The following is a 65,736-nucleotide window of genomic DNA, read 5'->3' on the forward strand; positions in this document are numbered from 1 at the left end:
ACATCCCCGCCCTCCCTCCCTCCCTAGTTCCTCCTGCCTGTGACATCCCCTCCCTCCCTCCCTAGTTCCTCCTGCCTGTGACATCCCCGCCCTCCCTAGTTCCTCCTGCCTGTGACATCCCCGCCCTCCCTAGTTCCTCCTGCCTGTGACATCCCCGCCCTCCCTCCCTCCCTCCCTAGTTCCTCCTGCCTGTGACATCCCCTCCCACCCTCCCTAGTTCCTCCTGCCTGTGACATCCCCGCCCTCCCTAGTTCCTCCTGCCTGTGACATCCCCGCCCTCCCTAGTTCCTCCTGCCTGTGACATCCCCGCCCTCCCTAGTTCCTCCTGCCTGTGACATGCCCGCCCTCCCTAGTTCCTCCTGCCTGTGACATCCCCGCCCTCCCTCCCTCCCTCCCTAGTTCCTCCTGCCTGTGACATCCCCTCCCACCCTCCCTAGTTCCTCCTGCCTGTGACATCCCCACCCTCCCTAGTTCCTCCTGCCTGTGACATCCCCGCCCTCCCTAGTTCCTCCTGCCTGTGACATCCCCGCCCTCCCTAGTTCCTCCTGCCTGTGACATGCCCGCCCTCCCTAGTTCCTCCTGCCTGTGACATGCCCGCCCTCCCTAGTTCCTCCTGCCTGTGACATCCCCGCCCTCCCTCCCTCCCTAGTTCCTCCTGCCTGTGACATCCCCTCCCTCCCTCCCTAGTTCCTCCTGCCTGTGACATCCCCGCCCTCCCTCCCTCCCTAGTTCCTCCTGCCTGTGACATCCCCTCCCTCCCTCCCTAGTTCCTCCTGCCTGTGACATCCCCGCCCTCCCTAGTTCCTCCTGCCTGTGACATCCCCGCCCTCCCTAGTTCCTCCTGCCTGTGACATCCCCGCCCTCCCTCCCTCCCTCCCTAGTTCCTCCTGCCTGTGACATCCCCTCCCACCCTCCCTAGTTCCTCCTGCCTGTGACATCCCCACCCTCCCTAGTTCCTCCTGCCTGTGACATCCCCGCCCTCCCTAGTTCCTCCTGCCTGTGACATCCCCGCCCTCCCTAGTTCCTCCTGCCTGTGACATGCCCGCCCTCCCTAGTTCCTCCTGCCTGTGACATGCCCGCCCTCCCTAGTTCCTCCTGCCTGTGACATCCCCGCCCTCCCTCCCTCCCTCCCTAGTTCCTCCTGCCTGTGACATCCCCTCCCTCCCTCCCTAGTTCCTCCTGCCTGTGACATCCCCGCCCTCCCTCCCTCCCTAGTTCCTCCTGCCTGTGACATCCCCTCCCTCCCTCCCTAGTTCCTCCTGCCTGTGACATCCCCGCCCTCCCTAGTTCCTCCTGCCTGTGACATCCCCGCCCTCCCTAGTTCCTCCTGCCTGTGACATCCCCGCCCTCCCTCCCTCCCTCCCTAGTTCCTCCTGCCTGTGACATCCCCTCCCACCCTCCCTAGTTCCTCCTGCCTGTGACATCCCCACCCTCCCTAGTTCCTCCTGCCTGTGACATCCCCGCCCTCCCTAGTTCCTCCTGCCTGTGACATCCCCGCCCTCCCTAGTTCCTCCTGCCTGTGACATGCCCGCCCTCCCTAGTTCCTCCTGCCTGTGACATGCCCGCCCTCCCTAGTTCCTCCTGCCTGTGACATCCCCGCCCTCCCTCCCTCCCTCCCTAGTTCCTCCTGCCTGTGACATCCCCTCCCTCCCTCCCTAGTTCCTCCTGCCTGTGACATCCCCGCCCTCCCTCCCTCCCTCCCTAGTTCCTCCTGCCTGTGACATCCCCGCCCTCCCTAGTTCCTCCTGCCTGTGACATCCCCTCCCACCCTCCCTAGTTCCTCCTGCCTGTGACATCCCCACCCTCCCTAGTTCCTCCTGCCTGTGACATCCCCGCCCTCCCTAGTTCCTCCTGCCTGTGACATCCCCGCCCTCCCTAGTTCCTCCTGCCTGTGACATGCCCGCCCTCCCTAGTTCCTCCTGCCTGTGACATGCCCGCCCTCCCTAGTTCCTCCTGCCTGTGACATCCCCGCCCTCCCTCCCTCCCTCCCTAGTTCCTCCTGCCTGTGACATCCCCTCCCTCCCTCCCTAGTTCCTCCTGCCTGTGACATCCCCGCCCTCCCTCCCTCCCTCCCTAGTTCCTCCTGCCTGTGACATCCCCTCCCTCCCTCCCTAGTTCCTCCTGCCTGTGACATCCCCGCCCTCCCTCCCTCCCTCCCTAGTTCCTCCTGCCTGTGACATCCCCTCCCTCCCTCCCTAGTTCCTCCTGCCTGTGACATCCCCGCCCTCCCTAGTTCCTCCTGCCTGTGACATCCCCGCCCTCCCTAGTTCCTCCTGCCTGTGACATCCCCGCCCTCCCTCCCTCCCTCCCTAGTTCCTCCTGCCTGTGACATCCCCGCCCTCCCTAGTTCCTCCTGCCTGTGACATCCCCGCCCTCCCTAGTTCCTCCTGCCTGTGACATCCCCGCCCTCCCTCCCTCCCTCCCTAGTTCCTCCTGCCTGTGACATCCCCTCCCTCCCTCCCTAGTTCTTGCTGCCTTTTAAAAAAATGTTTTAGTGGGTTTGAAAAACGGTTGCAGGGACTGTGTAGCTTGAGGTGCGCCCCTCGCCAATACACATGTTAGGCTGATTCTACCCTATTGGGATCAACTGCACCATCGGTCTAGGTGGGTCATAAGGATTTGCATCCCTGGGAGGGGATCTGGATACCTTGAGTGGTATATGGTGGGACAGTAGAAGCCCCCCCCCCCCCCCCCACCCCCATCTATGCCGTGTGGTTGAGGTTATACTGTTGGTAAGGCCATTCTGTTCCCCATCACCATAAGTAACAGTTTTTAAATAATTTAAAATTCAATTAAAGCCGACCCTTTTTCCCTGCCAATATTTGCCTCGAGTCTTCATTTTACATAAGTCTATGTTGTTGTCACCCGTCTGGGGAGTGTGGGTTGACATCAGCAGATATGTACGAATAATTAAATCTGAGCGTAATTTAGTTTTTGTACACAGTTACCAAAAAAAATAAAGAATCCAGATCGATGCGTATTTAAACTTCAGACATCCAAAAGTCTGCTGAGGTTTAAGGATTTTATATTTCTGGAAACACCAATGTGTAAATCTGTGCATAGATTTTGTTACCAAGAGGACCGCAAGCCTGTCATGCAAATTCAGACTGTTCACTGCTGACAAGAAATGCACTTAAGCAGATTAGAAAATTGGCAACTAAAAAAAAATAAATTTTGGTACATTATCTCACTAATTTACAGTCTTATGCTGGGCATACACGGCCAGATAAAATGCCTGTCAGACATTTTATCTGGCAGCCTGCCAGCCGCAGATGTCACCGGCATACACTGTGAGAGAAATCTCAGTGTATCAGCCCGACATCCGCTCTCCGTCCCCGGGGGAGGAGACATTTCCCTGGTCCTTCCCCCGACATCTGCGGTCCGCCCCGGGGAGGAGACATTTCCCTGTTCCTTCCGTAGGAAGGACCACAGGAAACGTCCGTCTGTCGGACGCGGCTGGGCATACACTGCCCGATGCGGCCGACAGATCACCGGTAAATATCGCATCGGACAGGCATGCTGGACAATCCAGCATGCCCGACCGAGCAATATTTAACCCTCGGTCGCCCCCCCCACACGCTACAATTATCGGGGCGATTAGCGGATATCGGGCGGATAGCCCCAATAATTGTAGCGTGTATGGCCAGCATTAGTAAGTTTACATTGTGTTAATAATTTCCCCAATTCCAACAACCTGCAAAGATTTCAAACGCACTATTCGGCAAGGAGCCGCTGCCAAATACTAAGAATGTGAGGGAGACTTCTTCTATTGCTTCAAAGAAAGCACCACACTGTGAGAAAACAAATCCAGTTTATTTGTATTAGTAGCCAAACAAAGTCTAAAGAAAACAGTTTACAAAATAAAATGTGGGTGAGAAGGTCAGAGGCGCAAAAACAAGTGGTTACAGCAAAAAATTAAAACAAAAGTCCTTTTGGGAGAGACGCAGGCGTTCAGCAGTGACTGGCGCTCCCTGTAACAGAGATCAAAGCGATAAGACGTAATAAGCACAAAAGATATCAAAGCGTCAACACCATTTATTACAGTGAAAAACTGTGCTCGGAAACAAGAACTCGCTATTCCAGTTCATTAATTCAGGAATGTCGCTGAAGAAGGTTTGTGTGTGAGTACAGCTGTTGGGGGGAGATGTATGGAATCTTCTAAAGAGTGAGGAAGTAGGCAAATGGAGAAGTTGCCTATAGCAACCAATCAGCTCCTGCCTATTAGTATATACTCTTTTGAAAGTTTGATACATCTTCCCCTTGTGTGAGTTAGAAAGGTTAAAAATGGTATTGACTGATACAATAAAGGTTAGGCTTTCAAAGGCTTCTTGCAATAATCACAAACCTAAAAGGCGCACATCCACTACCCGAGTAAACAGAGCGACAGTTATCGTTCATTAAATCGGGCATGCAATGTCGGAAACGATCAGCGATGTGCGCTCCCGGTGACAGTTTCCAACATCCATCAACGCCCGACCATGCCGGTCAATCTGCCAATAACGACAGATTGGCCATGTTCGGGGATGGAGGCTGCCTACACTGAACGATATAACGTTCAGCGTAGGCACTGCACAGTACAATAAACGACTGAACGATATCGTTATCGTTAAAGTCTTTTCATTGAAGCCTAGTGGATGTGCCCCTTTAGGCTGGGTACAGACTGGCATTTAAACATCACATACCTCCCCAGCTGTCATAACTCATGGGCATCAAAAGCAGTCTTCCACGTCGCGGTGGGTGTATCTAGGCCACTCCCAACTACCTCTGCTGTGTGCGGCATCCGTTTGGCACATTGCGCAGGGACGTAGTGAGCTGTGCCGAGCTCCCCCCCTCCCCCCACACCTCACAATTTCAATATAAAATCGGGACAGAAATTATACTGTGGGACAACCTCACGAAATCAGGGCGGTCGGGAGCAGTGGCGGCTCCAGAGGTGGGGTTACAGCGCAGTCTAAAAATCAATTAGGGGAACCACACCAACGGCCCTTCCCAACATCGCCATCCGGGACTCACTGGCAGTTCGTGTGGCTCCCAAACTCTGGAGCCACCACTTGTTGGGAGGTAGTTTGCTGTGTTCACTGATTGTGACTGGCAGCGCAGATTGTAATGTGCGCGCGGTATCCATTAGACAGGAAGGAGGGGGTCAGATGCTCAGCAAAGCCTTCATTACTACAAACAAGGACCCAGGATTAGCCCCAGCAGCCCAGAACTGAGGTCTTACCTGGAGAAATAAGGTGCTGCTCCTGTGCTCGGTGTCTTTGCCTGCAGACAAAATATAATGAAATATTAATCTAATCCCAGACACAAAAGCCAAAATACAGGCGGCAAAGTCAGACCGTATATTAGGCACTTGCTAATCCTTCTGAAGAACAAAGTACAAGTGATGGCTGAGAGGTTACATGAGATTTAAGAACCCTTCCATCACCATTATTTTCAGAAGGATTATTAAATGCATATCCCCCCTTTACAGCACTAGGGAAGACTATTAGAAGAATCTTGGTCATTACCATTTTCCTTCGTTTGTTTCTTTAGGCTGCTATTTAGATTACAAATTCTTCAGTCATGTGACTATCATGCCAACCACAGCCACATTACACATGATGTTGTGAGCAGAGGTGCTTTGGAATGGCCATAAGAGCTCGGTTTACTGTAAAATCCTACCCCTCCTTCTCCCCCCCCCCCCCACCATATCACATGACATGCTGAGAGCTGTTAGCATGCGTTTGGGTTGACTGACTAGGTCTTACAGCCATATTTGACAGCCCTTCAGAGAGATTATGAAAATATGAATTGCAGAAGAATAAGAAAAAGGACTGTTGGGCTTAATGTGCCATACAACATTAAAGAGAAAACACACACACACACACGCACACATACACACAAAACAAAGAAGTGAAGTAAAGGACACTCGGCACTTACTCAGTCCTCTGGTTGAATTTACATCGGCATTTTCCACCTGAAGGGGAAATAGAAAAAAAAAAAAAAACAATGAGGGTAAGAGTTTAGGAGTGTCCGTCTGTACATAAGGATTTAGATTATGTATAAGAATTTGAATTTGCAGTATCACCCTCCAAACAAGCAGAAATGGACATGCAACAGATGAGGATCAGGGGGAAAGGTATCACCACATCGAATCAAGTTCTGGAGTGAAGAGGAAAAGCTATTCCTATGTCACACAAGCTCCGAAACGCGTCAGTGCAGCACTGACCCCCTGACGTCAAGCTTCACTCTGAGATCGCAGTGTATGACTCTACGGTTCCTTGTATTATAGCCCTGGGACACCATTACTTCTACGCTTAACTTTCTAGCACACAGCAGCATTATAGGGACTACCTGTGCCAGAATACCAGGGACCCAACAAAGATCTGGTGCATATTGTTAACTTGGGACACTATGGGGCATACAGTGGACTAGGGCACTACTATGGGGCATACAATGGACTAGGGCACTGCTATGGGGCATACAATGGACAACTGCTGTAGAGAGTTGTCTCTCTTAAAGGGGCCCCTTCAAAAATATTGCAATGGAGCCCACAAAGTTGTGGCTACACCCGTGTCCTCATACACCGTGGCTTCAGTCACATCAAACAGCCCCTCGGCGCGGAAGTTCCCAGGCAAATCGGCTGCTCCAAGCACCTTAATCACTCCAAATGTGCGTCTTATTCGCATCAAACAAAACAACTGGAAGCGCCAAAACTACATTGTAAGATTGCACTGATCAGTGTGATGTGCGACATTTGTACAATCTGTGTGCAACGGAGTCTGAATCTGTATAGGAAAGGACGGCTCTTATCGGGAGAGCGGTCCTTTGCGATATTCTAAGTACATACCATTGTACAAAATCATTCAGCTCCCTAAGCACTCACCACTGGGATGACCTAATTGCAGGCTAGTGAATGAATGCAGAGCTGCAAGACCGTTCCAATCACTGGCAGTAACGGTGTTTATTATGCAAAATGCCCACATCCAACAAGTTGTGGGGACAGGGGTGTGCCGTAACCTTCCACTGTGATTGGCAGGAGGGCAAAGCCTGGTGAGCATTCTATAGATGCAAACCAAGCCCCCTTGGTCACGCATGGTCCTGCTCTATCAGGTAACTGACCCCCTGAGTAACAATGTATAACTTCAGTGCACAGTCTGGAACCTGATCTCCATACCCTACATATTTTAAATCCCCCCCCCCCCCCCCATCTCCTCTCTGTGAGAAGAGATACAACTACTTTGCGGGACGAGGCTGGGCCCTCATTGGTGGATCTGTATGGAGGGGGCAGGTCTAAAACAATCGCTCTTCCAGGATTGTGGGGGACTGGATGGAGAATAACAAAAAAATTTCGGGAACCTCCTACACCTTTCGGATGAGAAGGCAAGTATGGGGTGGGCCCTCATGCCTTGAGCCCACTGGGGATTCCTCCTGTACTCCTGTGGGCCAGTCCGACCCTCCCAGCAGATCATTGCTGGACAATTACAGATAATATAAGAGAAACAGACTAAGCAAAGGAGATAAATAATTAAATCTTTACTGTTTAAATGGCCTCACCCCCAATCCAAACAGAATTATCAGTTCTGCGTGGGGTCATAGTTTAAGGTTTCATCAGCGGTAATTGAATTGTGAATACAGGACATGTACAAAAAGGTTCAGGGCTACTCACTCAGTAAGATGATGATTCCCATGGCACACAGGACACCAGCAACAACAAGCCCGGCTACCTTAAGAGATTCATAATCTAAAAACAGAAAATAAGACAAATGACAGAGTTCCGTTATGTGATGCAGCTAGTCACACAGAGGGGGCGCCACCTTCAGCCAGCTGTATCTTCCAGGCAAATGTGTTTCATTTCACAGCCCAGGCAACACACAGTCTGGGAATTTGGATTGCAAATATATTATCTACACACAGACCGAAATCTGCCCAACACAAAACAAAGACTACTGGCCGAGTCCCACTGTCACACACATACACTAGAGATACCTATATACCCCAACAGAACAGGATTTATTTTTTTTCTATTGCATCCTAGACATCCTGGCCAAGAAACACACAGTATACTTATCCGCATGATACAATAATGGTGACACACATTACATATTGTGTGACGAATTATACATATTGCTGAATAGCAGAGCCACAGCAGTGATATGCTCTTTGTGAGGCCAACACCCCATTTACACTACATGACGTTATAGGTCACCTACATACAGACTTTGCAGGCAGATATTAAGCATGTAAAGATTTGATACATACCATAGACAAATGGATTGTGCTCTAAAAAAAAAAAAAATATTGAAGAGGTTATTAAATAGATAACAATACAGATCTTCTATAAAGAATGGCTTTACTCCAGGAGTTACATATAAAATCTGACCATACATCGGCTGATCTAGCAGCTTGATCCAACCACTGGCCAGGCAGACCTGTAATGTTTGTATGGATGCGTTTGGGTTTAATGGAAGAACTACGGCCAATTGGTAGGCTAGCCAAAGGGGCAGATCCAACAGTGCACCAGTGGGTGCGATATCCCTGTACTGAGATGGATCATTTATTAGGCAATCCAAAAAGCGGTCGAGACAGCACTGTCTAGTCCCAATAAAAAATCATTTGCACATAATAAAAACACAAAAATGTAAATAAAAAATGCATACATATAACAAATACAATATTGCTAAGTGACCTTAAAAATTAATGGAGTGGTGTCAGAAAACTCGGGTTTATTCACAATACTTTGATAGACATTTAAAAATATATTATTTTATATATATTTTAGGTAATCTAAAGCAGCATATTGGGAACTCACTAGAGTTTTACTGGTAATCAATACAACAGCAGCCTAAAAATGGCATGTAGTTATGAGACCGGCGGCCATAACGAAAAGGTAAGCCGGGGTGCTTTATGTGTTAGCCACGCGCAGGGGGGGGGGGGGGGGGGGGTGTTTAGGTAGGATAACAGGGTTAGCGTTTTTTTTGCTTTTTTTTGGGGGGGGGGGGTTTAAGCACTAAAGGGGAGGGTAAGTATACTTAACCAACCCCTGTCGGGATACCAACCGTCGGGATGCTGCGGTCGGTATTGTGACAGGAGGCATCTCGACAGCCGGCATTACATACCTATTCCTCTAAAAATAGCAGTAATATAGGATTGAAGTATGACGCGCTGTCTCACCATGAAATCTGTAGGAGCTACTGCTGGGTATGGGAGAGCGCACTTCATGGAATTGTCATCGGCACTGAGGGCGGAGCTTGATGCGTTTCTCAGTCGGTTTGTGGGGCTGTTTCATCAGAAGTACCACCCATTGGCATCCTGCATCCATTTATTCTCCAGACGTCCAATCAGATTTCAAGTTTAGTAAATTATATGCTCATTTCACGTTTTAACCATTTAAATGATAAACATTTAGATGTCCTATTATTAGACCTATTTGGAGGGAACGATCTTAATGTAGATACCACGATGTTCATATTCATATGTGAATTTATACAATACTATTCTCAGATAAACTAATCTCAGAGATCTACATATAAAAAAAAACTCAAAAATATAGATATAAATAACATAGGTGCATTCACCATATAGGGTATTAAAATGTGCAATCTTCAATAAAAGACACATATAACAATATGGATATAATTATAATGGGTGCATTCACCAGGTCAGGTATTGAGATGAGCAATCTTATATTGTGCATATATACGATGAGACATAAGCGACAAACCTTTAAAAAAATTAGAGTACTGGGGAGGGACCAGGAGTTACAATGAACCTCTAGGCAGTGCCAGATTAATGTCCACATGGGCCTGGAGCTGAAATTTATGAAGGGCCTATTGTATGCCGCTGAAGGGGGTGGGACAAGTGCCGTAGCAGTGTGACTGGTAATGTGGGGCCATGACCAATGCGGTGTGGTTGTGGTTTACATAGGGGTGTGGCCAGTGCAGCATTCTCCCAGGACGCTCCGGGCAGTGCTGCATTTTCAGGTGCCGGTGGCCTCAGTACCTCTACGCAACGGCATGACGTTACGCACTTAAGAGGCACGGGGCTGGCACAAGGTGCTCCGGAGTTAGCCCTGCTATGCCGCTGACTGTGCATGTGTAGGCCAGCACTCCTGTGCAAAGTATAGTGCTATAGCGTCTGGTGCCCTCCTAATTACCTCTGGCTGTGAAGGGCGGGAACCATGTAGCAGTCGAATGGGCGGCACTCTGGATGACTTGTATAAAACACATTAAAATCCATTTAAGTTAACAACATTTCAGAACTTGTATTCATCCTTTCAGTAATCCTGACGAAAGAATACATACAAGTTCTGAAGCGTTGATAAATTAAACTGAGTTTTAGTGTGTTTTATAAAAGCCGTCCAGAGTGCCGCCCATTTGACTGCTATATATATATATATAGGTGTGTATGTGGGTGTGTATGTGGGTGTGTATGTGGGTGTGTATGTGGGTGTGTATGTGGGTGTGTATGTGGGTGTGTATGTGGGTGTGTACATACACACCCACATACACGTAAATTGTGTAGGTACAGGGGCTTGAGGCACACTTAAGGGGACTGAAGCAGGTGTGGTGTAGTATGTTGACAGTCATGAAAATGTCGACATTAGGGTTAGGCTACATGGGGGGGTTAGGCACTAGGGGAAGGTTAGAGTTAGGCTACGGGGGGAGGAGGATAGGGTTAGGCACTAGGGGGAGGTTACAGTTAGACTGCGGGGGGAGGAGGTTAGGGAAAGGCATTAGGGTTAGTGAGGTCATGACCCAATCCAGAAGCCGTGCTGGAGTCACTGCAGCCATTAGGAGCAGGTCAGTGAGCGCTGGGCCAACAGGGATGATATGTCAACATTCCATCACTATCTACATGAATGTTCGACACGGACAACTTCAACATTATGACCATCTTGACATTCTCCTATTAACATGATGAATGTTTACATATCATTCCACATCCGCTTCAGTCCCCTTAAATGTGTCTGAAGCTCCTGTACCATCCCTATTTACCACCATGTGTGTGTATGTATATATACGCACACACGTACGTGCATATATATATATATACACGTGTGTGTATATATATACACACACATACATATATTCACACAAGTACGTACATATATGTATGTATATATATATATATATATATATATATATATATATATATATATATATATATATATATATATATATATATATATATATATATATATATATATATATATATATATATATATATATATATATTAGGGGTGTGCACCGGACACTTTTCGTGTTTTGTGTTTTGGTTTTGGATCTGGATCTTTCTTCGTGTTTTGGATCTGGATTGGTTTTGCCAAAACCACCCTTCCGTGTTTTGGGTTCTGGGTTTTGTGTTTTGGATCTGGATTTTTTCTTAAAAAATAAAAAAAAAACGCTAAAATCACATAAATGGGCCTTTTTTTGTTCCTACGCTATTAATAACCCCAATAACATTAATTTCCACTCATTTCCACTCTATTCTGAACACCTCACAATATTGTTTTTAGGCCAAAAGGTTGTACCGAGGAAGCTGGATGACTATGCTAAGCGACACAAGGGGGCGGCACAAACACGTGGCCCATCTAGGAGTGGCACTGCAGTGGCAGACAGGAAGCCAATCAGCGTTATGGTGCCCATTTGCATGTAGCACGAACCCGGGAGATCCGTGCTACATGCATCTGTGTGATTGGCACAGAGCAATGACAGGTCCGTGAGACCCGTCTGTGCTGCTGTGGTAAAAAAAAAAAAAAAAAACCTGTGTAAAAAAAGAAAAAAATGGCGTGCACCCCCCCAAAAAAGAGCAACCAGCCCCGGGCATTAGTAACCCAGTGCTGGGTGTGCTTAAATACAGGGGACAAACGACGTAGGGGTCCCCTGTACTTAAGCACAACCAGCACCGGGCTAGTCAGAACCAGCGCTGGTTGCCAAAATACGGGGGACAAACGACGTAGGGGTCCCCTGTATTCTGCGCAACCAGCTCTGGGCTCTGATCCGGTCCTGGTTCTGGAAATATAGGGGACAAAAAATGAGTAGGGTTCCCCTGTATGTTCCAGAACCAGCACTGGACTTTTTCTAGCGGGGGGCTGATGCCACAGCCAGGGGAGCCCTTTCACCGGGCCCCCCAGCCGCAGCATCAACCCTGACCGCTAGTCAGCCCAGGCCGGGGATCCCTGGAGAGCTGGGGACCCCCCCAATAAAGGGGTCACCCTCTCCAGGGCACCCCAGGCCCAGGCTGATAGCCCGGGGCTATCCCCGCCACCCCTGGTGGCGGTGGGTGGCGGGTTGATTGTGTGGTGTGGTGTAAATAAAGAATATCAAACATTGTCTTTACAAGTAGAACTGCAAGTCCCAGCTAGCCTGCCCCGCATGCTGGTACTTGGAGAACCACAAGTACCAGCATGCAGGGCATTAAGGGCCCACTAGTACCTGTAGTTCACCTGTAAAAAAAATGTTTAAAAAAACACAGGACACACACACCGTGACAGTATAAGTTTATTAAACATACATACACACACACACATGTACACATACTCACCTATGTAACCTGTAGCATCGGTCCACTTGTCCGGTAAAGTATCCATAGGGGACCTGTGAAAAAAAACATACTCACCATCTCCTATGTGAGGTTCTGTCCTCTTCGTTCCAAAGTAGGCATCCCCGGACTTGGCAAAAAAAAAAAACGAAAACGCGATCCACGAACTTAGTACCGTTCTATAGAACGGTACTTCCCGAATGAGAGCTTAGCGGCGGGGTATCACCATGGAAACCCCGCTGCTAAGCGTTCATTGGCTGAGAGAGGTCATCTCCCGTCTCTCAGCCAATGAACGGCTCCCTCCATTGTAGTCAATGGTGGGAACCGCAGGGTAAACTTTAATAACCTTGCGGCTCCCAGCATTGACTACAATGGAGGGAGCCGTTCATTGGCTGAGAGAGATGGGAGATGGCCTCTCTCAGCCAATGAACGCTTAGCAGCGGGGTTTCCATGGTGATACCCCGCCGCTAAGCTCTCATTCGGGAAGTACCGTTCTATAGAACGGTACTAAGTTCGTGGATCGCGTTTTCGTTTTTTTTTTTTGCCAAGTCCGGGGATGCCTACTTTGGAACGAAGAGGACAGAACCTCGCATAGGAGATGGTGAGTATGTTTTTTTTCACAGGTCCCCTATGGATACTTTACCGGACAAGTGGACCGATGCTACAGGGTTACATAGGTGAGTATGTGTACATGTGTGTGTGTGTATGTATGTTTAATAAACTTATACTGTCACGGTGTGTGTGTCCTGTGTTTTTTTTAAACATTTTTTTACAGGTGAACTACAGGTACTAGTGGGCCCTTAATGCCCTGCATGCTGGTACTTGTGGTTCTCCAAGTACCAGCATGCGGGGCAGGCTTGCTGGGACTTGCAGTTCTACTTGTAAAGACAATGTTTGATATTCTTTATTTACACCACACCATCAACCCGCCACCCACCGCCACCAGGGGTGGCGGGGATAGCCCCGGGCTATCAGCCTGGGCCTGGGGTGCCCTGGAGAGGGTGACCCCTTTATTGGGGGGGTCCCCAGCTCTCCAGGGATCCCCGGCCTGGGCTGACTAGCGGTCAGGGCTGATGCTGCGGCTGGGGGGCCCGGTGAAAGGGCTCCCCTGGTTGTGGCATCAGCCCCCCGCTAGAAAAAGTCCAGTGCTGGTTCTGGAACATACAGGGGAACCCTACTCATTTTTTTCCCCTGTATTTCCAGAACCAGGACCGGATCAGAGCCCAGAGCTGGTTGCGCAGAATACGGGGGACCCCTACGTCGTTTGTCCCCCGTATTTTGGCAACCAGCTCTGGTTCTGACTAGCCCGGTGCTGGTTGTGTTTAAGTACAGGGGACCCCTATGTCGTTTGTCCCCTGTATTTAAGCACACCCAGCACTGGGTCACTAATGCCCGGGGCTGGTTGCTCTTTTTTTGGGGGGGGGGGCACGCCATTTTTTTCTCTTTTTACACAGGTTTTTTTTTTTTTATTTACCACAGCAGCACAGACGGGTCTCACGGACCCGTTAGTGCTCTGTGTCAATGACACAGATGCAAGTAGCACGGATCTCCTGGTCCGTGCGTGCATCTGTGTCATTGAAATACACAGCAGCACAGACGGGTCTCACTGACCCATCTGTGCTCTGTGTCACTGTCAATCACACAGATGCATGTAGCACGGATCTCACGAGTCCGTGCTACATGCAAATGAGCACCATAATGCTGATTGGCTGAGAGCCGTGACAGACGGCTCTGTCAGCCAATCAGCACTTTGCCCATTAAAGGCAAAGGCATTTTTTTTTAAATGGCCGCTCGAGGCAAAACCTCGAGATCCGACAGCAGATCTCGAGGTTTTGCCTCGGGAGAGGGATCCGGGGCAGACAGGGAGATCCGAGCTTGGGCTCGGATCGCCCCGGATCCCCGAAGTTCGGGTGGGTTCGGTTCTCAGGGAACCGAACCCGCTCATCCCTAATATATATATATACACATACATATACATATACACTAGGGGTGAGCGGGTTCGGATTTCTGAAATCCGAACCCCCCCGAGCCCCCCCGATCCGAGTCCGATCCGAGTCAGGCTCGACTTTTCCCGCCTGACTCGGATCTGAAATCGAGGCAAAACGTCATCTTCCCGCCTTCCGAGTCTCGCGGGTTTTGGATCCTATATAAGGTACACACGTCGGCGCCATTTTCTCACTCGGCTGTGGACAGTGAAGAGGGAGGGTGGGAGTTAGGGCTGTGTAGTGTAGTGTAGTGCTGCTGTTGTCCACTACTTCAAAGTCCATAGGGGCTGGCTGTGTTGTGCTGTGCTGCTGTTGTTAATAGGGGCTGTGTCCACTACTTCAAAGTCCATAGGGGCTGGCTGGACTGTGTTGTGCAGTCAGTTCTCCATAGGGGCTGTGTCCACTCCAAAGTCCTGTGCAGTGTCCCAGTCCTAAAGGAGTGCTGTAGTGTTGTCCAGGGGGTGCTCTGTCCATCAGGGGTGCTCCCCCCAAGTGCTAAAAAAATAATATATTTTCTGTGTTTGTGAATTGTGTGCGCAGTAGCCGCACGTGCATCAACAAAGTAGTGCCAAGCGTGCGCCTGTGTCATAAGTAAAGGGCCGGCTGGCTTGACCGTTAAGGGTGCTGTAACCCCCGAAAGTACACTCCAGTCCAAACCAAAAAAAAAATTATTTTCTGTGTTTGTGAATTGTGTGCGCAGTAGCCGCACGTGCATCAACAAAGTAGTGCCAAGCGTGCGCCTGTGTCATAAGTAAAGGGCCGGCTGGCTTGACCGTTAAGGGTGCTGTAACCCCCGAAAGTACACTCCAGTCCAAACCAAAAAAAAAATTATTTTCTGTGTTTGTGAATTGTGTGCGCAGTAGCCGCACGTGCATCAACAAAGTAGTGCCAAGCGTGCGCCTGTGTCATAAGTAAAGGGCCGGCTGGCTTGACCGTTAAGGGTGCTGTAACCCCCGAAAGTACACTCCAGTCCAAACCAAAAAAAATATTATTTTCTGTGTTTGTGAATTGTGTGCGCAGTAGTCGCACGTGCATCAACAAAGTAGTGCCAAGCGTGCGCCTGTGTCATAAGTAAAGGGCCGGCTGGCTTGACCGTTAAGGGTGCTGTAACCCCCGAAAGTACACTCCAGTCCAAACCAAAAAAAAAATTATTTTCTGTGTTTGTGAATTGTGTGCGCAGTAGCCGCACGTGCATCAACAAAGTAGTGCCAAACGTGCGCCTGTGTCATAAGTAAAGGGCCGGCTGGCTTGACCGTTAAGGGTGCTGTAACCCCCGAAAGTACACTCCAGTCCAAACCCAAAAAAAAATTATTTTCTGTGTTTGTGAATTGTGTGCGCAGTAGCCGCACGTGCATCAACAAAGTAGTGCCAAGCGTGCGCCTGTGTCATAAGTAAAGGGCCGGCTGGCTTGACCGTTAAGGGTGCTGTAACCCCCGAAAGTACACTCCAGTCCAAACCAAAAAAAAAATTATTTTCTGTGTTTGTGAATTGTGTGCGCAGTAGCCGCACGTGCATCAACAAAGTAGTGCCAAGCGTGCGCCTGTGTCATAAGTAAAGGGCCGGCTGGCTTGACCGTTAAAGGGTGCTGTAACCCCCAAAGTACACTCCAGTCCAAACCAAAAAAAAATTATTTTCTGTGTTTGTGAATTGTGTGCGCAGTAGCCGCACGTGCATCAACAAAGTAGTGCCAAGAGTGCGCCTGTGTCATAAGTAAAGGGCCGGCTGGCTTGACCGTTAAAGGGTGCTGTAACCCACAAAGTACACTCCAGTCCAAACCAAAAAAAAAATTATTTTCTGTGTTTAGCCGCACGTATATATCAAATCGATATAACATAAATGGAGGACCAAACTTTCTCCGATAAAAATAAAATAGAGAAAGATCAAGAACCACTTCCTCCTAGTGCTGAAGCTGCTGCCACTAGTCATGACATAGACGATAACATGCCATCAACGTCGTCTGCCAAGGCCGATGCCCAATGTCATAGTAGAGGGCACATACAATCCCAAATGGCAAAGTTCAGGAAAATGACCTTGAAAAAGACATTTAAATCAGCTGAAGAGAAACGTAAACTTGCCAATATGCCATTTACGACACGGAGTGGCAAGGAACGGCTAAGGTCGATCCCTAGTATGTTCATGACTAGTGGTTCAGCTTCACATGACGATGGAAGCACTCCTCCCACTAAAAAAATCAAAAGAGTTAAGCTGGCAAAAGCACAGCGAAGAACTGTGCTTTCTAAGAAGATATCACAAATCCCCAAGGAGAGTCCAAGTGTGGTGGTGGTTGCGATGCCTGACCTTCCCAGCACTGGACGGGAAGAGGTGGCTCTTTCCACCATTTGCACGCCCCCTGCAAGTGCTGAAAGGAGCACCCACAGTCCACTTGCTGATATGCAAATTGAAGATGTCACTGTTGAAGTACAACAGGATGAGGATACTGGTGTAGCTGGCGCTGAGGAGGAAGTTGGCGAGGAGGATTCTGATGGTGATGTGGTTTGTTTAAATCAGGCTCCGGGGGAGACAGTTGTTGTCCGTGGGATGAAAAAGCCCATCACGGTCATGCCTGGGCAGAAGACCAAACATTCCACCTCTTTGGTCTGGCAATATTTCTATCCAAATCCGGACAACAACTGTCTTGCCATATGTACCATATGTAAAGGTGAAATAAGTAGGGGTAGGGACGTCAACCACCTAGGAACATCCTCCCTTATACGGCACCTGCAGCGCGTTCATAAAAAGTTACTGTCAAGTTCAGAAACTTTGGCTCAGACCGTAAGCAGTCCAGGGACACCTAAATCCCGTTGTCCTGTTGTATCCAAGCGCCTGCAAACCACACCGTCAACTCCCTCCTCGTCAATTTCCTCCTTAGTCAGGATCGGAAGTAGTCCTGCAGGCCATATCACTGGCATGACTGACTCTCCTATCCGGGATTCCTCCGGAGGATCCTGCATTGCTACGCCTACTGCTGCCGCTGCTGCTGTTGCTGCTGCTGCTGGGAGTCGTTCATCATCCCAGAGAGGAAGTAGGAACACCACTACTTTTACTAAACAATTGACCCTCCAACAGTCCTTAGCGAGGAGGATGAAGTACGACAGCAGTCATCCTGAAGCAAAACGTATAACTGAGGCCTTGACTGCTATGTTGGTGTTAGACGTGCGTCCGGTATCCGCCATTAGTGCAGTGGGATTTAGACAATTGATGGAGGTAGTGTGTCCCCGGTTCCAAATCCCGTCTAGATTCCACTTCACTAGGCAGGCGATACCGAGACTGTACAGAAACGTCAGAAAAAGTGTCCTCAGTGTCCTGAAAAATGCCGTTGTACACAATGTCCACTTAACCACGGACATGTGGACAAGTGGAACAGGGCAGACTAAGGACTATATGACTGTGACAGCCCACTGGGTAGATGTATCACCTTACGCAGCAACAGCAGCAGCGTCACCAGTAGCAGCATCTCAGAAACGCCAGCTCGTTACAAGGCAGGCTACGCTGTGTATCACCGGTTTCAGTAAGAGGCACACCGCCGACAACCTCTTAGAGAAACTGAGGGAAATCATCGCCCAGTGGCTTACCCCACTTAGACTCTCCTGGGGATTTGTGATATCTGACAACGCCACCAATATTGTGCGGGCATTACATCTGGGCAAATTCCAGCACGTCCCATGTTTTGCTCACACAATAAACTTGGTGGTGCAGAATTTTCTGAAAAGCGACAGGGGCGTGCAGGAGACGCTTTGGGTGGCCCGAAAAATTTCTGGCCACTTTCGCCATTCAGCGACTGCGTGCCGAAGACTGGAGCGCCAGCAAACACTCTTGAACCTGCCCCGCCATCACCTGAAGCAAGAGGTTGTGACGCGGTGGAACTCAACCCTCTATATGCTTCAGAGGATGGAGGAGCAGCAAAAGGCCATACAAGCCTATACATCCACCTATGACATAGGCAAAGGAGGGGGTATGCACCTGACTCAAGCGCAGTGGAGAATGATTTCCGTGTTGTGCAAGGTTCTTCAGCCCTTCGAACTTGCCACACGTGAAGTCAGTTCAGACACTGCCAGCTTGAGTCAGGTCATTCCCCTCATCAGGCTTTTGCAGAAGCAGCTGGAGAAAGTGAAGGAGGAGCTAAGACGGAGCGATTCCGCTCGGCATGTGGGACTTGTGGATGAAGCCCTTCATTCGCTTTGCCAGGATTCCAGGGTGGTCAATCTGTTGAAATCAGACCACTACATTTTGGCCACCGTGCTCGATCCTAGGTTTAAAGCCTATGTGGTGTCTCTCTTTCCGGCCGACACAAGCCTGCAGAGGTGCAAAGACCTGCTGGTGAACACACTGTCAGCTGAAGCGGAACGTGACACGTCAACGGCTCCTTCTTCATTTTCTCCCGCAACTGGGGCTGCCAGGAAAAAACTTAGGTATCCTAAGCAACCCGCTGGCGGTGATGCAGGGCAGGCAGGACCAAGTTTGGACATCTGGTCCGGACTGAAGGACCTGGCAACAATTTCTGACATGTCTACTGTCACTGCATATGATACTGTCACCATTGACAGAATGGTGGAGGATTACATCGGTGACAGCATCCAAGTAGGCATGTCAGACAGTCCATACCTGTACTGGCAGGAAAAAGAGGCAATTTGGAGGCCCCTGTACAAACTGGCTCTATTTTACCTGAGTTGCCCCCCCTCCAGTGTGTACTCCGAAAGAGTGTTTAGTGCAGCCGGGAACCTTGTCAGCGAAAGGCGTAGGAGGTTGCTTCCACAGAATGTGGAGAAGATGATGTTCATCAAAATGAATTATCAGCTCTTCCAGGGAGACCAGCCTCCAGAACGTACAGAGGGACCTGTGGTGGTGGATTCAAGTGGGGACGAGTTAATACTTTGTGAGGATGAGGATGTACACACTGAAGAGGGTGAGGAATCGGTGGATGAGGAGGATGAGGATGACATCTTGCCTCCGTAGAGCCAGTTTGTGCAGGGACACATTAATTGCCAGCTTGTTTTGTGGGGGCCCAAACGAACCAATCATTTCAGCCACAGTTGTGTGGCAGACCCTGGCGCTGAAATGATTGATTTGTTAAAGTGTGCATGTCCTGTTTATACAACATAAGGGTGGGTGGGAGGGCCCAAGGACAATTCCATCTTGCACCTCTTTTTTTCTTTGCATTATGTACAGTTTGGGGCCTAGTTTTTCTAACTGCCATCCTGTCTGCCACTGCAGTGTCACTCCTAGATGGGTCACGTGTTTGTGCCGCCCACTCGTGTCGCTTAGCATAGTCATCCAGCTACCTCGGTGCAACCTTTTGGACATAAAAACACTATTGTGAGGTGTGAGGTGTTCAGAATAGACTGGAAATGAGTGGAAATTAAGGTTATTGAGGTTAATAATAGCATAGGAGCAGAAAAACCTACAAATTCTGTGATTTTAGCTGTTTTTATGCTTTTTTTCAAAAAAATACAGATCCAAAACACAAAACCCAGAACCCAAAACACGGAAGGGTGGTTTTGGCAAAACCAATCCAGATCCGAAACACGAAGAAAGATCCAGATCCAAAACCAAAACACAAAACACGAAAAGTGGCCGGTGCACACCCCTAATATACACACAGACACAAGTACGTGCATATATACACGTGTGTGTCTGTGTATACACATACACAAACATACATTTGCACACATACATATACACACACTCAAGTACGTATATATATATATATATATATATATATATATATATATATACATACATACATACACACACATACAGACACAAGTACGTGCATATATACACGTGTGTGTATATAAACATACATATACACAAACATACATTTACACACATACATATATATATATATATATATATATATACACACACACACACACACACACACACACACACACACACGTATGTGCATATATATACACATATATACAGTACATGTGTGTATATATATATATATATATATATATATATATATATACACATATACATATTACATATATACACACACACATATACGTGTGGGTGTATATATATATATATATATGTGTGTAGATACACAAGCTCTTATACCCACCTAATATTATAGATAGATAATAGATAATTACATACATATATAGAGTAGACAGAGGCCAGACATTACACTGACCTGAGTAAAGCTAATCCTGACATGCTTGGCTGAGCTGCCTTCCCTCTTCAACTAGGCGCTTGACACCGCTTTGGAGTAGGATGGTTCAGGAGGCGGAGCCTCGGTATAATGGAGGTGGAGCTTCGGCGGGGCTTCTGAGGTGGGCGGGGCTTCAGCGGCCCGCGGGTGGGCGGGGCTTTGTCCTGGCCTGTCGATCCTTCAAGAGGAGGGGAACGGGTGGGGACCGGGGAGGTCAGAATGGGCTAAGCTCTATTTATGACAGCCATTAGGTGAGAGAGCTGGCTGAGCTGTTCCTTAGTCTTGACAGGAAAGAAAAAGCTTTTTTTTCCTGCCTGCACTGCAGTCGGTGTGGGCCTATTTTCAATGGGAGGCCTGGAGCTGTAGCTCCACCCGCCCCATTGTTAATCCGGCCCTGCCTCTAGGGTCCTAGGGTGTCCATTTCATCACCATCTCTCTCCATGATATCAGTTTCTTTAACTGTATATTTTTGAGTTTGATGTGATCATTCAGCCCAGTAGGGACAAATGTCCCTAACTTAAATATCCAATAAGCCTCTTTTCTACATAATGTTTTCAACCTATCCCCCTCCTCTGTTAGTCTAATACAGAGGTGGCCAAACTCGGTCCTCGAGAGCTACCAACAGTTTACATTTTCCAGGTCTCCTCACAGAATCTCAAGTGAAATAATTAGCTCCATCTGTGGATCTTTCAAAATGTGTCAGTGACCTGGAAAATGTGAACTGTGGGTAGCTCTCGAGGACAGAGTTTGGCCACCCCTGGTCTAATATGTTCAATTGGTTGGACTTTAATATTTTTCATATAACCAGCCGGGCAGGTAGACACATCTGGGAAGGCGATGCGGTTTCAAATTTTTTGTAACACAGTCTATGCTCCAGAAATCTTACATTAGAGTATGTGCGGTTCGGCCTACGTATTGGATATCTGGAGACTAAATGGATGCAGGAGGCCATTGGACGGTACTTCTGATGAAACAGCCCCACAAACCACGACTGAGAAACGCATCAAGCTCCACCCCCAGTGCCGATGACCATTCCAGGAAGTGCGCTCTCCCATATCCTACAGATTTCAGGCTGTGTGACCAGCACATCATACACCAGGACATGGGCCGCTCCAAGTCAGGATCAGACGGAGGATCAAATATCCCCCAAGGTCATGAACGTTGGTGCGGTAAGAAGCACCCACCCGATGGTCCATTACCTACCCCCTATTGAATGGTGACTTTTTCAAACCAAGAGCCGTGCACGCCCATTAATATAATATATATGAAAACGGTTTGATTTAACCACTTAACACTGGGTGACTGCTGGTAACACAGGAGAAAGCAAAAAATCTCTACTAACAAACTGCTGAGAGGATTTACTATAACTTGTTTACATGAAACTAAACCCTTTCACAGAGGACTTTGTCATGGTTAATGACTACTAATTCAACTTAGAAAAACCGCAGGTACAAAAACACCATTCATTATAAGTAATGACTGTAACAACCTACAAAGACTGCAAGAGCTGCCAAGTTGTTTGCACGCAACCAACTTACTAATTAGTAACAGAGGGCCTGATTCAGAGCCGGACGCTCTGACCAGAGCGCTCACTCTGAATCAGGGCCCTCCTACCCAATATTGGAGCGGCCTGAGAGCCGCTCGCATAGCTGTGGGTGACCACCCACAGCTTATGCGAGCGGCCAAAAAGATGGTCGCGATGGTCAAGACCATCGCAACCATTAGGCTTGCGACGAGACCCTTGTGGTAGGGTCTCGTTGCCGCAAGCCCGGAGTGCTTTTGGCTCTATCAGAGCCAAAAACACTCCCACTGACATCACTTGTGATGTCAGTGGGGCCGGACCCAGACGGTAGGCGTTCCCATGGGAACGCCTCCATCTGGGCAGCCACACCCCCGGCACGCCCACCAAAGGGGGCGTGCTGTCACTCACCATTGACAGCACGCCCCCTTTGGTGCGAGACCCCGAGCGACGGCTTCCTCGTCGCTCGCCAGGTCTCGCGCATGCGCACGAAGGAGCAGCCTCCATCGTGCGCATGCGGGTAACATTGACCCGCTTGCGAGCATACAGCGCTCGCGAGCAGGTCTGAATGAGACCCAGAGAGCGAACTTCAATCATATTACGGCTATTTTTAGACTGTTGTTGTATTGATTACCAGTAAAACTCCAGCGAGTTTACAATATGCTGCTTTAGATTAAGGGTATTACCCAAGATATATACAATAATATATTTTGAAATGTTTATCAAGAAAGTATTGTGAATAAGCAGGAGCTTTCTGAAACAACTCAATTTTAAAGGTAAATTAGCAATAGTTATATGTACGCAGTTTTATTTACATTTTTGTGTTTTTATTGTGTGCAAATACATTAATTTTCATTGGGACTAGACAGCACTGTCTCAACGGTTTTGTATTTGTATTTCTTATTGTTTATTGAGGGCCAGCTTCTAATCTCGAGATAGCTGCAGTTAGTCTCAATCAAATATTATCGGTGTCACTAGCGCTTATATATTGTGTGGATCATCCATTAGGCAGCCTGGGGCACCCGCATAGGACCTAGTTATCACCGAGGGTCCCAGATTACTATAACCTTTTTGTATAAGTGTATAGTTTTTTTGTAGCAAACCGAGATGAGGAAGGGGATCCATCCAATGTATAGCCCAGGGTCCTAGAGGACCAGGATCAGTCATCTATTTGGTCCTATACATAATTTGATTTGCAGCCATTTAAGTATAAACAAAAAGCCTAACTGGCCATCGAAGCTTTGGCGCTGAGAGACTGGATGGAATGGAAGTTCTATAGGAGATTTGAAATAGTTTTTTTTCCTTTATCTAGAGCTCCTATCACCTATACAAGTGAAAGCAGCGGTGGGACATTCCCTATTCTTACAGGCTGTCTCTCAAGTCAGGGATATTGTCTGGATAGTCAGAATGCTGGGAGGGACGTTCCGCTAATCAAGGCTCCGCACATCAGAGCAGCAGTGAACGGGTGCTGCAGAACAATGCAGGGCTGTATTTAGGGGAAGGGAGAATTGGTGAAAGGCCCAAGAGTCAGAAGCCCTATGCACCATGGACAGGTGGCATGCCAACTATGTGAGACAATCATGCCCCCACAATGATGGGGTATTCGGAAGGGGCACGCCCTTGTCTTAATTCCAAGCTCCAAAAGATTTACAACAGACAGCAGAGGAAGAGCCTTAGAGACAGACCTGTTGAGGATCCCTTGTCTGCATGGAGATACGAAGCAGCTGAAATGAAATAGGAAGAGGTCAGTCTTATGTAGAATGGCGGCACATACCGAATCCAGTTCAAGAAAAGTAACACAGCTCACTTTTGTATCTTCTAAAACTACAACTAACACCATGGTTTTGCCTTCTAAATATTGCTGCTTTACATTTGGGTGGGGCTTGACAACCTGGTGTGAGTCATGACCCCACCCACCTTCCAGCAGGCAATGTTCCAATCCCCACAACATGTTGGATTTCCCCAATTTGCTGACCCCAACCAATGTCTGATCAGGAAACCAGGGATTTTTAACATGAAGAATTTAGTTGATTTGCCGACAGATCGGCAAACATTGCTACCGATTGTCATTTTTGACAGGCGGTTCCGGTCAAATCGGCAGTCAGATGTATGGGGGCTTTAAAACCTCTAGGGTGAATTATCTGCTCTTTGAAGAGTCCAGACGGTGTCCTCATAATTCTGGACATTCCAGGAGAGCCGGGAATTGAGATAATGCACAAAATTTTAACTAAGTTTCCAACTTCATACTTCCCAGTTTACTCAATTTTGGTGGGAAAGTCCTAATTCGGGCACCTTGAAAAAAAGAGTCAGCATTTCAGCCAAAAGTGGGTATTTCTAGTTATATAGAGCCAGGACTAAATTGGGCAAATCAAGGTTGTGGCTGAATTTGTCTCAATTTCATCAAGTTGTGAAATGTATACAAGGTGTCCAAATGTTCCTCCTTACACCCGGAATTATCCATTTACCCTGGAACCTGGCATTATTGGAACATTAGGGAGAGGTGAACTGGAAAGCGCCATTTTGAGAAATTGCTATCATAATCACTTTTATTTGTATATACTATATTAATTATAACATTATTAAACCTCTTTTTTTCTTTTCCCATTTTAAGAATATCATCATCATTTTGGATTTTCCCTATGGTACAATGATTATTTTGGGGATAGGGGTTAAAAAGTCAATATACAGAGAATGTCACTTAGAACTGGGCAGATGTACTAAGCTCGGGAAAGTGATAAATTGCAGTGATAAACTACCAACCAATCAGCTCCTAACTCATTCTTCAAATACAGCCTGAAACATGACAGTTAGGAGCAGAGTGGCTGGTAGTTTATCACATCTCACTACGATGTAACGCTATTAGGGTGGGACGTACCAAGCATCACATGTGCGATCCGGTACATTCCGCTTCTCATCGAGAATATACCGCGGTTGATTACCATGGTACCTACTAAGAATATCACAGAGGACATAAGAGCTGTCCTATGCGATGTCCCCGGTAACACTCAAAAGTCCCTCTGGCATCCTTCTGCGCAGGCGGCCGTGGGGGGGGGGGGGGGCATTGGTAGGGATCAGATTTGGTCCTTTTCAGGGAAAGAGTGCTGAATAGAAGCTTATAGGCTTACATTAGGTAATGTTACCCACCGGGATGTATCCAATTTCAGTGCTTAGTACATATGGAAAAAGCTGGAAAACCACCAAAAACTGATTTTTCGTGGGTTTTACCACACATTGCACTTTACCTCCCGCCCTTACACACAAATGATTGTGCCAGGTCATGAGAAGTGAAAATGAGGTCGGTAGCTGTAAAGGGGCCCATCTGCACGATTACGACATTATAACGGTGCAGTCGTTTGTCAGTCTGATGTGAGGAGCAGTCGTTCAGTGCTGGCTCAACCGTCATCAGCTGCAAACATGCTCAACCGGACGTTATCACGCCGACCAGCATGTTTGCCCGATGATGGATATCTAAAACGACCAGCAGGAGCGCACATCGTTGGTCATTTTACCTAACGATTTCCAACGGATTTATGAAAGATTAAATTATCGTTATCATTCAATTGATCAATTTAATCGTCTAGTGGATGGGCAGCTTAATGCTGGAAATCGTTCATAGATTTGAACTGGGACCTTCAGTCCTACACACACACACACACATTGTATAAAGTCACAGCATGAATTTCTATCAGTAAAAGCAGATCTTATTTTAATTAATGAATAAAAAGATGTGTGGTAAAGAAGCAGAACACACAGACACACAGACACACAGACACACAGACACACAGACACAATTTCTGTACCTTGTAAAACAAATTGATAATTGTGTTAGTGTTTCACTTGCACCATTGTAAATAATCTGAGGAGCTTATTCTGCCCCTTACACTTACATGCCAGCATCAGGAAGACGGTGACAACGAGGTCCTGCATCGTAAGCTCTGCTGCCGCCGACCTGCCAAGAACAAGAGCAGAGGGTTACCAGACGCCCCTTGTTATAGTGAGAGTACCGGTGTTTATTCAGTGAGGACACACAATGTACAGGAGCCAGCAGCGGCAGACAGTAGGTGCACGTCCTAGTCCTGAAGCAAAAGTATAAGCCCCCTTTACAGTCCTCCAACTGCAATATAACCAATGCCATACTTTATGTAGGTCAGTTTCATCAGCAGGCATCACCCACACTGCCCTCTGGGCACCTTCAGTGATCTGCCCATCATGGACCGGAGTTTGAATGTGACTGTAGTGCATCTAGTGATTTTTCACATATTTACGCCTGCGTCACGGGTTGTTTACACATCTTGGCGAAACTACGCATAATTCAGAGTGGTTTGTTTCAGAAATTTTTTATGCAGCTGCTAAATGGACGTTTCTTGATGGCAACCGGGCAGCAGCAGCAATGCCGACGCATATAAAGGAAGAGTCTGGTGGGCACATCTGGGTATCATGGGGGTGGGTTCCAGACTATAGACAGACAGTAATTAGACAATGTCTAGATAGACACCCGATGTTAGACAGGTACAAAAGATCAACACAAAAATGTCGACCATTTTTGTGTTGATTTTTTTAGGTTTAGGCAGCAGGAGGGGGGGGGTTAGGGTTAGGCAGCAGGAGGGGGGGTTACGGTTAGGCAGTAGGAGGGGGGCTTACGGTTAGGCAGCAGGAGGGAGGGTTAGGGTGAAGATTAGGGCTAAAGAAAAAAAAAATTGTCACCCATTTTTGTGTTGACCATTTTCATGTCGAACTTTTGACCAAGTCGACCTTTTGTACCTGTTGAACTTCTTACATGTCTAACTTTAAATGTGTCTGACTTTTGTTTGTGTCTAACGTTTTCCCCTGTCTAACATCTGGTGTCTATCTAGACATTGTCTAACTAATTACTGTCTGGCTACACACCCATGGGGTGTGCTATAGCCAGAGAGGCATTATGTACTGAATGGAGACCACATGCAGACGGATCTCCTACATCTAGAATAGGGTAGGTGCCAATGCAGATAATAGCGATGACCATTGCGAGCAGCGCAGTGGGGTGGTGCAGTCACACAGATACGAATGACAGACAGTTGTATGGGCACATTGGCATCAGTGGGCACCTTTAGATGCTTTTGCATTATGCAAGACTCAGAATCAGGCCCTCTCTCCTGACATCCATTCCCCCCCCCCCCCCCCCCTCACCTAATTACTGCACTAGAGGAAAACGTCAGTAACTGGGTCTAGGTCTAGGTGCACCCAATACTAAGAGGCACTGAAGCCGAATGATGAAATAGCCAAAACTTTGGTGCTATAATCCCACAGACTCCTGGAACAGAGGGGTCACCCTTCCGCATCCCACCCACCTCCCGAAGAAATGGGCAACAAGGAGCCATGACAACGCAATTCACAGCAAATCGCATCATTGCTCCACCACATCTGCTCGATGCCACAATTTGGGGCATCTTGACAATGGGACAATGACATTAGAGTCACCGCTCTGGCAATGGCCACCTGCAGGTCCTAGAGGGGCGTTAGATAATTTTGGCAAGTTTGTCACACGGTAGTAAGAAAAAAACTGTAGAAAAGATTTCACAAGATAATGAAGTTCTGGACTTGAAGGCAAAGCACAGACGGTGTAGTGGTTAGCGTTACTGCCCCACAGCACTGAGGTCGTGGGTTCGATTCATACTACAGCCATAACTGTGTGGAGTTTATATAGTCTCCCTGTGCTTGCGTGCGTTTCCTCCGGGTACCCCGGTTTCTTCCCACACTCCAAAAATATACTGGTAGGTTAATTGGGTCCCCAAAAAATCATCCCTGGTGGGTGTGTGTACATGTGGTGGGGAATATAGATATATAGAGTGTAAGCTCCACTGGGGCAGGGACTGATGTGAATGGCCAAATATTCTCTGTAAAGTGCTGCGGAATATTTGTGTTCTATATAAATACCTGGTAATAAATAATAAAACAGAGGAAAGTTTTTCCACTTATTACAGAATCCTCAAGGTCATCCTGGAAGGTTATTGCAGCAAACAAAGGCCGTTCTCACAGACGCATGAGCCAAACCTGCCTTTGTAGTCCCATCACATTAGTAGGAACAGATGGGTGAGACGCAGCAAACCCTTATTACATAGTGATACCATTCTAGGGGGCGCATTTATCTGCAGTTTCTTATTCAGAACCCTTAAATCTGTGCTGGGGCCTAACGTGGGCTCATCAGACTAATATCACAGGGTATAATTTGTCACCATTATTATCTTACGCCCGTATTCAATTAGAGGCGAAAAGGTTTTGCCTGTCCGACTTTCCACCTGTTTCAGAGGCGAAAACTTTGTGCGCGTTCCCACTTTTCGCCCTCTTAAATTCCTAAACACTAGAAAACGGAAGGCGGCGAATGCGGAACAGGCGGAATGTACTGTCAGAAGTGGGGAAATCAGTCTGTACCCCCAAAAAAGAAGCACTGACTTAGTACACATCTACATCGATTACCTAATAGTCCTAATAAAAGTGTTGGGTACTTAAGTTGTTTAATTTGCCTCTTATTAGCGTCTTTGCATTAGTGGTGAAGAATGGCATAAAGCAGAATTTTTGGGGAAAACAAGTAGTCCTGTAAAATTCGGGACACTTGAAGATGGGCGCTAGCATATTTTTAAGTCTCTAAAGTGAACTTTTAAAAATGTAAAAAAAAAAAAAAAAATGCACCAGCAATCCGAAAAACACCTGACCCATCCTTGCAGACCCAAGAAGTCTATTTCGCTAGTTTTTATGCTTGCCCCCCCCCCCCCGCCCCCATATTACTTTTTTGGGGTATTCTTTTTATCGTTCTTGCAAGATTTGGCCTTTGGGGGACTGTGCCAAGGGTTCTGGGTCGTTGCCCCACATTTACACTTAGGCGAAAAAGTTTCTCCTAAGAATAGCCGGTGACTATTACATTGCATTGAGTTTCTGCTTAGGCGAATTCTGGCTGGAATTGAATTTGGAGATAAGTTCCGAACAGGCGAAAAGCGGCAATAGGCGAAACTTTGGGCAATTACGGCTTTTTGCTCTAATTGAATACAACCCTAAATCTGTTTACACAGGTTGTTACCTAAATGGACTTTAAAAAAGGTGTGTGTAGGTTTTTTTTTCCCCCCAAACAAGATTTATGCCATAAATGCTCCCCAGGTTCTGTTTGAAACAAAATCCCCCAAGTACGCAAGAGGGGGTTCACTACAGTGTGTGTCATACTTGCCAACTCTCCCTCATTGTCAGGGAGACTCCCTGAAATAGCAGCAATCTCCCTGTCTCCCTGAAGAGTATAGCAATCTCCCTCATTTCACATTACCCCCATTATAACACTGTTGTATAAAAGAAAAAAATAGAGATATATACATTCAAACGGGATCATTAGTGTAATTTCCCTGCATTGGATATAAGGCACAATGATCCCTATGGTTACATGTATTTTCTGAGAAGTAGTGTGTTTCATCAACAAGTAGATCTTACTAACTGCTTTGGGGCTCATTTACATGTGGATGTAAATCAATTTTACGCCTCTCAGATGTAGCAGGACACGCCCACTTTACTGCCGCGCTCATAGGTGCTGCTTTCACAATCTCCCTGAAATGCTTTTTCAAAAGTAGGCAAGTGTATGTGTGTGTGTGAAGTGAAGAGCGAGCTGACATTCAGCATTCGGGCGCTCCTTCACCTCATGTGACATCACAGAACCAGTTTGTTTTGCTCCTGGGGAAATGAAGCTGCCAACCAAGACACTGAACTGGGAAACAGACTGGTTTGGGCAGGACGACTCGATGCAAGGTCTAATGAAAAATGCTGCAAAAAAAAATAAATCCCCATTTGCTGGAGATCCTCCCTGAACAGAAGTCCCACGGTGTGTAGAGCATGAGGCAGGGCCCAGTGTTAGAATAAAGGGCCTGATTCAGACCCACTCGCAAGCGGCTGTCCGCTCGCAAGTGGGTCGATGTTGTGCTCTGCGCATGCGCACGATGGCGGGCGCCAGCGTTGTGTCTGATCAAAGGGGGCGTGCTGTCGATGTTGATTGACAGCACGCCCCCTTTGGTGGGCGTGCCTCCCTGACGGGGGCATTCCCACGGGAACGCCTCCCGTCAGAAGCCGGCCCACTGACATCACTAGTGATGTCAGAGCCAAAATCACTCCGGGGCTTGCGGTTGAAAACCTCAACCGCAGGCTCCGGCACCCAGTTTCGATGGTCGCGATGGTCACGACCATCGCGGCCATCAAACTGCACGCTCTTATAGGCTGTGGGTGGTGACCCACAGCTATACGAGCGTCCAGGAGGACGCTTCGTTTTTATGGAGGGCGGCCCTCTTTCAGAGCGTACGCTCTGAGCAGAGCGCACGGCTCTGAATGAAGGCCAAAGTTTCCAATGAGATCTGCATGTGAAAATATCAGCCAGTATGTTTTCCTTGCAACAGTGTTTATTATACATGTTTAAGTGAGTTTTAAAAGTGATGTTGCCCATAGCAACCAGATTCTAGCTATTATCTTCTAGAAAGTGCTAGTTAAATGTTAAGTAGAATCTGATTGGTTGCTATGGGCAACATCACTTGTAAAACTCACTTTAGTAAAAGCTACTTAAGGGACAAAATGTGTTTTCAATGCTGCTAACAGAATTGTACATTAATAGTAACATTATTAGTTATCACTACATGTACTGTCAAAACATCGTATGAGAACAGTGGTGTAAGTTCATCCCAAACGCTTGTAGGAAAGTTATAATTTGGTGCCCCCCCCCCCCATCACAGCCACTGACACTGTAATGTAGCAATTCGCATGCAGACAAAGCTATAGACAGACGGAGGCAGCAGCTGATGGTCTGACATGGAGCTCTCCACTAGTGTATGGTGGCTTCTCAGGTGCCATGTATCGGTGACGGTACACTCCAGGTACATAGTTACAGCCCTAAGTGGGGTGAATATGTTGTGGACAATGGAGGAGGTGCCCCTCAGTGCTGGAGCCCAGCGGCAGACGCCTCCATAGTCTCCCATTGTTCTGCCCCTGTATGAGAATTAAAGACTGAATTCCACAGCAGCACTGACTACAATGGGTTAAAATCCTAGTGCAATATACTCTTTGGCAGAAGACTTGGCACACCAGTGCAAACCGAGACATGGAGAGGCACCAGGCGCAGATGAGGCAATAAGGCAAGTCCGCTTGAGATTACACCAATAGCAGACAACCTGTATTAGCAGGATATGGGAAGGCAAGACGTCAATTCCCTTAGACCAAGGAGATCACCAAGACGTTTCATGGACAATTACCTTCAAGTTAATGGATGGGCTTCAGGTCATTGAATATTATTTCAGTTTAATAACATTACTGCCATCTTTAACTTTCACGTAAAATAGTTCTTGATACAGAAATGAGAGTTATGAAGGATTCTCTGGATTCTTTAACAGTAGTAAATGGGGTTAAGCTGTTAGGACTCTACTACTTGGGTGTATACAACTATACACCAACAAGGACCCATCGTAAGTGATCATAACAGTGGTGGAGAGTAGATGGAGCCACCATCAGCACTGATACCAGCTCCATGTTTTTTGTGGATTTGTTGAAGAGACGGGCAGAGCACCTTTTCAGTGGACAACCCCAGTCTGGGAACAGCCTGGATTTTGGAAGTTCCCAGATGAAAGTCATAATCTCTCCCAACATAAAACACTAACAGCGGAAACCGATAGAATTGTGTTTTTTTGTACAATCAGTGGTATAAACTCACCAGCCAAAGGCCAGATTGCAAACAGCAGGACAGACTGCAAAAGGCAGACACCGGAGATCCCTACATATGCAGAATTGCAGGCAAAAGATCAAGGGTTATATATTTAGATCATTGATTACAAAAATAAAAATATTAAAATTTAGAAGTGCAAAGAAATCTATTAAAATGCCAGTGGTGTAACAACACATTTGGAGAAGGTGACATTTGGAATATGCACTGAAATTGTAGACAATTCCCAACATTTAACTGTAATGTAAGAGGGATTGATCTAGTCAGTGGTGAACGCAGAAGGAGGGGGGTGGGTCCGAGTACCCATAAATCCCAGCTGACAGCGATATTTTTTCGGAGATGGAGTCTCCAACACCATCTCTACGATGTTCTAGGGATGTTTTGGTGGGCAGAGGCAGTCAGGTTCCCTTCAGTTACATCCATCTGTATTTACACATTGCTCAGCATGTCATACCCAGGATTTCATACACCATAGTCAGTGTGATTCCCATCAATGGCACCACTATCGATGGCCAATGTTTCTTTAACAACTGGCAGAAAACTATCAAAAGGTTGAGCCATTGATTCCCGAGTGCCATCGATGATGCGGCAACAGTAGAAAAAAAACACTTGCCATTGGCCAATGACTGTTGATGCCCATTCATGGGTCAGACACCTTACTCACAGGATGCCTGGTAATCTATACATAGTATAAAATTAAGGGGCTGATTCAGACCCGCTCGCAAGTGGGTCGATGCTTGCCCCCTGCACATGTGCAGTCTCCGGCGTGCGCATGCACGAGACCCGGCCAGCAATGGGCGCTCAGTCACTACGGGTCTCGCACCAAAATGGGGCGGCTGTCGATTGCGATTGACAGCTCGCCCCGTTTTTGGAGGCGGGCAGGGGGGGGTGGCTGGACAAACTGAGTGAACGCCTTCCATTTGTGGGCGGCCCTACTGACATCACTAGTAATGTCAGTAGGTGGTCTTCCTGCTCTATTAGAGCAGGAAGTCCACTGGGGCTTGCGATGGACGAGACCCGACCACAAGGGTCTCGTCCATCACCTGGCCACTCGCAAAAGCTGTGGGTGGTCACCCAGAGCTTAGCGAGCGGCCAGGAGGCTGGAACAAAAAAAAAAAAAAAGAAGAGTGTGCGGCTCTGAATCAGGCCCAAAGTCCCTGGCAGGCGTCTGTCCGTTTTCGAGCTAATCTCGAGAACCACTGGATGGATTTTGATGCAGCTGTCACTATTCTATAGAGCATGTGTGGAGGAAGGATTAGGTGTAGGACACATTAATGTATGACAAAAGGCGGCCGAGCAGCGAATGTTTTAATGAAGTCGATAAAAAAGAAAGAAAATAAAGAAAAAAAGGCATCTCCGCACTTTCTTGGCTTATGTTACTGAAACCGTTATCACAACGATGGACTTTATTTTACACCACGTAGAGCTTAATATTAACCAGTTTCTCTAGAAAACATAAACACAAGCCGGGTTTACAGATGCAAAATGTAAGTTTTTCCCATTTTTTCCGTTCCTATTTAATTTATGTGAAAAACAATTCTTTCATTTCAAACCGATCCACTTTCCTGTAAGAGAGTCTGCATTGGCATGAACATAAAGAACATGGACAGACACTTAAGCTGGGTACACACTGACAGATCATTTGATCGGCCAATGTATCTGCTGCCTGACGGCCAGTATGTACCCGCGATATGTCTGCATTCACCGACATAAATCGCATTGGCTGTGCTGCACAGCCGATGGGTAGATATGTCTGCAGACCGCCTGTACATACACACACACAGCGGCAGCCGCGAGGAGGGGGCGGGACCAGTCCCCCGACCCGCTCGCCGGGTCCCACCCCCCCGGGACCATAGGGCATGAGCAGATGATGGCCATTCAGTGTGATTGAACGACCATCTGCAGATATATCTGTCAGGTGTGTACCCACCTTTAACGTGGCTGGAGTTGACCGAAGTGGAGACTGTTTAGCTCATGAATAACTTTGTGGCCCTTCGGTGTGTCACGTAAAATCTAAATCTTTTCTTGTCGTCAGAAACAAAAAGAAAAAAGGGTGGGGGACTATTATCGTCTGCAAGGCAATCTTATAAGACATCACTTAAACCAGACTATTGCTGTAACTTGAAAATTGCACCCGTGCAAAGCCGAGCTTGGGGTCGCTAGTTCTAACTGTATGAAACCATTTCAGGTTGTGGGGGAGATGTATTAACGGCGACATAGCTGTTGCGGTACATCCCCCCTGACTTCGCGTACATACCGCGGTTCATTACCGCGGTATGTACCAAGGATTTCGCAAAGGACAGCTCTCTCGATGAGAGCTGTCCTTTGCGATGCTGCCGGGCAGAGGGACTTCCGGGTTGAACACCCAGAAGTCCTTCTGCGCATGCGCAGAAGGCCGCGGGGGCTCATGGGAGGGATCCGATCGGATCCCTCCCAGTCCCGAGCGTCGCACAAAGAAGCCCATAGGCTTCTATTGGGTAACGCCACCTGAAGGTGGCGTTACCTAGCGACACGAAGCAGCAGAATGCAGCGCATTCTGCTGCTTAATACATACGGGGAATGCGCTAAAACCCCCGAAAACTGCTTTTTCGGGGGTTTTACCACATTTTGCCGTTAATACATCTCCCCCTGTGTGACTACACAGATTGCAACTTAGCCAATGGTTTTATATGACAACTAGCTTCCTATATTAGGAATGACCAGACTTCCTATGCAGGAGCAAATAGCACCACGATGCCTGGTATATACATTCCCTGTGACAGTTGTGTATAACACCCTCACGCATTCTTCTGTGCTTCGTGCCCCGGAATGATATGAAGAATCATCGTTTGTGAATCTAGCTGGGAATTCAGCAGCGAGATGCTAAATCTATTCAGGACTTGTGAGCCGTGTACAGAACGTTCCAGGCAGGAGGAATCCGTGTTGGGATTTTCTATAGCGATGGGGCTGGGCCCACAATGAGGGTCCGTGTGAGAGCAGGAGATGGCGTTGCTGGGGTAACATCTCTGGGACAAAACAGAATCCACAGAGAGGAAGAAAAACAAGTCAAGGAAGCCGGTAACTTGGGGGAACGGCACAAGGGGGGCGATGAAGGGGAAACAGTTCTACAAACAAGGCTACAATTAATATACAGGACAGGAAAGGAAGCGCTGGGGAAACGGAACGCAGACAAAAGGGGCGTCCGTGGCACAATATGGCTGCTCTGCTCTTTATTAAACTTTGTTTTATTGACTTGTTTGCATCACTAAGAAACAACACAGACCTACGGGTCATATAGAAACGCCCTGACACCGAGGAGGATCAGCGCAAGGTAAACAAGCAAATGTTTAACAAACAGCAAAATACTAAATATATTTATAAATGTCCAACGTAACATTAGCATAAGGACGTATGCCCAGGTGGAAATCCACATGAATAAATAGGTTTTTCATAAACCTGTGTAAAGCAAAAACCAGGGAGACCTGTATAGATGTACTCATATAATATTATATACAAATACAGACAGCCACTCGTGCAGCCATCAGTGTACTGGAGAGCGGCGGCCATTTTCCTGTAGCCCATATCCATATTCTTCTCCCCGGTGTTTACTGCTTGGCGGGCAGAGAGTGCTTTGATGGAAACCATGTTTACCTCCTCACACTTTTGGTTTAGGTACATGCACCCCGGAGTGCCATTCGCACAGTATTCTGGGGCACGCTACCGGAAGCAATGTAGGCGGTCAGAGCAGGAGGAAGACATCTGTACTGCACATGTGCAGAACAAGTTTCCTCTGTTACAGACGAGGGGGGGGACGCAGCAGGACGGCACAGTCACATGAGATGCGACAGTGTCAGCTAATGCCCAGCTCTAGTGCCAGGTAACTGGTTAATGCTGGAAGAGCCAATCTACTATAAATGGAGACTGTGCGTGCGTATAAGTTAGTTATACAATTCCCTGGCCGATCATAAATCGCTCAGCTGATCTGCCAGATAATTCTACAGCGTGCGACCATCTTAATGGTAATGGTGCATACACACGGTCAGATTTTCTGTCAGATCTGTACGATAACAATTTTAAAAATCATTCAGATATCTGAAAGAAAATCTGCAACGATGAACGATGCGCGTTCCCGCTTGTCAGAAAACGATATTTGACATCTGATGTGTCTGCAGTCAGATTTGGACAATTCCATTCATTTTAATACAATCTGAAATCGTTCATCTAACACACAGGTTCTCAAACTCGGTCCTCAGGACCCCAAACAGTGCATGTTTTCCATGTCTCCACACTGAATCAAGTGAAATAATTAGCTCCACCTGTTGACCTTTTAAAATGTGTCAGTGAGTAATGATTACACCCGTGCACCTGCTGGGTGACCTGCAAAACATGAACTGTGTGGGGTCCTGAGGACCGAGTTTGAGAACCACTGATCTAACATATCTGACCGTGTGTATGCACCATAAGAGACCATTAAAATGTGGTGCACCCCAGTCACAGAGCCAGCGGCACGGAGTATACAGAGCCCAGGAGGTTCCATCGGAAAGTTAGTACATTAGGATTTTGAAAGCTTGAGATGTTGTAGCAGCTTTATTATACATTACATTGCATTGCAGCTGCAGGTCAGGACATTCCATAGGCCAGCCACACATATCAGCAGGCTTACTGCCATGTCTATAGACTCATCTAGTGTAAACTTGTCTTTATTGCAACACTTCACCATTCATCTGAAGCCGACACAGACTGGTTATTGTGTAACCCATTGTATCTGATGCCAGTCACTGGTAACTGTTTGGTGTTGGGCAACACTGTACACAGAATTAATGCAACTATTAAATCACTTTGCCCTTAAACTATACTCTTTATTTTCAGCGTAATCATTACTGTGATGAGATTACAGACTTGTGTAGTGTAACTTACTTTGAAGTTTAAGCTATTTTTATGATTTAACCCTCTATGGATCCGGACCTCCGATCTATTCTTCTTATGCGTTAACCCACTTTAAGACCAAAAAAAAAATAGGTAACGGAAGTTAGGGGTAATTTGACACCTTCAGCCTTTCCATTGTTATGGATGATGAATAGGCCCCTTTACAGTAAATTAAAAGGTGCCTACAGACATAGCGATATTTTACCCGATCTGCTCGATTCCAATGCATTGGAACGACAGATCGTGTAAAATATGTCCTAATCGTAAGTCACCACTCACGATCACAATGCGCGTCCCCCGCTGGTTGCACATCGCATCTTTAGATCTGCCGTGCAGTAGGGCAGATCTGACAATCTGGGATATGATGCACTGAACAAAAAGAAAGGCTACACGATGTATCGTTTGTTCATAAACCAAATAATGTGCCAAATCGTGAGCAGGACTGTCGGGGAGCCGCCAGGAGAATTTCAAGGGAAATCGTAAACATCGTTGAATCGGCAGCACATCGCTATGTGTGTAGGCACCTTTAAACATCCAGTATATTGTTCAGGTTCTATAATTAGTGCATCAGTTAAGAATATTTTTAAGTATATCTAATAAAGAGTTTGAGAGATACAGGATATCGGCTTACAGTAAGGGCTTCCTGAATGTAATGCTGGGTACTCACTGGACGATATATCAGCCGTTCAATTGAATGACCGATATATCGTGTGCGCATCAGTCAGTGTGTACAGACAATATGTCTGAGAACGACGTTGATCACAGACATATCGCATTGTCTAAGCTGCACAGCCGATGGCAGATATATCCGCAGACATATTGGTGCATCGCGCTGTGTGAACGGGCGGTCAGACGATCTCCTGTACACTTGCTGCAGAGCTCGCTGGTGACTGACAGCTCAACTGGGCGGAGACATGTAATTGCCCGCCCAGTTGTGACATCAGACATGTCACAGTAGGCCAACGATTGCCAATCTGTCAGTCATCCTGGTGTGCACCCGCACCCAGCTTTAGACACCGAAAAGGTCCAAAGTAATATGAGTTACATTTTCAAGGTACAAAGACCGGTGATCCATGCACTCGTCCTCCAATGAGAACAGCCTATTCTGACTTCTGTACTGTATATGCTTTCCTGTAATATCCATCAGCATTGAGATAAATGCAAATTAAAACGTAATTTCCAATTTCTCCCAGTCGCAGCTCAGAGTTGATCTGTGCGGACCCAGCACAGTGTAGTCAGCTCCTCTGGGAAGGTCGCAGTGTTTGTACACATTACTCTGTAAATGGTTAAAAAGAAGCGATTTGCATTACAAAGCCGGACTGTAGGGCGATGGGGAGAGCTTGGCCTCCAGCAAGGAGAGATGTTACACAGGGTGAGGGGGCTTATAGGAAGGGGAGAGGGATGATTTATTATATAAATCTGCAGTGGAAAAACACTTCCTATTTTAATAATAAAGCATTTTTACTTGTGTATGACACCTGCTATCGCCATCCGGAGATTTCCGTATCATTAGGACAGACCGCGTCACCGGTACTGAGAAATACACCATAACTACCTTCCCCGTGCTTTGCATGCGGTAAGACAGGGGTAGGCAATGCGTGACACTACAGCTGCTGTGGAACTACACATCCCAGCATGCCCTGCCTGTGTTTTGTTGTTAGGGCATGCTAGGATGTATAGTTCCACAGCAGCTAGAGTGCCGGGCATTGCCTACCCCTGGGGTAAGATTGTAGGAGAGCACTATAAATATCTAACACTGGGGAAACCCAGCGATAGTCAGCTGCATGGAATAATAACTAAGGAGAGACCCTGTCTTAGGTGCTCCTCTCCCAGTGACAAACATAGCCCTTAGGTCTCTGTAAGACCAGTTACACAGATCTATTACAATTGTTCTTTACCTAACAAAGCTCCTCTGGATATACTTGTACCATGAAACACGTACAAATTTCTGGTGATACAAATGGGGGGGGGGGGGTAGATGTGGTCAGTAGTTCACATCAGAGCTACGGAGAAGCCATAGTACACCATACTCCTGGCCACATAGTGAGCACTGCGGGAATATACCCTTCTCCCACCCTCTGTGACGCCGTCCCAGGCATTCCAGTGTCCAACCTCCATGATACATGTACTCTTGTGAGAACGCAGCGAAAACCTACCGGCGAGTTAACCATCAATGGTCATTGTTGGTACCATTGGTGGTTAACCTCAATAGTATGAAGCCATCGATGGGGAGCCATTGATGGTTTTCGCCCACCGATGTCATCCCTACTCTCTTGGGCGGGATGAATCAGTGAATTTTGAATGCGATACATCGCACCACTTACTGCATGCATAGCAGCGTATATTAATGCTGTATACATGTAGTTTTGCAATTAAAACTGAAAAGGACAACTCTTCCAATAAGAGCCATCCTCTGCGGTGTGAGGACTTTCAGGTTTATGATGCAGGAATCCTTATGCACACGCACGGCCATCAGCTAGCGCTTGCACGAGCCGCGGGGACCCTGGTCAGGATCCTATTCGATCCCTCTCAGCGAATGATGCAGAATGAAGCCCATGAGCTTCTATGAGCTCCGGAAAGTTCCGCTTTCCAGTGTGGAGAATATTGGGGGGAATGCGGTCAAACCACCAATAATGGCAGTGTTGAGAGGTTTGTTCACATTTCAGTGATAGAGCGATTTCTCTGTGACCTGGTGCCAGGGAGAGAATTTAAAACAAAATTGCGGGGGACTGTCTCATCGATGGTGGAGAACCAATGGATCTACACCATCGATGGCAAAACCATCCTGTACAGTCAATCAATGGTCATGCCTAAAGCAAAAGCTACAGGATATCTCCTGAATAAGATTGTGAAATAGCCCTGATACGTAAATCAGACAGAACCTGCTGTTTACACATGATTTTAAAAAGGTAAAAAAAAGTCCTTTAGAAATAAGACCCCTAATACAGAGGCCTCCCTGAATGGGGTTTATAAATAAAGCTGGGTACACACTGGACGATATATATTGTTCGTACAGCCGATGAGCGATATACTGTATCGTTCCAACCATCGGCAGGTAGATACACAATATATCTGAACCATATGCTGGCCACAGACACCAGTGACAATGACGCCACAGCTGGTACCTGCAGTCAGAAAGGTCAGACGGCCGATGTTTAAGCATGTATGCACATATAGTTTGTGTAGAACACCACATCGTTGGATTGGTCGACCAGCCGATACATCGCTCAGGTGTGTACCCCACATTGCCTGACAGAGTTAGGACAGTCAGCATGAACCAGGATAACCGGGATCCGTGCCCTGGTTATGAGCCTCAGGAACCAACTCCCTTCCACAGGCAGTTTGGAAAAAAAGTTCCAGATTGTCTCAGGACATGCGCAGGATCACACACAATGTATAACAGATATATAAAGTCAGGGATTGAACCTTCGGAATGTTCAGACGCAAATATTGTCGTCCAATCAGATGCACCTCCCAACATGCCCAATAGTGACTTTTTGGATAACGACTGAATGCGCTGGCTGTACGGCACAGGGGGCTGGCTTACAATAATATAGGATTTATTAGATAAATATAAATTAGGGGTGTGCACCGGCCACTTTTCGTGTTTTGGTTTTGGATCTGGATCTTTCTTCGTGTTTTGGATCTGGATTGGTTTTGCCAAAACCACCCTTCCGTGTTTTGGGATCTGGGTTTTGTGTTTTGGATCTGGATTTTTTCTTAAAAAATAAAAAAAAACCGCTAAAATCACATAAAATGGGCCTTTTTTTGTTCCTACGCTATTAATAACCCCAATAACATTAATTTCCACTCATTTCCACTCTATTCTGAACACCTCACACCTCACAATATTATTTTTAGGCCAAAAGGTTGCACCGAGGTAGCTGGATGACTATGCTAAGCGACACAAGTGGGCGGCACAAACACGTGGCCCATCTAGGAGTGGCACTGCAGTGGCAGACAGGAAGCCAATCAGCGTTATGGTGCCCATTTGCATGTAGCACGAACCCGGGAGATCCGTGCTACATGCATCTGTGTGATTGGCACAGAGCAATGACAGGTCCGTGAGACCCGTCTGTGCTGCTGTGGTAAAAAAAAAAAAAAAAAACCTGTGTAAAAAAAGAAAAAAAATGGCGTGCCCCTCCCCAAAAAAGAGCAACCAGCCCCGGGCATTAGTAACCCAGTGCTGGGTGTGCTTAAATACAGGGGACAAACGACGTAGGGATCCCCTGTACTTAAGCACAACCAGCACCGGGCTAGTCAGAACCAGCGCTGGTTGCCAAAATACGGGGGACAAATGACGTAGGGGTCCCCCGTATTCTGCGCAACCAGCTCTGGGCTCTGATCCGGTCCTGGTTCTGGAAATACAGGGGAAAAAAAATTAGTAGGGTTCCCCTGTATGTTCCAGAACCAGCACTGGACTTTTTCTAGCGGGGGGCTGATGCCACAGCCAGGGGAGCCCTTTCACCGGGCCCCCCAGCCGCAGCATCAGCCCTGACCGCTAGTCAGCCCAGGCCGGGGATCCCTGGAGAGCTGGGGACCCCCCCCAATAAAGGGGTCACCCTCTCCAGGACACCCCAGGCCCAGGCTGATAGCAGGGTAAACTTTAATAACCTTGCAGCTCCCACCATTGACTACAATGGAGGGAGCCGTTCATTGGCTGAGAGAGGTCATCTCCCGTCTCTCAGCCAATGAACGCTTAGCAGCGGGGTTTCCATGGTGATACCCCGCCGCTAAGCTCTCATTCGGGAAGTACCGTTCTATAGAACGGTACTAAGTTCGTGGATCGCGTTTTCGTTTTGTTTTTTTGCCAAGTCCGGGGATGCCTACTTTGGAACGAAGAGGACAGAACCTCGCATAGGAGATGGTGAGTATGTTTTTTTTCACAGGTCCCCTATGGATACTTTACCGGACAAGTGGACCGATGCTACAGATTACATAGGTGAGTACGTGTGTGTGTGTGTGTGTGTGTGTGTGTGTAATAAACGTATACTGTCACGGTGTGTGTGTTCTGTGTTTTTTTTAAACATTTCTTTACAAGTGAACTACAGGTACTAGTGGGCCCTTAATGCCCTGCATGCTGGTACTTGTGGTTCTCCAAGTACCAGCATGCGGGGCAGGCTTGCTGGGACTTGCAGTTCTACTTGTAAAGACAATGTTTGATATTCTTTATTTACACCACACAATCAACCCGCCACCCACCGCCACCAGGGGTGGCAGGGATAGCCCCGGGCTATCAGCCTGGGCCTGGGGTGCCCTGGAGAGGGTGACCCCTTTATTGGGGGGGTCCCCAGCTCTCCAGGGATCCCCGGCCTGGGCTGACTAGCGGTCAGGGCTGATGCTGCGGCTGGGGGGCCCGGTGAAAGGGCTCCCCTGGCTGTGGCATCAGCCCCCCGCTAGAAAAAGTCCAGTGCTGGTTCTGGAACATACAGGGGAACCCTACAAAATTTTTTTCCCCTGTATTTCCAGAACCAGGACCGGATCAGAGCCCAGAGCTGGTTGCGCAGAATACGGGGGACCCCTACGTCGTTTGTCCCCCGTATTTTGGCAACCAGCGCTGGTTCTGACTAGCCCGGTGCTGGTTGTGCTTAAGTACAGGGGATCCCTACGTCGTTTGTCCCCTGTATTTAAGCACACCCAGCACTGGGTTACTAATGCCCGGGGCTGGTTGCTCTTTTTTGGGGGGGGGCACGCCATTTTTTTCTTTTTTTACACAGGTTTTTTTTTTTTATTTTACCACAGCAGCACAGACGGGTCTCACGGACCTGTCATTGCTCTGCTGTGTCAATGACACAGATGCAAGTAGCACGGATCTCCTGGTCCGTGCGTGCATCTGTGTCTTTGAAATACACAGCAGCACAGACGGGTCTCACTGACCCATCTGTGCTCTGTGTCACTGTCAGTCACACAGATTCATGTAGCACGGATCTCACGAGTCCGTGCTACATGCAAATGAGCACCATAATGCTGATTGGCAGAGAGCCGTGACAGACGGCTCTGTCAGCCAATCAGCACTTTGCCCATTAAAGGCAAAGGCATTTTTTTTTAAAATGGCCGCTCGAGGCAAAACCTCGAGATCCGACAGCAGATCTCGAGGTTTTGCCTCGGGAGAGGGATCCGGGGCAGACAGGGAGATCCGAGCTTGGGCTCGGATCGCACCGGATCCCCGAAGTTCGGGTGGGTTCGGTTCTCAGGGAACCGAACCCGCTTATCCCTAATATAAATTAAAAAAAATCTTATTTGCTGCCGTTAATCCCAGAGTGACAAGTTACCACTTTCTAAAATTAATAAGTCAACTACAGTCTGACAAGTTCCTGCCTGACAACAATTTATCTACGTCATTGTGGTTACAGAGACATTGGAGCATAGATAGGATTAAATAAATTGCTGCATATTAAAATCAGATCATATTTCCAAACATTATCTACAGAACATCTTTTGGCTGTTACACTAAAAACCGTACACGTGAAAGTTATTTACAGTTCCTCAATGGTCACATGTTGGCCTGACCCCAGCGATCCGATACCTACAGGTGGTTCCTACAGCTGAATAGAATCCTGGCACAGGCGACACAAAAGGGCTCATTCCAAAGGAATATATTTATTTTAACTCTATGGTGCTTGAAAACACAAACAGCCGACACCTGAAACAATGACCAAAAACTCCCAGATGTTTCTAATAAGTTACAGAACAGCAGTTTGTTGTTACAGTCATTACGTTATGGAAATTTACAACATGGAATAATGCAGCTTGTGCTGTAAACGGAACCTGTATTTTATACTGCCAAACGTCAGCCCAGCGGATGAAATGCCAACACCGGCAGATGAAGATCCCGACAGGGGAGGTAAGTAGGCTATCCCTAACCCTCTCCCTCCCGCCCCCCAACGCTCCCTTAGGGGTGCCTAACCTTAACCCCCCCCCCCCCCTCACACTAAACCGCCCGGGGGGATGCCTAACACTAACTTCCCCCCCAGGTGTGCCTGACCCTAACCCCCCATTCACCTAGCCTAACCCTCCGAGGGGGGTGCCTAACCCAAAGTCCTCCTGGGAGACCCTAAACCTAACCCTCTCCCCCCTGCGGCCGTTTTTTTATGTTGTCAAGTGAAAGCTATTTTTCTCAGTTATCAGTCCGACTGATAAACCTATGAGTTACGGAAAGGATGATTACATTAGTTTTGTCCTGTATCTAAATGTAGGAAGGTGAATTGCCTGCAGATAAGGGTCTGCATGCAGGGTCGTAGAGAGCGGTGCTAGGCCCTGATACTTATCGGGGGCATAGCCACACCTTAGAGGTATAAAGAGGCTTGGCCACACCTTACAATTTTTTTTTTTAAATTGTATTTGCTGCTCTGTGTAGTGCACCTAAGGGGGGGCGCCATCTTCCCCTAAGACAAGGGCAAATGCAGGGGGTGGGGGAACCAATCAGTCTGATATGTCCCTTCCCCGACCCTCCTACACAGCCAGAGGAAACTTTTCCTGATAAGCATGTGCTGGGGAGACACAAGCTGCTGCCACTGACAGATAAGGGGAGGTGGGCAGTGGACATGGGGCCCGGCATTTTCGTACCCCCCTCCCCCTCTCGGTACCCCTCTCTCTGTGGTAGTATGAGCACCAATGGGGAAGAGTTATTTTGTCTTGGTTAATATTGGAATTGAGTTTTCGTATGTACAAAAGGGGAGGTATTAGAAGTAGGAATATTTTGAGAATATTAAGAACATTCCCAAATTGCAGCTACAGAACACATACTGCAGCTTAATATGTATAAGATGGTGCTTTTTAAGTTATACGTCTTCTGTCTGTTCTTCACAGGGAAAAATCTGAAAATATATAACACATACTGTACATACAGTGCACTCACATGTTACTATCCTGCCCAATTACATCCCCTCTATACAGCCCATCCATAACCTATCCTGCCCAATTACATCCCCCCTATACAGCCCATCCATAACCTCCGTAACCTATCCTGCCCAATTACATCCCCCTATACAGCCCATCCATAACCTCTGTAACCAAACCTGCCCTATTACATCCCCTCTATACAGCCCATCCATAATCTCCATAACCTATCTTGCCCAATTACATCCCCTCTATACAGCCCATCCATAACCTCTGTAACCTATCCTGTCCTATTACATCCCCCCTATACAGCCCATCCAGAACCTTTGTAACCTATCCTGCCCTATTACATCCCCCCTATACAGCCCATCCATAACCTATCCTGTCCTATTACATCCCCCCTATACAGCCCATCCATAACCTCTGTAACCTATCCTGCCCAATTACATCCCCCCTATACAGCCCATCCATAACCTCTGTAACCTATCCTGCCCAATTACATCCCCCCTATACAGCCCATCCATAACCTCTGTAACCTATCCTGCCCTATTACGTCCCCCCTATACAGCCCATCCATAACCTCTGTAACCTATCCTGCCCAATTACATCCCCCCTATACAGCCCATCCATAACCTCTGTAACCTATCCTGCCCAATTACATCCCCCCCTATACAGCCCATCCATAACCTATCCTGCCCAATTACATACCCCCTATACAACCCATCCATAACCTATCCTGCCCAATTACATCCCCTCTATACAGCCCATCCATAACCTATCTTGCCCAATTACATCGCCTCTATACAGCCCATCCATAACCTATCCTGCCCAATTACATCCCCCCTATACAGCCCATCCATAACCTCTGTAACCTATCCTGTCCTATTACATCCCCCCTATACAGCCCATCCAGAACCTTTGTAACCTATCCTGCCCTATTACATCCCCCCTATACAGCCCAACCATAACCTATCCTGTCCTATTACATCCCCCCTATACAGCCCATCCATAACCTATCCTGACCAATTACATCCCCCCTATACAGCCCATCCATAACCTCTAACCTATCCTGCCCTATTACATCCCCTCTATACAGCCCATCCATAACCTCTGTAACCTATCCAGCCCAATTACATCCCCCCTATACAGCCCATCCATAACCTCTGTAACCTATCCTGCCCAATTACATCCCCCCTATACAGCCCATCCATAACCTCTGTAACCTATCCTGCCCTATTACAGCCCATCCATAACCTATCCTGCCCAATTACATCCCCTCTATACAGCCCATCCATAACCTATCCTGCCCAATTACATCCCCCCCTATACAGCCCATCCATAACCTCTGTAACCTATCCTGCCCAATTACATCCCCTCTATACAGCCCATCCATAACCTCTGTAACCTATCCTGCCCAATTACATCCCCCCTATACAACCCATCCATAACCTATCCTGCCCAATTACATCCCCTCTATACAGCCCATCCATAACCTCTGTAACCTATCCTGGCCAATTACATCCCCTCTATACAGCCCATCCATAACCTCTGTAACCTATCCTGCCCTATTACAGCCCATCCATAACCTATCCTGCCCAATTACATCCCCTCTATACAGCCCATCCATAACCTATCCTGCCCAATTACATCCCCCCCTATACAGCCCATCCATAACCTCTGTAACCTATCCTGCCCAATTACATCCCCTCTATACAGCCCATCCATAACCTCTGTAACCTATCCTGCCCAATTACATCCCCCCTATACAACCCATCCATAACCTATCCTGCCCAATTACATCCCCTCTATACAGCCCATCCATAACCTATCCTGCCCAATTACATCCCCTCTATACAGCCCATCCATAACCTCTGTAACCTATCCTGCCCAATTACATCCCCTCTATACAACCCATCCATAACCCATCCTGCCAAATTACATCCCCTCTATACAGCCCATCCATAACCTCTAACCTATCCTGGCCAATTACATCCCCTCTATACAGCCCATCCATAACCTCTGTGACCTATCCTGCCCAATTACATCCCCTCTATACAACCCATCCATAACCTATCCTGCCCAATTACATCCCCTCTATACAGCCCATCCATAACCTCTGTAACCTATCCTGCCCTATTACATCCGCCCTAGACTGAACTTTTTCTTCCCTCTCATACTCCTGACCCCAGGCCAGCTATCCTGAGTGACTGGATCATACACCCACCAAGAACCTCTGCAGTCTGGCTGGACCATTATGCAATAGGCAGGGCCGTAGAGAGGCCGGCCAGCCCCGGGGGGAAAAGTGGCATGGCCTATTCGTGGGAGGTGTGACCATACGTTTTTTTTTCTTTTTTAAATATTTTTGCAGTGTGTGCTGGGGAGGGGGGGGCGCTATGAGCTCTTCAGCACGGCGCAAAGCCACGGGGGTACAGTCAGTGGGATCGCTCCCCCCAGAGGTATAGGAGACTGCTGCTCAGCATGTGCTGGGCTGCTGTGATTTAAGAGGGAGCGGCGTAATTAGTACCACCCCCCTCTCGGCGCCTCTGGCAATAGGTAGCACCTATCCTTGTGTATCATATTCCTATGGGCTTGTATTCATGACACCCCCCCTGGGAGGGATTAAGTCAGATCCCTCCCAGCAACTCCCACAATGCGCAGATGACGCCAGGGGGGGCTTCTATGTCATAGACCTGGACGTCCCTCACTCGCAAAGGACCCGCTCTTACCGAGAGCTGTCCTCTGCGTTTTCCATCATGCATATAGTTGTAATGAACGCCGTCATGCATGCGAAGAGTCACATACCGAATGAGACGCGTCATGCACCCGCCTTGTGTGTTATTATCAAGTCTTGTTCTATTTGTCTCCATGTGTAAAGCGCAGTGGAATATGCTGGGACTATATAATACCGCTCTAATGGTGCATACACGGTCAGATTTTTCTTCAGATCTGAACGATAACGATTTAAAAAAAATTGTTCATATCTGAAGGAAAATCTGACATATCTGTTATGTCTAAATGATGATCGATGCGCGTTCCCGATGGTCAGATAACGATATCTGACATCTGATGTGTTTGTAGTCAGAAATAGTTCATAGGGCCTGATTCAGAGCCGGACGCTATTTTGCGGACGGTCGTTCTGAAAAAGGGGCCGGATATTTAAATTAAGCGCTCGCTCTTTGAGGTCTGCTGACGCCTCAATGTCTGAACGAGCGAACGAAACATGCGCTCGCTATTTTGAAAAAACGCCCCCTGGCCGCTCGCATCATACGTCATCTCGGCTATTTATTAGATTAATCGAGTACATCGAACGGCGTATGAACTGCTCGCTATTCTTGTGGTAGCATTTTCCTACCGCAATCACGCGAGCAGTTCAGGCTAAAAGACAACCAAGTGACGTGGTCAATGACGCTGCTTTGTTAATTATGCACACCCATTAAATGCCCGTTTTGACCTTTAAGCACGCCTGCGTTCGGAACTCCACTCCCCGTTTTCAAACACCTTCCCCAGTTACCACCCACATACACCTCATTCTGTCACTCATATTAGCAGGCATTCGCTATTTTGCGAGCACACGATTTCCGACCGCACTGACTGGTTGGCGCATGTGCATTACAACCCATACGCAGATGTGCGAACATCGTTCGGAACGAACGAGCGGCCGCTTACGAGCAGCTCTGAATCAGGCCCATAGTTCAAATCGTTCATCTGACAAATCTGACCGGGTGTATGCTCCATTATACCTAAATTCCGGGTCTGAGCCGAAGGTTGGGACAGGGTTCCAAACCGGATCAGACCCGGAATTTAGCCAGCGCAGGATATTCCCGAGTCGACACCATTCACACCGGAGCCGGGTCTGCAGTGCCCCGGCTCTTCCGGCGTGGAAGTGGACGCTTGGAGATTACGTCATCTCCAAGCACCACTGAAGCATGCGGCGCGCTCCAGGTCACCATGACCCGGATTGCACAGTTTACACTGCAGGGTTTCACAGGTTGTTCCCATGTTAAACCCTGCAAGTTACCTGGGTTGGATGCTGGGTCACTCCACCCAGGAACCCATCCCACTCCCCTTTTACACCAAGGAGCTACCCGGGTTACCCTGCAATAACCCGGGATTTATCTCTGGTGCAAAAGGGGTATAAGTAACTGATGCTAATAATTATTATTATGCTGATGGTATCATGAGAAAGGTCCAGGTTGAGCAATGCTAGTGATGTCATAAGTATAATAAATAATAATCCACATATCAAAAACAAACAAGAAATAAATGTGCAGTATAATGATACATAAGACACAGATGATCAGTGATGTAGTGCACAGGATCTATACATTACATTGTGTCACTATGTGCTGTATAATGATACATAGGACACATGATCGGTGATGTAGTGCACAGGATCTATACATTACATTGTGTCACTATGTGCTGTATAATGATACATAAGACACAGATGATCGGTGATGTAGTGCACAGGATCTATACATTACATTGTGTCACTATGTGCTGTATAATGAAACATAAGACACAGATGATCGGTGATGTAGTGCACAGGATCTATACATTACAATGTGTCACTATGTGCTGTAAAATTTTGAAATGTTGGCAGCTATGCAAAAAGGTTCATTATACATTGCCCCCAAATGCCAACCGTATAGCTATATTGTACAAAAACAAAAAAGTTACATATTCTAAACATAATCACATTTATTCTCAATCTCACATGGTTTTAGGTGAAAACTCAAGATTTTTACAGGATAAAAATCAAATTGTTTATTCACCAAAATGTTTATAATCCCCTCAAGTGGTGTCAATTCTAAATTAAATTGTCCCACCCTGGAATATAAAGCTGGCCACACACTAGACCAACTTACATCCAACTAGCTGATTGGTTGGAATGAGAATCTGGTAATGTATGGGAGTAACTGATGATCAGCAATTTGCTCCTAAATGCCAGAAAACACATGAAAATGGTCATCAGAGAAGTTTGTTAAATGTTTGATCTAAACTATTTGTTCAAACAGTAGTTTTGGTCCATTTTCCAGCGTTTGGGAGCAAATTGCTGATTGGTTGGAATGAAAATCTGGTAAGGAAACCAATCAACTAGTTGGCTGGTTGGACAGATAATCTTTAGATGTGTGGCCAGCTTTCAGTCTGCAATCACCGTGTCCTGCATAGTTGAGGCAGCATTTGGGCAACAGCAATGCTACAAATATTAAATAGCTTATAGAAGATAATTCCAGACAGATCATACATACAGAAAATGAAATACAGTACATATAATTATATATATATTATATACCCTCTGATTCGTGACACATGAATTACACTGTTCTGTGACTTCAAGTCTCCAAGTCAGCCACAGAACCAGTGTAATTCAGGTGTCCTGAACTAAAAAGGGATGAATATATAGTTTTACACACAAATGTAAAGTCACTTTAAGGGCAATACAGATAACACTTAAATAAAAAAAAAAAGTCTGAGGACATTTAAACTTTTGCCCCCTCCCCCAGGGGACAATCTCCCTCAAGGCTAGAACAGACCCCATTCCATAAATCTGCATTGGTGGAGAAATAATCAACCCAAAACCTTTCTACACTGCAAATGTAACATAATAAGTAAATTAAACAATGTACAGAATGAGAATGATCTATTTGCCATAAGAGCTAACACTCTCTCACACAGAACAATAACAAGTTCCTCCAGCCCAATAAGTGTAACAAAGTAACAACAGGTTCCTGCATCATTCCGGCATCAGCAATATGTATACATAAAGCCCAGCACAATCCCAGGGAGACCAGCCAGAGGCAGCACAGAGACTCTTCTTACCTTTCAGGAGATAGAGAGAGGAGAACCAGAGATTGGGGAGACAGAGATGGAATGAGAGGGACCAGCCCTAAGCAGCTCAGACTGGGTTTTGTGTCCTATCTGCTCTCACTGTCCTGCCCCTCCCAGCACACAGGTGAGAACAGGCCCCACTGACTGCACTGCCAGACACCTCCACCCACTGTGCAGATCCTCAGCCCAGCTGCAGACACATGAAGGAGTCTGCGTTAACTCTTCCTCGGCTCTGCTGAGTGTGGTTCTGCTGAGACATGAAATTCACTGGGGATTTGTGAATGCTCTGAGGCTACACGTGCTGTAATGATATCTACTCCCCAGTACAGCCACTGATGCCCTGCCTGAGACTACTGATCCATCATGTAGGTTGTGCACATTGTGTAGGGTCAGTCGCTGAGCCCAGGAGGTTTGTGAGTGATGATGTCTGCCAATTACACTAATAACCCTGAGCGATGGTTGGCCGTTCTGAGTGATGAACAGATTGATCTGTCCAATTTGGCCACAGATTTCTGTGGTGGATTTGGAAAGCGATCTTATCCTTGGTGGACCGTAGGCAGTGGCAAACAGCCGTATCTAGACTTTTTGGTGCCCTGTGCCAGAGAGAGCATTGCCCCCCCCCCCCCCCCACATTTTTTAAATAGGGACATATAAGATAGTGCACCTGATAAAGGGCCATGGCTTCATGGGAAAGGGCCAGGGAAGAGATAGGGGAGACCAGGAGATGCTAGGGATAAAAGAAGAGGAAGCTACAAGTAAGAATGTTAATACTAAGGAAAAGTGACAGACCCAAACAGCGCCCCCTGCCCTGCAGTGCCCTGTGCCATGACACTGGTCCGTCTACCCTAGTTACGGCCCTGGTGGCAAATCATGGCCTACCATGCCCCCAGATGCTGTCAGAGGCTTCCTGAGCATGCACCAGTTCAGAGCATCACACAGTAACGACGCAGATGGTGGCTCTATGCACATGCACCAGTCCTACCCATGCTCAGGAGAGGTCTTCCTTCTGCTGCTCCGGCCTAGGTGTATTCAATTAATTAGCAATTGCTTCTAACCATTGGGGAGAACCCCAATTGATGGTTACACCATCGCCCATTGAGAGTTAACTATAGATGGATTCTGACCAGTGATGGTCGATGGCTATCCCTTCTCTGACCATTCATGGGTCAATCAAAAGAAGCACCTGCTCTGCTGCTCCAGGCACCTTATCAGCTGTACACCCTGCAATGATACCGCTGTGCCCTGTGTTATAAGCACAGCCAGGGAGGTGGGTGGAGGGTCAGGATGCCAGGATGCTCCCAAAATTGTGTGGTCCCTGAAAGTTCCAATGTGACATGGCCCTGCCCACCTACCATGGTTTATACCTCCCCTCATAGCAGCACCCAACATTTCTAATAAACAGCAAGCTCCCAATTTTTTTGAACAAAGCACCATGTTCATCACTGGTACAGTGCAGCACACATGGGGCCATAGAGCCACTGACATATGACCATACTCACTGGTACTGTACAGCACACATGGGGCCATAGAGCCACTGACATATGACCACACTCACTGGTACTGTACAGCACACATGGGGCTATAGAGCCACTGACATATGACCACACTCACCGGTACTGTACAGCACACATGGGGCTATAGAGCCACTGACATGTGACCACACTCCCTGGTACTGTACAGCACACATGGGGCTATAGAGCCACTGACATATGACCACACTCACCGGTACTGTACAGCACACATGGGGCTATAGAGCCACTGACATGTGACCACACTCACTGGATGGTTGCTGCCATGTGCCAAATATATTTATGACCATTGCGTACAGTTACCTGATTGATATAAACCAGTTCTGCACACTGTGAGGGTATGTGATAAACAGAAAAGTAGAATTGAATGAAAGAGGAACGGGGAAAGGGGCTTATTAATTGGTAGGAAGTTTTATATGAATTAAGAATTATTGAGCCCCTGACCATTAATGCTCTAGAGTCCACCTGTTGCTGAGAAATGAGTTTATGAAATGATATATCCCAGAGCCGTAACTAGACATTTTGGTGCCCACCGTAATTTTCAAATAGGGACATCAGATTCATGCACAAAAAAGGAGTGTGGGTTCATGGGTTAGGGCCACAACAAATCTGATTTGTCCCATACTCTGCCCTTCTGCTCCACGGGAGGTTTCTGTCCTCCCTGAGCTCGCCTTAGGACACTTGCATTACGGTTTGACAGGTGTACCGCCCCACTCAAACTCCCCACCTGCCACTGTCCCCTGAAGGAGTAACAATCCTGCTGTACCGCTGTTATCCAGGTGTCACTGCCAAATACAGTGTGAATCCGATGTCTGCAGTGATGAAACACAGTAATTATACCGTATAAATCACCAGCTCTAGATGTAGGAGAGCGCTGGTGATACTGTACCTGCAGCACGATTCTTCCTTCTTCCATCAGTACAGCTGTGCACAAGCCTGGAGCCGGCAGTGTAGATCACCAACTGAAGGTATAGAAATAGCGCTGCTTGTAGTGTGTATGCAACAAATAGCAGCGGGGAAATCCGTGTATGTACCCTGCGCCAGCAGCTGAACTCACTGGCAAAATTACACGAGGTATGCTGGTAACATCTGGGTCAGGAATCGGACGCTGTGTTCACGGCTGCCATCAGAAATTGTGGGGCAGATAGCTCAATGTGTAAGGTGTCTGACTGCCAGGTGAGAGGTGATAGGTTTGAGTCCCGGGTATGACATTTTGAAATGTGTGTGTTACATAAAAGAGGATGTGACTGAAGGTTCCTGGGGAGGTGGTCAGATAGAGGGGGGTCCGCCATGGAGGAGATAGGGGCGGCCAGGAGATGCTGGGGATAAAAAAGGAGGAAGCTACAAGTGAGAATGATTATAACAGAAATTTGACAGGCCCGAGCAGCGCCCTCTGCCCTATGGTGCCCTGTGCCATGGCATAGGTCGCACCAGCCTAGTTACAGCCCTTATATCCCACATTCTTACTAACGCAATTAAATGTCCAACAATTATTTTATTACGTTTTGGTGATGACTTGGATGTAACCACATCTTTCAAAAGCTACTTCATAACGTTAGAACTTCCAATACCAGCCATGGCCCCCCTGAGATCTCCTACCCCCAGTGAAATAAAATGATCTTGTAAATGTCCCTAGCAGTCTTGTATTTCAACAAATGCTTGAGGCTAAGAGGGATTTCAGAAAACCTGTCCTGAATTCTATTGCAGGCAGTCAGACAATGTAAATCTAACAATACGGGTTCTATACAATAACTAAAGAGTTTGCTCAGCACTTTGTTGCTTGGAAAAATGTTGTCCCACCCCCAGGTAATGTCTCCAATAAAGATGAACTTATACCTATATGTAGTGAAGATGCAGGGCCACCAAGAGAAATGTTGGGCCCTGGAACAGAGGGCGTGGCCATACCCTGGTGTGTATACTGTAACACTGGGCAGAGGATGTATACTGCACGGGGGGCGTGGACTGGTGGTACTATCTTGGGGGCACCTCCTTGGTAGACTCTAGACGGGCCGAGTACTTGGTATCCCCCCTCCCCCCTCAATGCTCCTGTGATCATGTAATAATGGGGATTCTAGTGGACCAATTTCTCCAAATAATTCCCAATGAGCACCATTGCTATATACCGTTTGTCACAAATAAAGTATCCGTGGGCACTGGCCTGGATGGACCCTGCTGAAAAAGTTTTCCACAAACGGCTCCCAAATCGTAGGCATGATGGCCCTCATTCAGAGGCGGTCGCTCGAAGCGGCCGCTCGTTCTGAATGAGGGCGGCCACTTCATTATACGAGTGCGGCCTCCTGGTCGTAAGCTAAGCTGTGGGTTTCCAGCCACAGCTTAGCTAACGACCAGGGTGATGGTCGCGATGGTCATCACCATCGCGACCATCGGGGCTTACGACGAGACCCAAAGGTTGGGTCTGGGCACTCGCAAGCCCCAGAGAGCTTTCTGCTATGTTTGAGCAGGAAGCTCCCCACTGACATCATTGATGATGTCAGTGCGGCCGCCCACAAAATGGCAGGCGTTCGCATGGGAACACCTCCATTTTGGAAACCATCCCCCTGCTCCGCCTACAAAATGGGGCGAGCTGTCGATCAACATCAACAGCAGCCCCTTTTGTAGAGAGCTCCGGAGCGACAGATTTTCTCTGTCGCTCCAGGGCTTGCGCACGTGCAGTGCGGCCGCTGCTCGTGCGCGGGCCAACCATCGATTCAGTTGTGAGCGCATCGCCACTCACGACCGACTCTGAGTAAGGTCCAATTTGTGTTCATTGAAAAAGCAGCAGCTGCAACCATATGCAGAACAATAACTACCTTAGGATGTGCAGCGGCCGGCAACAGTAACATATGCACCTGGTTTACGCCAGTCTGCATGTGTTTGCTATTGCACTAACCCACCCGTACTGTACTCGGACTACGCTATACCGTCTCCAACCAAGCCAGTGTACGTGACAAATTCACGCATATCACCGCAGGCACACAGGGGTAAGCCCCCAATTGCAATTGCGACACTGTCTAAATCCACATATAGATGTTTCGTCTTACATCCTTGGCACTTGCGTTGCAAAAGTGCGCACGCATCGTGCATGCAATTTGCCACGGCTGCATGCGCCATGGTAAGCCATGCCCCATGCTGCGTTCCCATGATGCAATCCTAAGAGTTGCGGGTGCGAACGCAGTGTGAGTACCCATTTGCGGGCGAATCGCGCCATACGTGGTGCGATTTGTCGCCCAAGTGGAAAAGATGCAAGTGGACATATCTGTATTTCAGCTTCTAGACAGAGGAATTATTAATCCCTACTACAATTGTTATTAAAACTTATTTCTGTAGGTCTACCATCAAGCGCAGCGTGTAGCATAAACAGGGAGATTTGCAAAGAAAGTGGGACAATTAGAAATTAAACAGGTTTTCTTCCCAGTGTTAGGTGGCTGGTTATACTGTGAAGAGCTATCAGAACAATGGATATTTATCTGTCCCCCCCTCTCTGGGATATCAGGTCCATGTTAGTGACTCTCCTTTGATGATCTGGGCTGGAGTTATCCGCTTTGCTGTATCTGAGCTGCAGGATGTAAGTGAGAGATTTTATTGTATTCAGTCTCAGATAAGCGACCAGCCCAGGTGGCTTCTCTGTGCCTACAGACCGTTTATTGCAGAGTAGAATACGCTATTGTTTCAGATGATTACAAGATTATAAATGAGACATTAGAACACAAAGCTTCCCCCAAATCCTATCTCTGCATTGTCCCATCTCCTATTCTTCTTGTGTCACTAATTCAGAGGAATTTGCATCTTTATGGATCACAAGTATATTTGAGAGGAAATAAAAGGTTTGAGTCACAGGGGGCACTGTAATATGAATTGCACTATGGGGCAGGTTTAGATTTCCTTTAGATCCAATGCTGTAGCAGGACGATATAACACCCTGTGCCTCCCCTGCCCCCTGAACACATGATGCCACGCTGAGATGGCGGGGCTGCCAGCAGCAGAAAGCACTGTCCGGAACGTCCTTAGGACCACTGTACAGGCTACCGGGTGCATGCCCAAAGGATGGCTGCAGGGGGCACGCAAGCCAAATACAGGTGCCGTGGGGCAGCAACGGTGCTACCCCCATGGCTCTGGGTGATGACACTGCTCACACACTCCTAGTTACAGTCCTGTCTAGATCTAAAGATTCCCTCTAGATGAGGAAAGGTTTGTTATTTCCTAAGAGCTCAATCCTGCTTACTCTGGTTTTAATGCATTTAAACCACTATGAGTCATAGTATGACGTGAATATACATGTGCAAATACTGATTGGATAGATTTAAAAAAATATACAATATACCTTTACTCACCTACTGCATGTAAGAGGGATATTCACAGTCAGCGCCGATCTTTTACTAAACTTCCTTATATTATTTTGGCCCATTGGACCCTCTTCAGTAACTGGAACAATGTTACATTTAAACACAGTTGTCCTGAAATTCCCAGGTCTGTAGAGTAGTCCCAGGAACTTGTGGACTGACACAGTCCTTGTTTTTCTTGTCTGACCAAGTTATAGTACCACTATATAATACCCAGCTATAACTGTGCTTATAATGGTTCATTGCTCAATCCCAAAAGACAAAATATCTCTGCAAAGTGCACATAACATAGAGAACCCCAATGTAGGGTGATGGTTCCCCAGTTGCTGAAGTACTACCTCACCCATGGTCCCAGTGACCAGCAGAGGATAATGGGAGCTGTAGTTATCCACTACTGAATAGCACCAGACTACAGTGGTTAGTGCATAAGGGGTTAACACCGCACTTGCTGTATCTGATGATACCTGTAACTGTGATGGACATAACCTGCAGATTTGTTTTCATTATTTTGCAATCTGATGCTCAGAGCAGCAGAGATGATGGGTTTGTACTTTGTAGTTTTCCACCTATATCCAGTTATCACCTGCTGAAGGGCCCCCAGGCTGTGTGCTGTAAGATGGGAGGAGCTGGAGTCCCTACGTTACAGATACTGTATGCAGTGCTAGCAGTTGTCACCTAGGCAGGTAGAAGTCTGTCTCTGTTGCACTGGAATATTCTTTACTGCATTTGAGGGGCGTATCTATAATGGGTGCAGGGTGTGCAGGGCACACGGGCCCCTGGGTCCAGGGGGGCCCCGAACCGCACACCCTGCACCCATAGTATTACTTATCTCTCCGGAATCCCACGTCAGCGCGGTGGGCCGGCGCTATAAAAACAGCTGGAAAATGTCCACCGCTGCCATTTTCCCCACATTTGCGCATGCGTTATAGACTCCGAGCACACTCTTGTGCCCAGAGTCTATAAGTGCAGTGCTGGGCGCGCACAGCTCAGTGCGCTGCCGGCCGCCGGAGGGAGAGGAGGGGGCCCCCATTGAAGACTGCACACGGGCCCCGTCCTCTGTAGAAACGCCCCTGTCTCAGAGAGACATTTAAAAAGAACTTGAAAGGCTTTTCATGTAACTTGTTTTCCTACCTCCTGTACTGTTCTATGTATAAATAATCACAGTGATTACTCACCCTCCAGGGCACGGGGCAGCCAGGGAAGCTGTCATGTTGGATAGCAGTGCCCTGGAGAGAGTAATGTGTAGAGTACAGGATGGCATAGAGTGGATGGCAGTGCCCTGGAGAGAGTAATGTGTAGAGTACAGGATGGCATAGAGTGGATGGCAGTGCCCTGGAGAGAGAGGATGGCATAGAGTGGATGGCAGTGCCCTGGAGAGAGTAATGTGTAGAGTACAGGATGGCATAGAGTGGATGGCAGTGCCCTGGAGAGAGTAATGTGTACAGTACAGGATGGCATAGAGTGGATGGCAGTGCCCTGGAGAGAGTAATGTGTAGAGTACAGGATGGCATAAAATGGATGGCAGTGCCCAGGAGAGAGTAATGTGTAGAGTACAGGATGGCTCTCCGGCAGTCCCATGGTTTGCATGCAGGACGTGCTGTTTGCTATGCAGATTGCTTCAAAATACACCGCGGGACACGATTCACAGCCATCAGCAAAACAAAGCTACAGCACACACAGGGTTCCGTGACGGGAGGGGATATTTTGTTTCCAGATTATGCAAAAATAGGAAATGATTGTGAAAACTAAAGGTCATGGTTATATTTGTGACAGCTAAAAGGACTACTAAATACCTAAACTGTACTGTAATATGAAATAAGTAACAACATTGTACCCTTCACAAACACAAACGCCCAACGTCATGGTGACAGGAGCTTGGTTATGTGGTTTATGTGTCTTGGCTAGTTAGTGTAATAAACAAATCATTTCTGTTGTTTGAATGACTACAGGAAAAGTCTATGGTTCTTTATTCTCACCTAATAATTTAGTTTTATTGGTTGTTTAGAACAAAACAAATAATAGTTTTTGCAGTTAATTGAACTAGGCGCAACCCTATATAGAATCTAACCAATTATATATTAAAATCTGAGCAGCCTCCCAAGAAGTAAATCTGAATGACCATTTGTTGCTATACATAAATAAGATAGACATGTAAACGTATCATAACACTGGGGGCGCTAAAAGACTGTTACATAGACACATATAAAAAAAGAGTATTTATTACACAAAATTAGAACATGTAAATATATTGAAATAGAGCCAATTATCACTTCAAGAAGGACACAGCACCTGATACATCTAACTCCTATAATGGTATTTATAAAGAAGTGTATAAGCAAAAATACTGTGAACTCCGTTTGTATTGGGGAGATTAATAGTTCTCCTATATATACATAAATTGCTTGGATGGAAAAAAGAACTTATACTTACATATGTAAAGCAGAGTCTGTACAATGAGCACTGGCAGGATTATGCTGGGTACACACTGGCCGATATATCGTGCCCCCGTCGGCCAGTGTGTACAGACGATATGTCTGAACAACGTCATTCACAGACATATCGCATTGGCTTGGCTGTGCTGTCTGCAGACCTATCTGTCCATCAGCAAGTGTGTATGGGCGATCAGCCAAACGCCCGTACACAGGGGTGCAGAGAGGGGGGGAGGAGCCGCGAGCAGGTACTACTTACCCGGGTCCGGCACAGCTCCCCATCCACAGCAGCCCAGCACACGCTGCTATGTACTGGGCTGCACTGGGAGACTGTCCGAGCAGTCTCCTATGCCAAAAGGGGAGTGATCACGCTGATCGCGCCCCTCATTAACTGTGCACCGGGTTGAGGGGCACACAGCGTACCCCTCCCCAACGCCGCAAATGTTTTTTCTCTCAAAGGGGGCTTGGCCACGCATGCCACGATTAGGCCACGCCCCCTACCTGACCGCCACGACCCGGTGCAGCATGCAGATGATGGTCGTTCAGTGTGTATGAACGACCATCATCTGCAGATATATCTGTCAGGTGTGTACCCAGCTTTAGACCCAGAGCGACTTGATAAAAAACTTTCCAATCCTGTTTATGACCAATTAGCCAGCAGCAAGATTATGGGCACTAATGTCCAGGTATTTACCCAGCCAACTCCCGACAGATCTCATAAGGGAAATACTGGTCCGGTCTTTATCCTTCACTACAGATTCTTCACAGGTTGCAATATCGACAAGTGCACCAACCACCACTCACTCAGGCTGCAGCTCCCATTCCTCGGGCAGCGCTGATGACCAGTGCACCATCCTTCACTCACTCAGGCTGCAGCTCACATTCCTCGGGCAGAGCTGATGACCAGCGCAACGTCCTTCACTCACTCAGGCTGCAGCTCACATTCCTCGGGCAGCGCTGATGACCAGCGCACCGTCCTTCACTCACTCAGGCTGCAGCTCCCATTCCTCGCGCAGCGCTGATGACCAGCGCACCCTCCTTCACTCACTCAGGCTGCAGCTCTCATTCCTCGGGCAGCGCTGATGACCAGTGCACCGTCCTTCACTCACTCAGGCTGCAGCTCACATTCCTCGGGCAGCCGCTGATGACCAGTGCACCGTCCTTCACTCACTCAGGCTGCAGCTCACATTCCTCTGGCAGCGCTGATGACCAGTGCACCGTCCTTCACTCACTCAGGCTGCAGCTCACATTCCTCGGGCAGTGCTGATGACCAGTGCACCGTCCTTCACTCACTCAGGCTGCAGCTCCCATTCCTCGGGCAGTGCTGATGACCAGTGCACCGTCCTTCACTCACTCAGGCTGCAGCTCACATTCCTCGGGCAGTGCTGATGAACAGCGCACCATCCTTCACTCACTCAGGCTGCAGCTCCCATTCCTCGGGCAGCGCTGATGACCAGTGCACCGTCCTTCACTCACTCAGGCTGCAGCTCCCATTCCTCAGGCAGCGCTGATGACCAGTGCACCGTCCTTCACTCACTCAGGCTGCAGCTCCCATTCCTCGGGCAGCGCTGATGACCAGTGCACCGTCCTTCACTCACTCAGGCTGCAGCTCCCATTCCTCGGGCAGCGCTGATGACCAGTGCACCGTCCTTCACTCACTCAGGCTGCAGCTCCCATTCCTCGGGCAGCGCTGATGACCAGTGCACCGTCCTTCACTCAATCAGGCTGCAGCTCCCATTCCTCGGGCAGCAATGACGACCAGTGCACCGTCCTTCACTCACTCAGGCTGCAGCTCCCATTCCTCGGGCAGCGCTGATGACCAGTGCACCATCCTTCACTCACTCAGGCTGCAGCTCCCATTCCTCGGGCAGCGCTGATGACCAGTGCACCATCCTTCACTCACTCAGGCTACAGCCAGTGCACCGTCCTTCACTCACTCAGGCTGCAGCTCCCATTCCTCGGGCAGCGCTGATGACCAGTGCACCGTCCTTCACTCACTCAGGCTGCAGCTCCCATTCCTCGGGCAGCGCTGATGACCAGTGCACCGTCCTTCACTCACTCAGGCTGCAGCTCCCATTCCTCAGGCAGCAATGACGACCAGTGCACCGTCCTTCACTCACTCAGGCTGCAGCTCCCATTCCTCGGGCAGCGCTGATGACCAGTGCACCATCCTTCACTCACTCAGGCTGCAGCTCACATTCCTCGGGCAGAGCTGATGACCAGCGCAACGTCCTTCACTCACTCAGGCTGCAGCTCACATTCCTCGGGCAGCGCTGATGACCAGCGCACCGTCCTTCACTCACTCAGGCTGCAGCTCCCATTCCTCGGGCAGCGCTGATGACCAGCGCACCCTCCTTCACTCACTCAGGCTGCAGCTCTCATTCCTCGGGCAGCGCTGATGACCAGTGCACCGTCCTTCACTCACTCAGGCTGCAGCTCACATTCCTCGGGCAGCGCTGATGACCAGTGCACCGTCCTTCACTCACTCAGGCTGCAGCTCACATTCCTCGGGCAGCCGCTGATGACCAGTGCACCGTCCTTCACTCACTCAGGCTGCAGCTCACATTCCTCTGGCAGCGCTGATGACCAGTGCACCGTCCTTCACTCACTCAGGCTGCAGCTCACATTCCTCGGGCAGTGCTGATGACCAGTGCACCGTCCTTCACTCACTCAGGCTGCAGCTCACATTCCTCGGGCAGTGCTGATGAACAGCGCACCATCCTTCACTCACTCAGGCTGCAGCTCCCATTCCTCGGGCAGCGCTGATGACCAGTGCACCGTCCTTCACTCACTCAGGCTGCAGCTCCCATTCCTCGGGCAGCGCTGATGACCAGTGCACCATCCTTCACTCACTCAGGCTGCAGCTCCCATTCCTCGGGCAGCGCTGATGACCAGTGCACCATCCTTCACTCACTCAGGCTACAGCCAGTGCACCGTCCTTCACTCACTCAGGCTGCAGCTCCCATTCCTCGGGCAGCGCTGATGACCAGTGCACCGTCCTTCACTCACTCAGGCTGCAGCTCCCATTCCTCGGGCAGCGCTGATGACCAGTGCACCGTCCTTCACTCACTCAGGCTGCAGCTCCCATTCCTCAGGCAGCAATGACGACCAGTGCACCGTCCTTCACTCACTCAGGCTGCAGCTCCCATTCCTCGGGCAGCGCTGATGACCAGTGCACCATCCTTCACTCACTCAGGCTGCAGCTCACATTCCTCGGGCAGAGCTGATGACCAGCGCAACGTCCTTCACTCACTCAGGCTGCAGCTCACATTCCTCGGGCAGCGCTGATGACCAGCGCACCGTCCTTCACTCACTCAGGCTGCAGCTCCCATTCCTCGGGCAGCGCTGATGACCAGCGCACCCTCCTTCACTCACTCAGGCTGCAGCTCCCATTCCTCGGGCAGCGCTGATGACCAGTGCACCGTCCTTCACTCACTCAGGCTGCAGCTCACATTCCTCGGGCAGCGCTGATGACCAGTGCACCGTCCTTCACTCACTCAGGCTGCAGCTCACATTCCTCGGGCAGCCGCTGATGACCAGTGCACCGTCCTTCACTCACTCAGGCTGCAGCTCACATTCCTCTGGCAGCGCTGATGACCAGTGCACCGTCCTTCACTCACTCAGGCTGCAGCTCACATTCCTCGGGCAGTGCTGATGACCAGTGCACCGTCCTTCACTCACTCAGGCTGCAGCTCACATTCCTCGGGCAGTGCTGATGAACAGCGCACCATCCTTCACTCACTCAGGCTGCAGCTCCCATTCCTCGGGCAGCGCTGATGACCAGCGCACCGTCCTTCACTCACTCAGGCTGCAGCTCCCATTCCTCAGGCAGCGCTGATGACCAGTGCACCGTCCTTCACTCACTCAGGCTGCAGCTCCCATTCCTCGGGCAGCGCTGATGACCAGTGCACCGTCCTTCACTCACTCAGGCTGCAGCTCCCATTCCTCGGGCAGCGCTGATGACCAGTGCACCGTCCTTCACTCACTCAGGCTGCAGCTCCCATTCCTCGGGCAGCGCTGATGACCAGTGCACCGTCCTTCACTCACTCAGGCTGCAGCTCCCATTCCTCGGGCAGCAATGACGACCAGTGCACCGTCCTTCACTCACTCAGGCTGCAGCTCCCATTCCTCGGGCAGCGCTGATGACCAGTGCACCATCCTTCACTCACTCAGGCTGCAGCTCCCATTCCTCGGGCAGCGCTGATGACCAGTGCACCATCCTTCACTCACTCAGGCTACAGCCAGTGCACCGTCCTTCACTCACTCAGGCTGCAGCTCCCATTCCTCGGGCAGCGCTGATGACCAGTGCACCGTCCTTCACTCACTCAGGCTGCAGCTCCCATTCCTCGGGCAGCGCTGATGACCAGTGCACCATCCTTCACTCACTCAGGCTGCAGCTCCCATTCCTCGGGCAGCGCTGATGACCAGTGCACCATCCTTCACTCACTCAGGCTACAGCTCCCATTCCTCGGGCAGCAATGATGACCAGTGCACCGTCCTTCACTCACTCAGGCTGCAGCTCCCATTCCTCGGGCAGCGCTGATGACCAGTGCACCGTCCTTCACTCACTCAGGCTGCAGCTCCCATTCCTCGGGCAGCAATGACGACCAGTGCACCGTCCTTCACTCACTCAGGCTGCAGCTCCCATTCCTCGGGCAGCGCTGATGACCAGTGCACCATCCTTCACTCACTCAGGCTGCAGCTCCCATTCCTCGGGCAGCGCTGATGACCAGTGCACCATCCTTCACTCACTCAGGCTGCAGCTCCCATTCCTCGGGCAGCGCTGATGACCAGTGCACCATCCTTCACTCACTCAGGCTACAGCTCCCATTCCTCGGGCAGCAAAGACGACCAGTGCACCATCCTTCACTCACTCAGGCTGCAGCTCCCATTCCTCGGGCAGCGCTGATGACCAGTGCACCGTCCTTCACTCACTCAGGCTGCAGCTCCCATTCCTCGGGCAGCAATGACGACCAGTGCACCGTCCTTCACTCACTCAGGCTGCAGCTCCCATTCCTCAGGCAGCGCTGATGACCAGTGCACCGTCCTTCACTCACTCAGGCTGCAGCTCCCATTCCTCGGGCAGCGCTGATGACCAGTGCACCGTCCTTCACTCACTCAGGCTGCAGCTCGCATTCCTCGGGCAGCGCTGATGACCAGTGCACCGTCCTTCACTCACTCAGGCTGCAGCTCGCATTCCTCGGGCAGCGCTGATGACCAGTGCACCGTCCTTCACTCACTCAGGCTGCAGCTCCCATTCCTCATACAGCGCTGATGACCAGTGCACCGTCCTTCACTCACTCAGGCTGCAGCTCCCATTCCTCGGGCAGCGCTGATGACCAGTGCACCGTCCTTCACTCACTCAGGCTGCAGCTCGCATTCCTCGGGCAGCGCTGATGACCAGTGCACCGTCCTTCACTCACTCAGGCTGCAGCTCGCATTCCTCGGGCAGTGCTGATGACCAGTGCACCGTCCTTCACTCACTCAGGCTGCAGCTCCCATTCCTCATACAGCGCTGATGACCAGTGCACCGTCCTTCACTCACTCAGGCTGCAGCTCCCATTCCTCGGGCAGCGCTGATGACAAGTGCACCGTCCTTCACTCACTAAGGCTGCAGCTCCCATTCCTCGGGCAGCGCTGATGACCAGTGCACCGTCCATCACTCACTCAGGCTGCAGCTCCCATTCCTCGGGCAGCGCTGATGACAAGTGCACCGTCCTACACTCACTCAGGCTGCAGCTCCCATTCCTCGGGCAGCACTGATGACCAGTGCACCGTCCTTCACTCACTCAGGCTGCAGCTCCCATTCCTCGGGCAGCGCTGATGACAAGTGCACCGTCCTACACTCACTCAGGCTGCAGCTCCCATTCCTCGGGCAGCGCTGATGACCAGTGCACCATCCTTCACTCACTCAGGCTACAGCTCCCATTCCTCGGGCAGCAATGACGACCAGTGCACCGTCCTTCACTCACTCAGGCTGCAGCTCCCATTCCTCGGGCAGCGCTGATGACCAGTGCACCGTCCTTCACTCACTCAGGCTGCAGCTCCCATTCCTCGGGCAGCAATGACGACCAGTGCACCGTCCTTCACTCACTCAGGCTGCAGCTCCCATTCCTCAGGCAGCGCTGATGACCAGTGCACCGTCCTTCACTCACTCAGGCTGCAGCTCCCATTCCTCGGGCAGCGCTGATGACCAGTGCACCGTCCTTCACTCACTCAGGCTGCAGCTCGCATTCCTCGGGCAGCGCTGATGACCAGTGCACCGTCCTTCACTCACTCAGGCTGCAGCTCGCATTCCTCGGGCAGCTCTGATGACCAGTGCACCGTCCTTCACTCACTCAGGCTGCAGCTCCCATTCCTCATACAGCGCTGATGACCAGTGCACCGTCCTTCACTCACTCAGGCTGCAGCTCCCATTCCTCGGGCAGCGCTGATGACAAGTGCACCGTCCTTCACTCACTCAGGCTGCAGCTCCCATTCCTCATACAGCGCTGATGACCAGTGCACCGTCCTTCACTCACTAAGGCTGCAGCTCCCATTCCTCGGGCAGCGCTGATGACCAGTGCACCGTCCATCACTCACTCAGGCTGCAGCTCCCATTCCTCGGGCAGCGCTGATGACAAGTGCACCGTCCTACACTCACTCAGGCTGCAGCTCCCATTCCTCGGGCAGCACTGATGACCAGTGCACCGTCCTTCACTCACTCAGGCTGCAGCTCGCATTCCTCGGGCAGCTCTGATGACCAGTGCACCGTCCTTCACTCACTCAGGCTGCAGCTCACATTCCTCTGGCAGTGCTGATGACCAGTGCACCGTCCTTCACTCACTCAGGCTGCAGCTCCCATTCCTCATACAGCGCTGATGACCAGTGCACCGTCCTTCACTCACTCAGGCTGCAGCTCCCATTCCTCGGGCAGCGCTGATGACAAGTGCACCGTCCTTCACTCACTAAGGCTGCAGCTCCCATTCCT

The 65,736-nt window shown here is 48.6% G+C and overlaps 1 protein-coding gene across 1 annotated transcript; it reads right to left on the minus strand.

Moving 5' to 3' along the window:
* Positions 1–3,792: 3,792 nt before the first annotated feature.
* Positions 3,793–50,644, minus strand: LOC148431091 (FXYD domain-containing ion transport regulator 3-like). Its single transcript, XM_088466360.1, has 8 exons — positions 50,460–50,644; positions 26,071–26,132; positions 23,869–23,907; positions 8,242–8,262; positions 7,649–7,723; positions 5,920–5,956; positions 5,222–5,262; positions 3,793–3,971 (listed from the first exon to the last, which is right to left on the minus strand). Exons 2-8 carry the CDS (start codon positions 26,108–26,110, stop codon positions 3,952–3,954), a joined length of 273 nt encoding a protein of 90 aa, XP_088322486.1. The 5' UTR covers positions 26,111–26,132; positions 50,460–50,644; the 3' UTR covers positions 3,793–3,951.
* Positions 50,645–65,736: the final 15,092 nt, after the last annotated feature.

The sequence above is a fragment of the Taudactylus pleione genome, unplaced genomic scaffold (assembly GCF_031769625.1).
Source record: "Taudactylus pleione unplaced genomic scaffold, aTauple2 ptg002907l, whole genome shotgun sequence".
NCBI classification, from domain to species: Eukaryota; Metazoa; Chordata; class Amphibia; order Anura; family Myobatrachidae; genus Taudactylus; species Taudactylus pleione.

Excerpts from the sequence above, each read along its gene's own strand:
- LOC148431091 (XM_088466360.1), bottom strand. The coding sequence starts at position 26,110 with ATGCAGGACCTCGTTGTCACCGTCTTCCTGATGCTGGCAT. Across the intron at positions 5,957-7,648 it reads GGGAATCATCATCTTACTGA|GTGGAAAATGCCGATGTAAA; the intron begins GTGAGTAGCCCT and ends TTTCCCCTTCAG. Across the intron at positions 5,263-5,919 it reads AAATTCAACCAGAGGACTGA|GCAAAGACACCGAGCACAGG; the intron begins GTAAGTGCCGAG and ends TTTTGTCTGCAG.